The following is a 72089-nucleotide window of genomic DNA, read 5'->3' as shown; positions in this document are numbered from 1 at the left end:
AAAAGTAAAAGTGGAGGGCAGAGAAACCCAAGCCAAAAATCAAAAAGGGTCACATTACAGCAAAAGGCTAAAGGGACAAAGTGTGTTAAAAAGACAAGCCTGAAGACTCTGTGCCTCAATGCGAGGAGTATTCATAATAAGGTGGATGAATTAACTGCACAGGCAGCAATTAACGAATATGATATAATTGGGATTACAGAGACATGTCTCCAGGGTGACCAAGGCTGGCAACTCAACATCCAGGAGTATTCAACATTCAGGAAGGATAGACAGAGATGAAAAGGAGGTGGGATGGCGTTGATGGTTAAAGAGGAAATTAACGCAATAGTAAGAAAGGACATTAGCTTGGATGATGTGGAATCTGTATGGGTAGAGCTGCGGAATACCAAAGGGTAGAAAACGCTAGTGGGAGTTGTGTAAAGACCACCAAACAGTAGTAGTGAGGTTGGGGGCAGCATCAAACAAGAAATTAAGGATGCATGCAATAAAGGTACAGCAGTTATCATGGGCGACTTTAATCTACATATAGATTGGGCTAACCAAACTGGTAGCAATACGGTGGAGGAGGATTTCCTGGAGTGTATTAGGGATGGTTTTCAAGACCAATATGTCGAGGAACCAACTAGAGGGCTGGCCAGCCTAGATTGGGTGAAGTGTAACGAGAAAGGACGAATTAGCAATCTTGTTGTGTGGGGCCCCTTGGGGAAAAGTGACCATAATATGGTAGAATTCTTTATTAAGATGGAGAGTGACATAATTAATTCAGAGACTAAGGTCCTGAACTTGAGGAAAGGTAACTTCGATGGTATGAACGTGAATTGGCTAGAATAGAATTGGCTAGAATAGAATAGAATAGAATTGTGTTGGGGAAATTGATGAGATTGAAGGCCGATAAATCCCCAGGGCCCGATAGTCTGCATCCCAGAGTATTTAAGGAAGTGGTCCTAGAAATAGTGGATGCATTGGTGATCATTTTCCAACAGTCTATCGACTCTGGATCAGTTCCTATGGACTGGAGGGTAGCTAATGTAACACTACTTTTTAAAAAAACAGGGAGAGAGAAAACAGGAAATTATAGACCAGTTAGCCTGACATCAGTAGTGGGGAAAATGTTGGAATAAATGATTAAAGATTAAATAGCAACGCATTTGGAAAGCAGTGACAGGATCGGACCAAATCAGCATGGATTTATGAAAGGGAAATCATGCTTGACAAACCTTCTGGAATTTTTTGAGGGTGTAACTAGTAGAGTGGACAAGGGGCAACCAGTGTATTTGGACTTTCAAAAGGCTTTTGCCAAGGTCCCACACAAGAGATTGGTGTGCAAAATTAAAGCACATGATATTGGGGGTAATGTATTGACGTGGATAGAGAACTGGTCGGCAGACAGGAGACAGAGAGTCGGGATAAACGGGTCCTTTTCAGAATGGCAGGCAGTGACTAGTGGGGTGCTGCAGGGCTCAGTGCTGGGACCCCAGCTATTTACAATATACATCAATGATTTAGATGAAGGAATTGAGAGTAATATCTCCAAGTTTGCAGTTGACACTAAGTTGGTGGCGGTGTGAGCTGTGAGCTAAAAGGCTGCAGGGCAATTTGGACAGGTTAGATGAGTTGGCAAATGCATGGCAGATGCAGTATAATGTGGATAAATGTGAGGTTATCCACTTTTGGTGGCAAAAACATGAAGGCAGAATATTATCTGAATGGCGGCAGATTGGGAAAAGGGGAGGTGCAACGAGACCTGGGTGTCATGGTACATCAGTCATTGAAGGTTGGCATGCAGGTACAGCAGGCGGTGAAGAAGGCAAATGGCATGTTGGCCTTCATAGCTAGGGGATTTGAGTTTAGGAGCAGGGAGATCTTGCTGCAGCTGTACAGGGCCTTGGTGAAGCCTCACCTGGAATATTGTGTTCAGTTTTGGTCTCCTAATCTGAGGAAGGACGTTCTTGCTATTGAGGGAGTGCAGCAAAGGTTCACTAGATTGATTTCCGGGATGGCAGGACTGACATATGAGGAGAGACTGGATCAACTGGGCCTGTATTCACTGGAGTTTAGAAGAATGAGAGGGGATCTCATAGAAACATATAAAATTCTGACGGGACTGGGCAAGTTAGATGCAGGAAGAATGTTCCCGATGTTGGGGGAGTCCAGAACCAGGGGATATAGTCTAAGGGTAAGGGGTAAGACATTTAGGACCGAGATGAGGAGAAACTTCTTCACTCAAGAGAGTTGTTAACCTCTGGAATTCTCTTCCGCAGAGAGTTGTTGATGCCAGTTTGTTAGATATATTCAAGAGGGAGTTGGATATGGCCCTTATGGCTAAAGGGATCAAGGAGTATGGAGAGAAAGCAGGAAAGGGGTACGGAGGTGAATGATCAGCCATGATCTTATTGAATGGTGGTGCAGGCTTAAATGGCTAAATGGCCTACTCCTGCATCTAAGGACGGCCACACTTTACACCAGAAGGTCAAAAAAATTTAACGCTACCGCCCATTTGATATTGCTCGCGGTTATGCCCATTTTCAAAAATGTAAACTAGGTGTTTCGAGAATGGACGAGAAGCCGGCGATCTGAAAACCCCTTTTTAACGCCCACGCCGGAAATAACACCCATTTTTGGGCGCTAAGCTCAAAAATGGAGGTTCTAGCCTCTAGTCATTTCAGTTCAATTAAAAATGCAAAACCTATTTTGATATATCTCACCTCTAAAAATAAACACAGCTGCAAGGGTCTGCAACTTGTCTCACTTTAGTGTCAGAGAACAGACTATTAATAGTTCAGATGTTGACAGTTCAGGCATTGCTATAGCAATCAGGCCCAGCTACATGTAATCAGACCCCACTATATGTAATCAGACACGGCTACATGTAATCAGGCCCCACTACATGTCATCAGACATAGCTACATGTAATCAGGCCCCGTTACATGTAATCAGGCCCCGCTACATGTAATCAGATACGGCAACATGTAATCAGACACAGCAACATGTAATCAGTCACGGCTACGTGTAATCAGACCCCACTACGTCTAATCAGGCCCCGCTACATGTAATCAGACATGGCTACATGTAATAGAAACATAGAAACATAGAAAATAGGTGCAGGAGTAGGCCATTCGGCCCTTCGAGCCTGCACCACCATTCAATAAGATCATGGCTGATCATTCACCTCAGTAACCCTTTCCTGCTTTCTCTCCATACCCCTTGATCCCTTTAGCCATCAGGGCCATATCTAACTCCCACTTGAGTATATCTAACGAACTGACATCAACAACTCTCTGCAGTAGAGAATTCCACAGGTTAACAACTCTCTGAGTGAAGAAGTTACTCCTCATCTCAGTCCTAAATGGCTTTCCACTTATCCTTAGACTGTGACCCCTGGTTCTGAATTTCCCCAACATCGGGAACATTCTTCCTGCATCTAATCAATCACAGCTACATGTAATCAGGCCCCGCTACATATAATCAGGCCCCACTACGTGTAATCAGACCCTGCTACATGTAATCAGGCCCCACAACATGTAATCAGACCCTGCTACATGTAATCAGGCCCCGCTACATGTAATCAGGCCCCACTACATGTAATCAGACCCTGCTACATGTAATCAGGCCCCACTACATGTAATCAGACCCTGCTACATGTAATCAGGCCCTGCTACATGTAATCAGGCCCCACTACATGTAATCAGACCCTGCTACATGTAATCAGGCCCCGCTACATGTAATCAGGCCCCACTACATGTAATCAGACCCTGCTACATGTAATCAGGCCCCACTACATGTAATCAGACCCTGCTACATGTAATCAGGCCCTGCTACATGTAATCAGACCCCACTACATGTAATCAGATACAGCTACATGTAATCAGGCCCTGCTACATGTAATCAGACATGGCTACATGCAATCAGGCCCCGCTATATGTAATCAGACCCCGCTACATGTGATGAGGCCCCGCTATATGTAATCAGACCCCGCTACATTTGATGAGGCCCCACCACATGTGATATTAATAGTAACAACGGTGGGGGAGGAGGAAGAGCTTACGCCTGCATTATTTAGAAATCAGGCATTTTAAACAAAATGCTATGGCTTTTGGGAAAAATAATGACATTGCAGAGTTGCCCAGTTCGAGAATGGGTTTTTGTTTTGAGCCGGTCATGCTATCTTAACCACTGATTATATCCCACCTGAAGCTTCACGCACCAATATTCCATGGTGGGCTGTACATAATCATTCGCAAACAGGCTTTTCTAAATATACGATTTCTCGAGCTGCGGTGCTAAAATGAAGCCCTTCAAAGAGCTACCTGATTACACACACATCAGGACCAGAGTGACAGTGCTGGCACAGAACTAGCCCTGCCGCAACTTAATTGCTTACATTAACTTTGTTTTAAAAAGGCAGAGAGGACAGATGTCATGGACAAGCTGCAAACACCATTTACCCAACTGTCCAATTAACACAAGGGGAAATACTCAAACGATTTTTATTACAGGCTGTGTGAGGAGGAAGACAGGTTAGGTGATCATTATCATTTTGTCACCCAGCACAGAGGGAAGGGTCTTCCCTTTTGGCTTTCGTTATCAGTCCAATTACAAAGCTGCCTTTATGCAAACATTTCAAATAGGATTCAAGCTTAATGTCTCAGCAAGTGGAGCAGTGTGTTGCTGTCCACCAGTGCTGCACTATTCAGTGTGTGAGCAAAACTGCACTCAGTCGCATTGACACAGCACCGTGCTCGCAATAATACCATTTATTACACTCCGAGCTCCGTCACGGCAAGCAAGCCCCAGGGGGGGGCAGAGAAAACGCTTCAAGGACACCCTCAAAGTCTCCTCGAAAAATGTAACATCCCCACCGACACCTGGGAATCCCTGGCCCAAGACCGTTCAAAGTGGAGGAGAAGCATCCGGGAAGGCGCGGAACACCTCGAGTCTCTTCGCTGGGAGCATGCGGAAGCCAAGCGCAAACAGCGGAAGGAGCGCACGACAACCCAAGCACCCCACCCACCCGTCCGTTCACCCACCTTAGAACTTATGTTAGTGTGGAAGCAAGTCCTCCTCGACTCTGGGGGACTGCCTAAGAAGAAGATTTATTACGCTATCCAATATATGCATTTATCGCGCCTTGCCGCGATGTCCCCAAGCCGCAGACTGTCTCACTGTGAAATGTCTTTTTCCCAGTATGCCGACGTGCGGATAAACCCAGCAGCTACTCTGTGCAGCACGAGAATTAGTAAGTAGTTAAACGGTGTTTTTTGGTGGTGTTGTTTGAGGGAAGTGTGTTGGCCAGGACACCGGGAGAACTCACCCGCTGTTCTTCAAACATGGATCTTTTAACGGGCAGACGGCAGCTCATCCCAAATACAGCAAGTCTTAAAAATGTAGCACCCGCCCAGCGCAATATTTATCTGATCGTGGTTCAAGTGGTAATGTTTTTATTCCACTTTTAACTCAGTTTTTGCTGTGTGGTTAAAAAAAAAGAGTTGTTTAACAGGTGTTCATGTTTTTTGGACCCCTGCACAATGTAATAATTATGTTGCACTGTGCTGTGGTGTGGCAGATAGTTACACCCCTTTATGCCAATTGTTTAAGGGACTGTTTTTTTTTGCTGGTTTCCATAACAAGCAATGTAGTAAGGTCAACTCCACCTACAAACCCGTGACCTCTACCACTTAGAAAGACAAAGGCAGCAGGCGCATGGGAACACCACCACCTCCAGGTTCTCCTCCAAGTCACACACCATCCTGACTGGGAAATATATCGGCCGTTTCTTCATCGTCGCTGGGTCACAATCCTGGAACTCCCTCCCTAGCAGCACTGTGGGAGCACCTTCACCACACGGACTGCAGCGATTCAAGAAGGCGGCTCACCACCACCTTCTCAAGGGGCAATTAGGGATGGGCAATAAATGCCAGCCTTGCTGGCGACGCCCACATCCCGTGAATGAATGTTTTTTTTAAATGGCTCCCACTGCTCCATTGACTCCATTTAAATATCTTTTTCCTCACTACTAAATCCCTCCAGAACCTCACAGCACCCTGTCGGAGTGATCTCCAACAACACATCCAGCTCAATACCTCCTGCTCCTCGGACTCTGGATTAGCACATCGTTCCTTGGTTCCACCATCGATCCTTTAGTCATTACACTCCTGCTTTTTGGAATTCTTTCCCAAGATCTCCCTCCCACATCCCTCCCTTCAAAAGCCTGCTAAAACCCACCTCTGAATGTGTGTCAATGTGCCCGCCCCCGATTCCTCTCTCCTGCTCAGCGAACAGCTCTGCCCATTTAAAATGCTTGGGTACTTCTTGTCATGAAGAACACTATGTAAATGTGAGTTGCTATAGTATGATAGTCACAGAACAGAAGTAAAGGGCTGGTAGCAGTTTCTTCTTTTTATTTTGCCTTTCTGGGGGACAATAAAACATCATTTGCCTACCCCAGCAGGCGGGGAGGAGGTGGGATATAGACAGGTAGGAAACCTCCACTCATCAACCTCCTCAATGGTAACCCTGAATAATACTCTGAGATCAGCACACAGTGAAAGAGAAAAAGAAAAGAAATAAATGTCATAATGACCAGATAATCTGTTTTTGTGATGTCAATTGAGGGATAAATATTGGCCAGGACACTGGGGAGAACTCCCCCTGCTCTTCTTTGAAATAGTGCCATGGGATCTTTTACATCCACCTGAGAGAGCAGACAGGGTTTAACATCTCTTCCAGAAGACAGCACCTCCAACAGTGTAGTACTCCCTCAGCACTGCACTGGGAGTGTCAGCCTAGATTTTTGTGCTCAAGTCCCTGGAGTGGGACTTGAACCCACAACCTCCTGACTCAGAGGCAAGTGTGCTGCCCACTGAGTCACAGCAAGGAATGTCTTCACATGGAAATAAATGTGGTCTTTTTGATCCTAGGTTATGCTGATGCATCGATGCAATTAAGGGAAACTTGATAAGTACATGAGGGACAAAGGGATAGAAGGATATTCTGATAGGGTTCGATGGTTTTTTTTATGTCCACCTGAGAGGGCCTCAGTTTAACGTCTCATCCGAAAGATGGTACAGCACTCCCTCAACGCTGCACAAGATTTTGTGCTCAAGTCTCCAGAGCGGGACTTCGACCCACAACCTTTGGCCTGAGAGACGAGAGTGCCACCCGCTGAGTCACACCTGATGCTAAAGGGCTGGTCGCATTTTCTTCACTGGGATGGCTGGGGGGGAGCGGGGGTGGGGGGGAAAATCACGTGCCTACCCCAGCAGAAGGGGGAAGGGGAGGGGGAATACAGATGGGCAGGAAACCTCGCCTCACCATCCTTCACAGCGCTAAATGATGCTCGAAGGCCAACCCACGGTGGGTTTCTGCTGTCGTTGAGGCAGAGATCTCTGGCCTTCACCTGCTCCCTCTCCTGAGGACAGCGGAGATTGTGAAGCGAGCAATGGGGGTCGATGAGTGTTAATTATCACCCACTGCTGGGTCGCACCCAACGTCCTTCACCAGCACGGCAGCTCATCACTGGGTTTGGTAATGGATGGCTGGGGACAGAACACCAGTAATAGCAGTCTTGATAAAACCATTCCATCAGTATTAATTACGCTCCATAAACTGGTGCTCAGCACGCACTCCTCAACAGTGCAGATAATCACAAGTTACCGGCCTGTGCCCAGAGCTCAATAGACCAGTTACACAGCGAGACGCCAACTTTAAATTAAATAAACAAATCGCTATCAGGGCACCTTTCAGGAGCAAAACTCTTCGAATTCTGTTCTACTTGCACACTCCGACTGTTGGGTATTTCTGTTTAAGCGGGAGGTCTTGTTGGTGGCTCTGACAGTGCAGGTTATTGATAGCTCGATTCGTGCAGTACCCTCAGGTTAATGACCATCTCTGCTGCTACTAATGAGAGGGGGTGGAACAGGAGAGGCAATCATTAACCCAAGGTTGATGATGCTGCTAGTAAATGCATTTCCTCGTCATCCTCAATAACTCACTCAACATGGAAGCAATCCCAATTTGAATAAAAATATCCCAAAGGTCAACAGAAGTGAACACGGATAACATTTATATTAATCATTCATTGTGGCTTTTGTTTAATAAAAAAGGGAGTTACTTTAGAATAAAAACTTGCACTTAATTAGTGCCTTTAACACAATAGAACATCGCAAGACACATCATAGAGAAAAAAAAGTTAGGGCGGAGGTGGAGAAGAGTGGGTAATGAGCAGTAAGAGTCCAGGGAGGAGATCAAAGCGATGATGAAATGGGGGCGGGGGGAGGGGTGGCTTTTGAAGGTGGGCTTACTGATAATGAGGCAGAGGTGTTTACAGAGTGTTCCCCAGTATAGGGACAAGATGGCTGAAGGCTATGTCACTAATGGTGAAGGAGGCGGGGGCAGTAAGAGTTGGAGGAACAATAGACCAGGGTCAGAAAAACACGAGCTGGAAGGAGGAGCTAGAAGAGGTAGCGTGCCAGAGGCCCTAAATGAGGACACGAGTCGGTTAATTGTGGAAAAGGCAGCCAGAAGCAGAAAAATTGAATTGTATTTAAGTCATAGTAAAAAGGAAATGGGAGACAAGACTGCACAGAAGGTTGGCGCACAATCCTTTCACCTTGGGAGTAGCACTTGAATCCAGCTCCGGCCCTCTGGCAACTTGTAAAGGACCTGTGGGAAATGAGTTTGGTGCGATTACAAATCGCTTAGGAGTGGGTACGAGTCCACGCGCAGCCATCCATAATTCTCAACAAGTGGTCAGTCTCAGAAAAGGCCCGAGTGATGCGTGGCGTGGCACAGTGGAAGCATCGTCACACGGGCACAATATGGATTACCATGCTGAGGCTGGAGTTGACGCATGTAGAGGCCAGAGAGAAAGGTAGTTTATTGTACGCCTGGTCATGCTAAACCTGGCCTGCTCGGTTCCCCACTATTAACCGCCCTCAGCGCAAATGGGCTTCTTCTTGTATAAATTAGGAGTTAAACTTGTGCATCTCTGTTACACAGCGAGAGTCCCAGGAAGCCAATTACATAAAACTGCCAGGCTATAAGGAACACTATGTTTAGGTTCACTTGGCAGGCTTTGTAAAGTTGCAACAACTGCCACAGATGGTGTGAGAACAGAGTCATTTACCAGGGCAATTCATTACATCACTGCATCTGGGACGGACAAACAGAACTCCGAGGGTGGAACCATACATCATTTGGTACCTGACCGGAAACAATTCCAGCTCTGTCCCTTTGCTCCTCACCAGCTCCGCCTTCATTTCATCTGCAGACAAGCTTTAGGGGAAAGTGGTTAGGGGGGAGGCCAGGCCATTATTTGCAAATTGAGTGCTGTACTAGTAACGCAAAAAGCAAGATTTGCATTTATATAGCGCCTTTCACGACCACCGGACGTCTCAAAGCGCTTTACAGCCAATTAACTACTTTTGGATTGTAGTCACTGTTACAATGTAGGAAACGTGGCAGACAATTTGCGCACAGCAAGCTCCCACAGGCAACGATGTGATAATGATCAGATAATGTGTTTTTTGTTATGTTGATTAAAAGATAAATATTGGCCAGGTCACCAGGAATAACTCCCCTACTCTTCTTCGAAATAGTATCATGGGATCTTTTACGCCCGCTTGAGAGAGCAAACAGGACCTCGGTTTAACGTCTCATCCGAAAAGACGGCATCTCCAACAGTGCAGTGCTCCCTCAGCACTGCACTGGGAGTGTCAGCCAAGATTTATTGTGCTCAAGGCCCTGGAGTGAGAACTTGAAGCCACAACCTTCAGATCCAGAGGCAAGTGTGCTGCCCACTGAGCTACAGCTCAGAATGCTCACAGGTTTGTAGAGCTGTTGCATTGTGAGTGGCTTAGCCAGTCACATGATGTACAGCCCAGCAGGCTGAGTGGCCCCTGACCTGCAAGCACCATCAGAGCAGGCCGGGGAGCGGAAGGAGCAGCATGGTGGCATACAATTCCAGGGAGCAGCACGTGCTAGAGCAAGGGAGCAACGGCAGTGAAGAGGGACGTCACCAAGATCCAGGTCGGTGATTGGAGCGTGGGCAGGTACAGCAGGAGCGGCGAGATCGGGGCAAAGGAGCGGCGAGAGATTGTAGAGGGATGTGATCAGGGCTCGGGAGAGGCGCGAGTTCGGGGCCCAGAAGAGGCGAGGGCCCGGGGCAGCACGGTCCAGCCCACACTGCGATATGTGTGCACACTAGGTCCGTGCAGCAGAGCTGGTCTCCAGTCGTCTTGGTTAATCCTTGCCACTGGACCAAAACCTAGTTCTGTCAAGCCCGTGTGGTGGCTGGTGTGCAACGGTCACCACACGTTAAAAAAATCCACACACAGGCATCTTCCACCCTTTAAGATTTAGTTCAGGACCTGGAATTTTGAAATACCTGTGAACTTTTTGACGTGGAAGCAAGTCATCCTCGATTTGAGGGACTGCCTATGACGATGATACAAGTAAAATCTCAGTCAGTTGGGTCTAGGTCATCATGATGAGTTATGCAGTTGTGAGCCTGGTGGAGGAACTGGTAATGTGTAGTGTGATTGTTAAACTTTTGTTAATAAACCAACTAGTTCTTAATAGCAATGTGTTGCTATGAATTCTTAAGCAAAGAACCCGTGATGCAAATACATTGCAGTACTAAACTTCAAGGCAACTTTTAACTTTTCCTCTCCCTTGTTGTCCGCCTTAGGGCATAACTTGGACAGACAGGAACGGCAGATCAGGTGGGCAGCTTGACTGTTGCACCTATGGTGTCAGCTGTGGCTCAGTGGGTAACACTCTCGCCTCTGAGTTCAGGGGCTGCTGCGTGGCACAGTTACTGGGCCGTAATGTTCCCGCAGAGTCTTTTAATGAGTCTTTTAAACACAATCGATAGACCATCCAAAGCTATAAAAATCTGACATCACCTGTCCATCACATTTGGAAATGCCATGCATACAAATTTAGTGTCATCCTTGCATCTGACTGGCTCAACTATATGCAGGAGGAGAGTGAGTAGAGAGGAGGTGAGGTTTAGGGAGGGAATTCCAGAGATCAGGGCCTTCGCAGCTGAAGGCACGGCCACCAATGGTGGAGTGATGAAAATCAGGAATGCACAAGAGGCCAGAATTGGGGGAGCGCAAATTAAATGCTAGCGATTTGGGACTTCTTTACACAGAGAGATGTGAGGCTATGGAATTTACCTCCAGGGTTAGTGGTTAAGGCAGTAACAATGTCAACATTCAAGATTAGAGGTGGATGATCAAAAGGGGGATGAAGGCATATGGGGAGAGGGTGAGTAGATGTGAGGAGGACTATTTGCTCACATGGAGGGTACACAGCAACACGCACTGGATGGGCCGAATGGCCTGTTTCCATGTTGTGACTTCGATGTGTAACAAGTTTTCTGGAACAAACCCAAGGGCTCTGATTGGGACAGTGAGTACCAAACATATTTTTAACTTTTAAATCTCCAAAGGTAAGGATTTGGACCCAGGCCAGACTGAATGGACAAACGGTTTCCCTGCAAAAGTAGAATGAATTTGGACAGCCTGAAAACCATTAAATTGCCCAATCTTGTCCTGGGCGGATGAGCAGTGTGAGAGAACAGTGTGTGTGAAATAAAACCAAAGACTTCTTCACTTTGGGCTTCTGTTCTCTGACTGGAAGAGAGCCAAAACAAAAACCGGCAAGAGCAAATTTTACAAGGTTTTTGACCCAGATAGATTGTCAGCGTGAGTGGGTGTAAAGAAAGAATGTGCATTTATATAGTGCCTTTCACAGCCTCAGGATATCCTAAAGCACTTTACAGCCATTGAATTACTTTTTGAAGTGTAATGTAGGAAACGCAGCAGCCAATTTACACGCAGCAAGCTCCCATAAACAGCAATGCGATAATGACCCAGATAATCAGTTTTTTTAGTGATGTTTGTTGAGGGATAAAAAATTGGCCAGGACACTGGGGAGAACTCGAAATAGTGCCATGGGATCTTTTATGTCCACCTGAGAGAGCAGACGGAGCCTCGGTTTGATGTTTCATTTTAAAGACGGCACCTCCGACAATGCAGCACTCCCACAGCACTGCTCTGGGATGGTTAGCCTAGATTTTGTGCTCAAGTTCCTGCAGTGGGACTATGAACCCACAACCTTCTGATTCAGAGGCGAGAGTGCTACCCACTGAGCCACAGCTAAGGAGAAATGCTCTATTTGTGTAACATTGCCTCCCTCACTTGGGCAGATGTGCATGTAACTTTTTAATTCTTAAATAGGGGAATTAGCTGATTTACAGTGCAGGGCCCCACCAGGATATCAAAGACTAGGCAATAAGAGGTGATCAACCAAGATGTAGTGATTAATAGGGACACTAAGGTTGTGTCTGAAAAGTCTGTAGAATGTAGAAGGAAGCAAAGACTAAGGGAGGATAGGAGCTTGAGATACTTTGACAGGAGCAGCGAGATCAGATGGTGGGTGAGCCTTGATTTCAATGCCCTCAGGTTGAAAAGAGGAAAGAGAGAGAATGTGTAGGACAGTTTGTTTGGAGCTTAAAAGGAATGAGTGGCAACTTCAGGAGGTTCAATGACCATAGTAATATCAACGAGAGTGAGAAAAGGCAGGAGGAGCGGGGGGGGGGGGGGCGGGGGGTAATAAAATAGCGAGGAATGCATGGAGCAAATTAAATGATGGGCTGGATTCTTGGTTGGAGACTTCTTAGGGCGCTAATGGCGGTGGGAGGGTAAATTCTGCGCCGGGAAATGGTTTGCGACGACAACCAAAAAGTTTCGTTGCTGCGCCCTGAGTGTGGGGCGGAGCACTAAGGGAGCCGTTCCACACCTCTCTTACGGCGCTAGGCCAGGTGAGCAACTGAAAATCCCGAGCTAACGAGCCGGCTTTGGAGCGCAAAAGAGACAAAAAAACATTGCCAATACCTCGCTCACTCCAAATAAAGATAAATCGCAAAAATAAAACTAAAAAAAACAATCACAATTTCCTCATTCCTTCCTTCACCGCCACAGGGACAGCTCTGACCGCCCGCTTTTCCTGGCGAGATGGCTACCGGGTGCTGCAGGGTCAGATCGGGTGACATCAGGGACGTTGCACACCAGCGCGATGCTCCCGGGCGGAACTGCTCAGCACAGCCGCAAAACCGGCACCAAATTTCCCGGCGGGGCACTGGGAGCTGGCCGCCTGGGCAGTAATCATTTCCAGACCCATTACCGCCCCTCCGGGGTGCTAACAGAGGCGCAAGCCCAATGAAAATCCAGCCTGAAATCTTTCCTTTTGTCCACCAAATTAGAGATGAACAAAAATTAAAATGCAAGGTTTGTGGTGAATGAGCAACAGGGACAGTGGAGATCTTTCGATGCCCTGCTGTCCTCTGAAGGAAGAAACAGGGGCAAGAAGCCAAGTTTCCTCTCTGTAATGTAAGAGAGAAACATTAAAGCAGGAAAATGAGTTCTGCGGACAGTACCAATGGGAATTGAAAAATAAACTGCCTGTTCCATACAGCGTGCAATTCTGGCATCTTCACAGCTGAATCAAGGAAGCAGTTTCAAGGATTAGCAAAAAATGCTTCTGGTTTATTAATAAATTAACCGGATTTGAAGTTGGCACGCTTCTTAAAATAATTGAACTCGGGGAGTCTTTGAAGTAGAAGGTATAGTCTCTGCAGTGTAGATTTTTTTTTGAGAACTATTTTTAATACCTCTACCCAGAAATACCAGTGGAAATTAAACAGAAATGAAATATTCCACAGCTAGACAAAGCTTCTTGGTAGCATCCCTTTGTCATCGTGGTGTTGTGACTTTCTCAAGCAAGTTTTTTTCCGCAAAAAACAATAAGTGTATCGCAGGTTGTTCTGCAGGGAATCATAATGGGGCAGAGTCCCAGAAATATCAGTATCCTGTGCTGAACAGATCCCATGTGTATCTGTTCGGTGCACCTTGGCTTAGCGGCTGAGCTCTGAGTCAGAAGGTTGTGGGTTCGAGACCACACCTGGAATACTGCATACAGTTTCGGTCTCCTTATTTAAAGAGGGATATACTTGCATTGGAGGCAGTAGAGAGAAGGTTCACGATGTTGATTCTTGAGATGAAAGGGTTGTCTTATGAAGAAAGGTTGAGCAGGTTGGACCTATACTCATTGGAGTTTATAGGAATGAGAGATGATCTTATTGAAATGTATAAGATACTGAAGGGGCTCGACAAGGTGGATGCAGAGAGGATGTTTCCCCCTTATGGGGGAATCTAGAACTAGGGGGCATCGTTTCAGAATAAGGGGTCGCCCATTTAGAACTGAAATGAGGAGGAATTTCTTAGAAACATAGAAACATAGAAAATTGGTGCAGGAGTAGGCCATTCGGCCCTTCGAGCCTGCACTGCCATTCAATGAGTTCATGGCTGAACATGCAACTTCAGTACCCCATTCCTGCTTTCTCGCCATACTCCTTGATCCCCCGATTAGTAAGGACTACATCTAACTCCCTTTTGTGAATTGGCCTCAACAACTTCTGTGGTAGAGAATTCCACAGGTTCACCACTCTCTGGGTGAAGAAGTTTCTCCTCATCTCGGTCCTAAATGGCTTACCCCTTATCCTTAGACTGTGGCCCCTGGTTCTGGACTTTCCCAACATTGGGAACATTCTTTCTGCATCTAACCTGTCTAAACCCGTCAGAATTTTAAATGTTTCTATCAGATCCCCTCTCATTGTTCTGAACTCCAGTGAATACAAGCCCAGTTGATTCAGTCTTTCTTGATAGGTCAGTCCCGCCATCCCGGGAATCAGTCTGGTGAACCTTCGCTGCACTCCCTCAATAGCAAGAATGACCTTCCTCAAGTTAGGAGACCAAAACTGTACACAATACTCCAGGTGTGGCCTCACCAAGGCCCTATACAACTGTAGTAACACCTCCCTGCCGCTGTACTCAAATCCCCTCGCTATGAAGGCCAACATGCCATTTGCTTTCTTAACCGCCTACTGTACCTGCATGCCAACCTTCAATGACAGATGTGCCATGACACCCAGGTCTCGTTGCACCTCCCCTTTTCCTAATCTGTCACCATTCAGATAATAGTCTGTCTCTCTGTTTTTACCACCAAAGTGGATAACCTCACATTTATCCACATTATATTTCATCTGCCATGCATTTGCCCACTCACCTAACCTATCCAAGTCACTCTGCAGCCTCATAGCATCCTCCTCGCAGCTCACGCTGCCACCCAACTGGAGATACTACATTTAATCCCCTCGTCTAAATCATTAATGTACAATGTAAACAGCTGGGGCCCCAGCACAGAACCTTGCGGTATCCCACTAGTCACTGCCTGCCATTCTGAAAAGTACCCATTTATTCTGTCTGCCAACCAGTTCTCAATCCACGTCAGCACACTACCCCCAATCCCATGTGCTTTAACTTTGCACATTAATCTCTTGTGTGGGACCTTGTCGAAAGCCTTCTGAAAGTCCAAATACACCACATCAACCGGTTCTCCCTTGTCCACTCTACTGGAAACATCCTCAAAAAATTCCACAAGATTTGTCAAGCATGATTTCCCTTTCACAAATCCATGCTGACTTGGACCTATCATGTCACCTCTTTCCAAATGCGCTGCTATGACATCCTTAATAATTGATTCCATCATTTTACCCACTACCGATGTCAGGCTGACCGGTCTATAATTCCCTGTTTTCTCTCTCCCTCCTTTTTTAAAAAGTGGGGTTACATTGGTTACCCTCCACTCCATAGGAACTGATCCAGAGCCTATGGAATGTTGGAAAATGACTGTCAATGCATCCGCTATTTCCAAGGCCACCTCCTTAAGTACTCTGGGATGCAGACCATCAGGCCCTGGGGATTTATGAGCCTTCAATCCCATCAATTTCCCCAACACAATTTCCCAACTAATAAAGATTTCCCTCAGTTCCTCCTTCTTACTAGACCCTCTGACCCCTTTTATATCCGGAAGGTTGTTTGTGTCCTCCTTAGTGAATACTGAACCAAAGTTCTTGTTCAATTGGTTTGCCATTTCTTTGTTCCCCGTTATGACTTCCCCTGATTCTGACTGCAGGGGACCTACGTTTGTCTTTACTAACCTTTTTCTCTTTACATATCTATAGAAGCTTTTGCAGTCCGTTTTAATGTTCTCTGCAAGCTTCCTCTCGTACTCTATTTTCCCTGTCAATCAAACCCTTTGTCCTCCTCTGCTGAGTTCTAAATTTCTCCCAGTCCCCAGGTTCGTTGCTATTTCTGGCCAATTTGTATGCCACTTCATTGGCTTTAATACTATCTCTGATTTCCCTTGATAGCCACAGTTGAGCCACCTTCCCTTTTTTATTTTTATGCCAGACAGGGGTGTACAATTGTTGTCGTTCATCCATGCAGTCTCTAAATGTCTGCCATTGCCCATCCACTGTCAACCCCTTAAGTATCATTCGCCAATCTATCCTAGCCAATTCACGCCTCATACCTTCAAAGTTACCCTTCTTTAAGTTCTGGACCATGGTCTCTGAATTAACTGTTTCATTCTCCATCCTAATGTAGAATTCCACCATATTATGGTCACTTTTCCCCAAGGGGCCTCGCATAATGAGATTGCTAATTAATCCTCTCTCATTACACCACACCCAGTCTAAGATGGCCTCCCTCCTAGTTGGTTCCTCGACATATTGGTCTAGAAAACCATCCCTTATGCACTCCAGGAAATCCTCCTGGAGTGCGAGGGACTTCGGCGATGAAGATCCCACCCAAAGGAACCGTCCGGTACCTCATAGTTACTGCACTTCAAAAGGAATTCTTTACATGTGATAAGGCACCATATAAAAATATAGTTGAGGACTTGTCTTTGTGGAGGATTTAAGATCTCAGTTCTGGTCTCAATGTACACACAACATTTTGTATGATAACTGGGGGAAGATGTATAGTCAGGCCTAAAAAAGCAAGTTTTGGATTCTGGGTTACATCAGATGCTCATGAGGACAATCACCTCTCCCCATCTCTCCTCCCCAACCTCCTCCCAGGGGCAAGTAGGATTGCCTACTTTTCTTGGATGTATTCCTGGAGGTTTCATCTTGTGGCTTCCCATTACCACCAGTCAAGCAAACGTTTTTCCGCATTGCCGATATTTTTATCATTAATAAACAAAATAATTTTTTGGAAAGCATGTTTTAAAATGGCCCTATCGCTTTTCTCCCTGTAATTGCTCACAGCATGGTTCAGGAAATTAATCTTCTCTTCCTGGAGAGCTCAGGACAATCCTGGAGATTGGACGACCGCACCCAGCCTCTGACTCACTGCCTCCCACTGATGAGCAGTCCCACTAGTTCACAGCTCCACAGGCTGACATTTCAACACACCTTCAAGCATTGAACTTTCCAGTAATTAATTCCAGTTACAACACAGTGAATGCTTGAGCAGAGCCCAATGGGGTTTTCTGGTTCCTTGCTTTTCAGTCAAGGAATTGTGACAATTCATGGAAGAGTTATTCAGCACTAAAGTACAGGCTTCCAACTCGGTATTGGAACTACTTTATTCAGGCTTTACACCACAGTGCTCAAATTATATAGCCACAAGTTACAAATATATTGGTCCCAGCAAAGAGGTAGCCCAGTTCGAGGAATACAAGAGTATTGTTCTTGTCAATGTTTCTCTCGCTCCCAAAACAGCCTCCTTCCCCACCTGTCTGCAATTTTACAGAAATGCTCTGCATCTTGTACAGGATGTCACACCATGATAGGAGGAGATGTTACACCATGCCAAGAGGAGATGTTACACAATGACAGGAGGAGATGTCATACCATGACAGGAGGAGATGTTACACCACGACAGGAGGAGATGTCACACAATGACAGGAGGAGATGTCACACCATGACAGGAGGAGATGTTACACCATGACAGGAGGAGATGTCACACCATGACAGGAGGAGATGTCACACCATGACAGGAGGTGATGTCACACCATGACAGGAGGAGATGTCACACCATGACAGGAGGAGATGTCACACCATGACAGGAGGAGATGTCACACCATGACAGGAGGACACATCACACCATGACAGGGTGAGATGTCTAACTATGACAGGAGGCGATGTCATACCATAACAGGATGAAATCTCACACCATCACACGGTAAGATGTCGCACCATGACAGGTGGGGATGTCACACCATGAGAGGATGAAATCTCACACCATCACACGGTGAGATATCGCACCATGACAGGTGGGGATGTCACACCATGAGAGGATGAAATCTCACACCATCACACGGTGAGATATCGCACCATGACAGGTGGGGATGTCACACCATGACACAGTGAGATGCCACACCATGACAGGAGGAGATGTCACACAATGACAGGGTGAGATGTCACACCATGACGGGAGGAGATGGCACACCATGACAGGATGAGATGTCACACAATGACAGGAGGAGATGTCACACCATGACAGGAGGAGATGTCACACCATGGCAGGGTGAGATGTCACACCATGACAGGAGGAGATGTCACATCATGACAGGAGGAGATGTCACACAATGACAGGAGGAGATGTCACACCATGGCAGCATGAGATGTCACATCATGACAGGGCAATATGTCACACCATGACAGGAGGTGATGAAACACCATGAAAGGAGGAGATGTCACACCATGACAGGAATAGATGTCGCACCATGACAGGACAAGATGCCACATCATGACAGGAGAAAATGTCACACCATGAAAGAACAAGACATCACACCATGACAGGGCGATATCTCAGACCATGACAGGGTGAGATGTCACACCATGACAGGTTAAGATGTCACACCATGACAGGATAAGGTGTCACACCATGACAGGCGATGTCACACCATGACAGGCGATGTCACACCCATGACAGGAGGAGCTGTCACACCATGGCAACATGCGATGTCACACCATGACAGGAGGAGATGTCACATCATGACAGGGCAATATGTCACACCATGACAGGAGGTGATGAAACACCATGAAAGGAGGAGTTGTCACACCATGACAGGGAGAGATGTCACACCATGACAGGAGGCGATGTCACACTATCACTGGGTAACCACTCTGACGTTTCACCAACGTAGCACCACAAATCGTTCCTGAACTACAGAAGATCGTTCTCTCCCAAGGGAAGAAGTGCAGTGAGACAGTCACTGCTATGATGATTTCTATCGATTTCCTGGATTGTTGCTTGCTTGCGTCATTTAAAGCAGTCCCAGAATGCTTTGCGTGCTTAACAGAGCATACGTGGCTATGATAGTTTATCTTCTCTTCCCCTTCCCCATGAGAATATTTACAGGTTGCTAGTTTGTCCGATATAACCGAATGTCCTGTATTGGACATATGTGTCTCACATCGAGAACTATCTGTATCTATAAAGGGACAATGCTGGTTACTGCCAAGCTTACAGCCGAATTCCACACACACTGCAGGTTTTCGAGAAAGAAAGAGAAAAGAAGGAAGGAGGGAAGGAAGGAAGGAAATTGTATTTCTGCAACACTTTTCATTACGTCAGGACATCCCAAACCTCTTTACCCCCAGTGAAGTACTTCTGAGGTGTTGTCACTGTTGTAAGTTAGGAAATGTGGCAGCCAATTTGCGCACAGCAAGATCCCACAAACTGTTTTGCGATAAATGTTCAGATAATCTGTTTTAGACGTTGGTTGAGTATAAATATTGGAGCACTCCTCTGCTCTTCTTCAAAGCATTGCCACGGGATCTTTTACATCTAAACTGAGAGAGCAGATGATCCTTGGTTTAACGTCTCATCCCAAAGATGGCACCTCCGACAGTGCAGCACTCTCTCAATACTGCACTGGAGTGTCAGCCTAGATTTTGTGCTCAAGTCTCTGGAGTGGGACTCGAACCCACAACCTTCTGATCCACTGAGCCAGGGCTGACACTTTGGTTAGAATTGCACACCTGGACAAAGTGCCAGAGTGTGATGGAGTCTGTGGGACAAAAGCAGGAACGTGCAAAATCATAAAATTCTCGTTGCCGTTTGTTGGAGGTGAAAACTGATGTTTTATTTTAATTTTGTTTCTGACTGTGAGCTGGCTGTTTTATAATAATGCCTGACTAACATTCAGTGCAGCATTCATCCCCAGTGTAGTCCCTCTCATGGTAACTATGATATTTGTCACACTTAACTGCAAGATGTTTGTGTGAATCTGTGAATTCATTAGAAAGATGTTGACAATGGGAATAGATTGCAGCTGTTGAAGCAGCCCTCACGACAACCACGGGAATGTTAATGTGAACCTGACTACTGCATTTAGAGGGAAGAAATGGCTAAATCCTGTTCAACCCGACCCTCTGACTCATTTTGCAGGGCTGTGGGGAAAGAGCGGTTGAGCGGGACTAATTAGATCGCTCTTTCAAAGAGGCGGCACGGGCACGATGGGCCGAATGGCCTCCTTCTGTGCTCTATGATTCTAAGCCAACATCTGCCCTGTTAATGCACAAAAGGGTTTTTATTTTGTACCTATTATAGTCTCCCAGTGTCAGCTGGCTCAGTTGGTAGCATTCATCTTGCCTTGGAGTCAGAAGGTTGTGGGTTCAAGTCCCACTCCAGGGACTTGAACACAAAAATCAAGGCTGACACTCCAGTGCCCTGCTGAGTGTGTGCTACACTGTTAGAGGTGTTGTCTTTCAGATGAGAAGTTAAACCAAGTCCCTGTCTGCTCTCTCAGGTGGATGTAAGAGATCCCACAACACTATTTTGAAGAAGAGCAGAGATGTTATCCCCGTTTCCACAAACAACAGATTATCTGGTCATTATTACATTGCTATTTTTGGGAGTTTGCTATGCACAAGTTGGCTCCCACATTACAGCAGTAACTACACTACATTGGCTGTAAAGCGCTTTGAGACGTCCGGTGTTCGTGAAAGGCGCTATATAAATCCAAGTCTTTCTTTCTTATATCCCGTCACATCAGGAAAACGTAATGGAACTGTCCAGTGATGTCCTCAATTCTCCGCAGATCACCAACTACTGCTCTAAATAGCAGAACAATTGTTCGGTAGAAATTTAGAAATAAATCTTAGGTGCATGGTTAATACGTAGTTTGTCGTAAAGTAAGGCAGCCCAGCCTTCCAGTTTACCCCTCACCCGCTCCAGTGCTATATGAGCTGGTGACGCGAGTTCAAATCCCATCATCAGCAGCTGAGATATTTAAATTCACTTAAAATAAATGTCAGTAAGCTAGTGTCAGTAATGTTGACCATGGTACCTGCTGGATTGTTGTAAAAAAACATCTGGTTCACGAATGTCCTTGGGAAATCTGCCATCTTTACCTGATCTGGCCTATATGTGACTCAAGATCCACACCAATGTGGTTGACTCTTAACTGCCCTCAGTTGCCACCACCTTCTCAAGGGCAACTGGAGATGGGCACCCACATCCTGTGAATGAATATTAAAAGCACGTGACCCAAATGTCGACGAATGCAATGTCCAGCATCAATCACTGACCAGTGATCTGGAACAGCCCTTTGGCTGATTATGAGCTCAGCTTTTGGGGACACCTAACCCACAGGTGAGTTTTTTTTTCTTGAGGTGGAGCAGGGTCCTTCTGATATTTTAAAATATTCATATATTAATATTCCACCCAGAGTTTCCTGCACACACAGCCCAAGATTAGTTTACTAATCCTTGCCTTAACGATTCTTCTGCCATTAAAGAAGCCATCATTGGAGGCTAGGTAACTATACTTCCCCTTCCCCACGCGAATATTTACATGTTGCGTTCGTCCGATATAACCAAATGTCCTGTATTGGACATATGTGTCTCACATCTAGAACTATCTGTATCTATAAAGGGACAATGCTGGCTACTGTCCAGCTTATAGCCGAATTCCACACACACTGCAGGTTTTAGAGAAAGGAAGAGAAAAGAAGGAAGGAGGGAAGGAAGGAAGGAAATTGTATTTCTGCAGCACTTTTCATTACGTCAGGACATCCCAAACCTCTTTACCCCCAGTGAAGTACTTTTGAAGTGTTGTCACTGTTGTAAGTTAGGAAATGTGGCAGCCAATTTGCACACAGCATGGTCCCACAAACTGTTTTGTGATAAATGATCAGATAATCTGTTTTAGGTGTTGGTTGAGTATACATATTGGAGCACTCCTCTGCTCTTCTTCAAAGCAGTGCCACTGGATCTTTTACATCCAAAATGAGAGGGCAGATGATCCTTGGTTTAAGGTCTCATCCCAAAGATGGCACCTCCGACAGTGCAGCACTCCCTCAGTACTGCACTGGAGTGTCAGCCTAGATTTTGTGCTCAAGTCTCTGGAGTGGGACACGAACCCACAACCTTCTGATCCACTGAGCCAGGGCTGACACCTTGGTTAGAATTGCACACCTGGACAAAGTACCAGAGTGTGATGGAGTCTGTGGGACAAAAGCAGGAACGTGTAAAATCATAAAATTCTCGTTGCCGTTTGTTGGAGGTGAAAACTAATGTTTTATTTTAATTTTGTTTCTGACTGTGAGCTGGCTGTTTTATAATAATGCCTGACTAACATTCAGTGCAGCATTCATCCCCAGTGTAGTCCCTCTCATGGTAACTATGATATTTGTCACACTTAACTGCAAGATGTTTGTGTGAATCTGTGAATTCATTAGAAAGATGTTGACAATGGGAATAGATTGCAGCTGTTGAAGCAGCCCTCACGACAACCACGGGAATGTTAATGTGAACCTGACTACTGCATTTAGAGGGAAGAAATGGCTAAATCCTGTTCAACCCGACCCTCTGACTCATTTTGCAGGGCTGTGGGGAAAGAGCGGGGGAGCGGGACTAATTAGATCGCTCTTTCAAAGAGGCGGCACGGGCACGATGGGCCGAATGGCCTCCTTTTGTGCTCTATGATTCTAAGCCAACATCTGCCCTGTTAATGCACAAAAGGGTTTTTATTTTGTACCCATTATAGTCTCCCAGTGTCAGCTGGCTCAGTGGGGATCACCCTCACATTGGGGTCAGAAGGTTGTGGGTTCAAGTCCCACTTCAGGGACTTGAGCACAAAAATCAAGGCTGACACTCCAGTGCCCTGCTGAGGGTGTGCTACACTGTTAGAGGTGTTGTCTTTCAGATGAGAAGTTAACATCTCTGCTCTCTCATGGTGGATGTAAGAGATCCCACAACACTATTTTGAAGAAGAGCAGAGATGTTATCCCCGTTTCCACAAACAACAGATTATCTGGTCATTATTACATTGCTATTTTTGGGAGTTTGCTGTGCACAAGTTGGCTCCCACATTACAGCAGTAACTACACTACATTGGCTGTAAAGCGCTTTGAGACGTCCGGTGTTCGTGAAAGGCGCTATATAAATCCAAGTCTTTCTTTCTTATATCCCGTCACATCAGGAAAACGTAATGGAACTGTCCAGTGATGTCCTCAATTCTCCGCAGATCACCAACTACTGCTCTAAATAGCAGAACAATTGTTCGGTAGAGATTTAGAAATAAATCTTAGGTGCATGGTTAATACGTAGTTTGTCGTAAAGAAAGGCAGCCCAGCCTTCCAGTTTAACCCCTCACCCGCTCCAGTGCTATATGAGCTGGTGACAGGAGTTCAAATCCCACCATCGGCAGCTGAGATATTTAAATTCACTTAAAATAAATGTCAGTAAGCTAGTGTCAGTAATGTTAACCATGGTACCTGCTGGATTGTTGTAAAAAAACATCTGGTTCACGAATGTCCTTGGGAAATCTGCCATCCTTACCTGATCTGGCCTATATGTGACTCAAGATCCACACCAATGTGGTTGACTCTTAACTGCCCTCAGTTGCCACCACCTTCTCAAGGGCAACTGGAGATGGGCACCCACATCCTGTGAATGAATATTAAAAGCACGTGACCCAAATGTCGACGCATGCAATGTCCAGCATCAATCACTGACCAGTGATCTGGAACAGCCCTTTGGCTGATTATGGGCTCAGTTTTTGGGGACATCTAACCAGCAGGTGAGTTTAATTTTTTTTTCTTGAGGTGGAGCAGGGTCCTTCTGATATTTTCAAATATTCATATATTAATATTCCACCCAGAGTTTCCTGCACACACAATCCTTAATTAACGATTCTTCTGCCATTTAAAGAAACCATCATTGGAGGCTAGGGAACTATACTACTGGAGGCGAGGGTGGGTGTTTCATTCTTTGACACTTGTATTCAGGAATTCAACTACAACAACAACTTGTATTTATCTAGCGTCTGTAATGTAGTGAAACAGCCCAAGGCGCTTCACAGGAGTATTACGAGATTAATAAAATTTGACACCAAGCCGTGTAAGGAAAAATTAGGGCAGGTGACCAAAAGCTTGGTCAAAGAGGTAGGTTTTAAGGAGCATCTTGAAGGAGGAAAGAGAGGGGGAGAGGCGGAGAAGTTTAGCCAGGGAGTTCCAGAGCTTGGGGCCTAAGCAACAGTAGGCACGACCACCAATGGTTGAGCGATTATAATCAGGGATGCTCAAGAGGGCAGCATTATAGGAGTGCAGACATCTCGGTGGGTTGTGGGGCTGGAGGAGATTACAAAGATAGGGAGGGACGAGGCCATGGAGGGATTTGAAAACGAGGATGAGAATTTTGAAATCGAGGCGTTGCTTAACCAGGAGCCAATGTCGGTCAGTGAGCACAGGGGTGATAGGTGGGCGGGACTTAGTGCAAGTTAGGACGGGGCAGCCAAGTTTTGGATCACCTCTAGTTTACGTAGGTTCTGTCTATTCAATATATTATTGTGTGTGTAATTGCTCCATCAATCTCCTCACTGTTAAAATCCATCATCCTCCACCCAGATAGCAAATCCCCAGCTGATCTCATCAACAGGTGGCTGGGGTTGAGTCCCATTCACTGAGCCCAAGGGTCACTTTAAAATGATATGTATTTATAGGTACGTCTGCGCTCTCAGGTGGGCGGAGAAGAATCCACGGCACTATTTCAAAAAGAACAGGGAAGTTATACACGGTGTCCTGGTCAAATATTTATCCCTCAACCAACACCTAAGAACAGATGATCTGATCATTATCACATTGCTGTTTGTGGGAGCTTGCTGTGCGCAAATTGGCTGCTGGTCACTTCAATCTCTGTAAATGTGCTTTGGGATATTCTGAGGTCATGAAGGGCACAAGTTCTTTCTTTCATTGATTCATTGAGCTGTTAATTCACACGATATTTGCTCTTCATTCTGGGACTTTTGTTCTTTTTCTTCATTGGGAAAATGTCACATTGGAGCACTATCCTATTCTCACACAGTGTGAACTGGACACCTGAATCTGGATTATAGAATTAGTTCATATTTCATAGAATCATACATGTTAAAGGAGGCCATTCAGCCGGTTTCGCCTGTGCTACCTATTCAATCATTTGTTTTTGTCCCATACAACTGTGCTACAACTGTACAGGGCACTGGTGAGACCACACCTGGAGTACTGCGTACAGTTTTGGTCTCCTTATTTAAGGAGGGATATACTTGCATTGGAGGCAGTTCAAAGAAGATTCACGAGGTTGATTCCTGAGATGAAGGGGATGTCTTATGAAGAAAGGTTGAGCATGTTGGGCCTATATTCATTGAAGTTTAGAAGAATGAGAGGTGATCTTATTGAAAAGTGTAAGATTCTGAGAGGGCTCGACAGGGTAGATACAGAGAGGATGTTTCCCATCGTGGGGAAATCTAGAACTAGGGGGCATCGTTTTTTGAATAAGGGTTCACCCTTAAAATCGGGATGAGGGGGAATTTCTTCTCTCAGAGGGTTGTGAATCTTTGGAACTCTCTGCCCCAGAGAGCTGTGGAGGTTGGGTCATTGAATATATTATAGACAGACTTTTGAATGATAAGGGAGTCATGGGTTATGGGGAGCGGGCAGGGAAGTAGAGCTGAGCCCATGATCAGATCAGCCATGATCTTATTGAATGGCGGAGCAGGCTCGAGGGGCCAAATTGCCTACTTCTGCTCCTATTTCTTATGTTTTATGTTATGTTATGTTCTTATATCTTTATCCTCGTCAAATTTCAAACCCCTGACCCCACCTGTTTGCATCAACATCTTCATGAGAGGAAGTATGATTCCATGACCACCACTCAATCTCTGCTTGGCCAAGGTGGCCTCCTATGTATCAGGAAGCTATTCAAACTTTGGAGGAAGCATTGCAGCAGTGACCTATCTGAGCAGTTCTCACCTGACACATACGCGCACTTTTAGTGTGCCAGCTCAGAACGCACTCGCAAAATGAAAGCTGCTCCGTGCAGCAACCACCACAAACTAGGCAAACTTTTGCTAACTCGAAAACCACACTAATTAAAAACTAATAGAGCATTTATTCAGCAGGCAAGAGTTGCTTTGTATCTCAAATTCGTGGAGCTCCGACAAGGTGCCACATAAAAGGTTAATGCACAAGATAAAAGTTCACGGGGTTGGGGGTAATATGTTAGCATGGATAGCGGATTGGCTAACTAACAGAGAACAGAGAATCGGGATAAATAGTTCATTCTCTGGTTGGCAACCAGTAACTGGTGGGGTGCCGCAGGGATCAGTGCTGGGACCCCAACTATTTACAATCTATATTAACGACTTGGAAGAAGGGACTGAGTGTAACTTAGCCAAGCTTGCTGACAATACAAAGATGGGAGGAAAAGCAATAAGGAGGACACAGCTAAGCGAGTGGGCAAATATTTGGCAGATGGAGTATGATGTTGGAAAATGTGAGGTCATACACTTTGGCAGACAAAAATCAAAGAGCAAGTTATTATTTAAATGGAAATAGATTGCAAAGTGCCGCAGTGCAGGACCTGGGGGTACTTGTGCATGCAACGCAAAAGGACAGTATGCAGGTACAGCAAGTGATCAGGAAGGCCAATGGTATCTTGGCCTTTATTGCAAAGGGGATGGAGTATACAAGCAGGGAAGTCCTGCTACAGCTATATAAGGTATTGGTGAGGCCACACCTGGAATATTGCATGCAGTTTTGGTTTCCATATTTACAAAAGGATATACTTGCTTTGGAGGCAGTTCAGAGAAGGTTCACTAGGTTGATTCCGGAGATGAGGGGGTTGACTTATGAGGAAAGGTTGAGTAGGTTGAGCCTCTACTCATTGGAATTCAGAAGAATGAGAGGTGATCTTATCGAAACATATAAGATTATGAGGGGGCTTGACAAGGTGGATGCAGAGAGGATGTTTCCACCGATGGGGGAGACTAGAACTAGAGGGCATGATCTTAGAATAAGGGGCCACCCAGATAAAACAGAGATGAGGAGAAATTTCTTCTCTCAGAGGGTTGTAAATCTGTGGAATTCGCTGCCTCAGTGAGCTGTGGAAGCTGGGACATTGAATAAATTTAAGACAGAAATATACAGTTTCTTAAAAGATAAAGGGTTATGGGGAGCGGGCAGGGAAGTGGAGCTGAGTCCATGATCAGATCAGCCATGATCTTATTGAATGGCGGAGCAGGCTCGAGGGGCCGTATGGCCTACTCCTGTTCCTATTTCTTATGTTCTTATGTTCTTTTGTAATCCCCTTACAGCTCGCAAATCCCATATTTATTCCCTCCGAGGGAAATATTTCAGAGGATAAGAGCGGAACATGTGAAGTATACCTTGCAGTTTTCCAACAGCTCAGTGCATGGGAACAAGCTGTACAAGAGCGGGTCAGAGGCTGGGTATTCTGCGGCATGTGTCTCACCTCCTGACTCCCCAAAGCCTTTCCACCATCTACGAGGCACAAGTCAGGGGTGTGATGAAATAGTCTCCACTTGCCTGGATGAGTGCAGCTCCAACAACATTCAAGAAGCTCGGCACCATCCAGGACAAAGCAGCCCGCTTGATTGGCACCCCATCCACCACCTTAAACATTTACTCCCTCCACCACAGGCGCACCGTGGCTGCAGTGTGTACCATCTATAAGATGCACTGCAGCAACTCACCAAGGCTTCTTCGACAGCACCTCCAAAATCTGTGACCTCTACCACCTAGAAGGACAAGGGCAGCAGCGCGTGGGAGCACCATCACCTGCAAGTTCCCTTCCAAGTCACACACCATGCTGACTTGGAAATATATCAACATTCCTTCATCATCGCTGGGTCAAAATCCTGGAACAGCACTGTGGGAGTACCTTGAACACATGGACTGCAGTGGTTCAAGAAGGCAGCTCACCACCTCCTTCTCAAGGGCAATTAGGTTTGGGCAATAAATATTGGCCTTGCCAGCGACATCCCATGAATGAATTAAAAAAATACCGACCATGGAGGTCCCATATTTGCTCCCCAGTCAGTGAGATTAGTTGAGCCCAGGCAGGACAATTGTAGAGGTTCTGCACATGCCTCAGTGTCTATCGAAGGTGAGGGGGTTACGGAAGCCCAGGGTACAATATCCCTGCTCTCCCTCTAAAATTTGCACCATCTGCTTATGTGCACAGAATGTATAGCACAGAAACAGGCCATTCGGCCCAACAGGTCCGTGCCGGTGTTTATACTCCACACGAGCCTCTTCCCACCCCTCTTCATCTCACACCATCACCATATCCTTCCCTTCCTTTCTCCCTCGTGTATTAATCCAGCTTTTCCTTAAATGCATCTATGCTATTCACCTCGACTACTCCTTGTGGTAAAGAGATCCGCATTCTAACTACTCTCTGGGCAAAGAGGTGTCTCCTGAATACCTTATTGGAGTTATTGGTGACGATCTTATATTTATGGCCCCTAGTTTTGGTCTCCCCCACAAGTGGAAACAGCTTCTCTACATCTACCCTATAAAATCCCTTCTTCATTTTAAGGACCTCTATTAGGTCACCTCTTGGCCTTTATTTATATATATATAAATAAATAATATATTTTCCATTTCCTATCAGTTATTCACTGTCAAGTAGTTAAGTTGTTTTGAGCTTTGTGTTGTAAATCCTTCGTTCAATGGCCAAGAGCATTGTTAAGAGTTCTGAATAGCTGAGAAGAAGTGGTTCATTAGTTCAGCATTTAAACTTTATGCAATCTATAAAATGTGAAGACAGTAAAACTCTGCTGCAGACTAAGCCCAGTTGCTGGCTCTGCCACGCGATACATAAGAACATAAGAATTAGGGACAGGAGTAGGCTCTAGGGCCCCTCGAGCCTGCTCCGCCATTCAATAAAATCATGGCAGATCATCGACCTCAACTCCACTTTCCCGCCCGATCTCTATAGTCCCTTGATTCCCCGAGACTCCAAGAATCTCCAAAATTTTGGGCAGGGAAGGAAGGCCAAAGAGCTATTGTTGGATTATTTATTCCCCTGGCCCAACTAGGTGACTAAAAGAAGCTCTACAAAGTCTGCTGCATCTTTGAAGGTTTATGAGTTTTGTGCCAACCCTTCTGTCTGGGACTATGACCAGCACAGCTCAGCAGTGTAGTTACTGGCATCAGCACTGCTCACATAATCCTCTTCTCCTCTATTTCCCCCCATCCCAGTCCCATTCGCAGCGGAGATACTGTTCTCTGCAATTGCTGTAGTCATTGACAGGATGTTGTCTCAATGTTTTAATGGTCCTTATATTCTTTAATAACATACTTGAGAATGCCATACTCCCCAGTATGATGCTTAGTAAGATTCTGCTACAGCGGTGTTTACATATTATTGCAATATTTTTCTCTGAGGGGGACGAGATTGGCAGGATGGGTAGCTTTTGTTGCACCCCCCCCCCCACTTTGTTCCTGCATAATCTCTGTTGCCTCACGATGATACTGAGATTAGCCACAGCTAACGCTGTCTTTCCTCCCCACCCGTGGATAGCTCTGGTCCTGAGATCTCTGCTGTGAACCTGTCATTAGGTGTCAGCCATGGCTCAATGGATAGCACTCCCATCTCAGAGTCAGAAAAGTCATGGGTTCATGTCCTGGACTAGAGAGTACGGTGCAAAATCTAGGCCAACACTCCAGTGCAGTGGTGCCGTCTTTCAGTTGGGACGTTAAACTGAGGCCCTGTCTGCCCTCTTAGGCGGGGATGGAAAACATCCCATGGCACTATTTTGAAGAAGAGCAGGGGAGTTATCCCTAGTGTCCTGCCCAATATTTATACCTCAACCAATATCACTGAAACAGATTATCTGGTTATTATCACGTTGCTGTTTGTGGGAGCTTGCTGTGTGCAAATTGGCCGCTGCGTTTCCTACATTACAACAGTGACCACACTTCAAAAAGTATTTAATTGTCATGAATGGGGACATCACTGAGGTGTGAAAGGCACTGTATAAAAGCAAGTCTTTCTTTAAAAAAAAACACAAGTGTCTTGTGGTACATGGAGGGTTACACAATCTGAATTATTTCCGCCGTATTCCTGCAGCAAATAGACAATGAAACCAGTGATCCAGGTTATTCATCACAACCAATACTTCCTCAGACAGGACAGTGAATGCACAGTAGCAAGCTGTTAACATGGGGTAACAGACAAGGGCAGAATGCTGAGCAAAATTTAAGGCAGCTAGTCCAAATACTTTTGCATTTCCATTAATAAATATACAGAATTCCTTTCAGAGTATTTGAACTCCAACTGAGAGATTTACTGTGTCACAAGGACAAGTGGAGATGAAGAGGCCATTCAGCCCATCTATCTCCTCCAGCAATAGAATCTTAAGGTCCTTCCCCCCCACCCCCCGCTGTCACTTCCATGATTCATGTTTTTGCTTCCACTGCCGGGGGCACATTCTATAGGTAATAATCAGTCTGTAAAGAAGTGCTTCCACCTATCAATCCTAAACTTGGCAGTTTACACACATGTTCCTTGTCCTACCCGTCATGGTTTAACTTGAAGCGGTGCTGTGGCTCAGTGGGTAGCACACTCACCTCTGAGTCAGAAGGCTTGGGGTTCAATTCCCACGCTATGGGACCGAAACACACAAATCTAGGCTGACACTCCAATGCAGTGCTGAGGGAGTGCTACACTGTTGGAGTAGCTGTCTTTCAGATGAGACATTAAACTGAGGCCCTGTCTGCTCTCTCAGGTCGTTATAAAAGATCCCAGGGCACTATTTTGAAGAAGAGCAGGGGAGTTATCCCCGGTGTCCTAAGCCAATATTTATTCCCTCAATCAACATAACAAAAAAAAGGATTATCTGGCCATTATCACATTGTTGTTTGTGGGAGCTTGCTGTGCGCAAGTTGGCTGCTGTGTTTCCCACATTACAACAGTGACTACACTCCAAAAGTACTTCATTCGTTGTAAAGCATTTTGAGATGCCCAGTGGTCGTGAAAGGTGCTATATAAATGCAAATCTTTCTTTTTTCTAATCCACCTAGTATCTCATGTACCTCCATTAAGGTGCTCACTGTGCCAATCACTTTGTAGGCTGTATCAAATGGTCCACAAACCTGGGAGGGAGCAGTTCCCTGGTTTCAGTTACAGTCAGGGAAGAACAATAGTTGCCACCTTCCCTACACCAAACGAAACCAGCAGTGCGATGGAGAATCACCGGCACAGATCTGTGACCACAGTTATTGTCGTACAGAGACACATCCCAGTAGCTCTCTAACCTTTCCACCCATTTATGGCATTGACAAGTCCCAAAGGTTTCCAATGCCGCCAAGAGCCTGGCGAACAGAAAACATTGGATATCAAGACATTTCCGAGTGTGGAGCATTACTCCAGCTCTAAACAATATTTCCATTGAGCATCTCCTTTCACCCCACCTTGGCCTTTCTCAGAGATTTCTATGGAGCGCTGGGGCTGATTGTGTTTTTTTTAATAATCCAACACAAGGGTCAACTATAGTGGAGCTCAGTCAGGAGCAGTGAACGAAAGCACTTGATTTAACGGCAGGCTCCTTTCTGCTGAGCACTGACAGGCGAGCACAGCTGCACTCACTCCCTGCACCTCCTCTTAAACCCTCGGCCTGAGACTTCAAGTTTAACCCTTCGGTGCCCAGGGCTGCTTATTCTGTGCTGGCTGACGACCGCCCGTGAGACCAATGCTCCTTTTTATTTTTAATTCATTCGCGTGTGTCGCTGGCAAGTCCAGCATTTATTGCCCATTCCTAGAACCGAGTGGCTCGCTAGACTACTTCGAGAGGGCAGTTTAAGAGTCAGCCACGTTGGTGTGGGGCTGGAGTCACATATACGTCCAGAGCGGGCAAGGTCAGCAGGCTTCCTCCCATAAAGGGACATTAGCAAAGCAGTTGGGTTTTTAATGACAATCCAACAGCTTCGTGGTCACGTTTACCGATTCCAGATAGTTTTTAGAAACTGAAGTCAAATTCTCAAGCAGACATGGCGAGATTTGAACTCACGTTCTGTGGACTTTCTTGTTGACTGCTTTAACATGGTCAAAAAGAAAAGGTGACCTGCTTGAATGGGTGGGCCAAATGCATCGGTCTTCAGACTTCTGTCGCTCAACTCACTGTGGTGTCAGTTCCAGTTAGAGACCAGTTTCTCTGATTGAAGTCCCACTTACAAAACGGATCATATGATATTCAGGAGATGGGAGGTTTAAAACTCAACAGAAATAATAGAACAAACACATCAAAGAGGTAGCTCTAGGAATGAGGCGGGGAGAGAGAAAGGGAGTCTAATGGAAAACAACTGTAAAATATTTTGTTCTGATTCTAAAGGGTTACCACTACAGTAATAGTACTCCTGAACTCTGAGCAGCTGTGTTGCTGCAATGGGCTGGTTACCCTGCAATTTCTGCATCAATCCAGTGCTTTGTTTTAAGTCACAATCACCGTAGAATATGGAGCAAAACTATGATTTCAAGTCACGGTTTGAGTGCTCACTGTATTATGGCAGGGAGTGCGATACTAGCCAAGAGGAAGGGGTCTGGCACTGCCCAGCCTCCAGAGCCGCTGTACGTGATCACAGCTGGTGTGAAGACACCATTTTAAACATTTGTTAAGAAAACCAAACAAACATTCAAGGTGTTTGTAATGTATTTGCTTCATGGGTTCTTTGCTTAAGAATTCAAGAATTCATAGCAACACATTGCCATTAAGAACTAGTTGGTTTATTAGCAAAAGGTTTAACAATCACATTACACATTACCAGTTCATCCACCAGGCTCATAACCACCTACCTCATCGTGGATCACCCGAACCCAATTGGCTGGTGAACATCACGTGACTGGCGAAGCCACTCGCAACTCAACAGCTCCACCAACCTGTGTGCATCCTCACAGCTCAGCCTAAGGGGATGGGAGTCTCTGCTATCTGCTGACTGGATGGGTCCTACATACAAAATAGCTCTTCAGCCAGTTCCTAGTCCTAGTGGTGACGGGTCAAGAATGCAAAACAGGAATTAACTGGCAACCGCACTCAAGAGAGGCTTTAGGTTGGCTGACGAGGCAGATAGAGAAACCTCACACCGGTGCAGTACATGATGCTCCTGTGAGGTCGGTACACATTAGAGGCAGATTTAATCTGCACATAATCACGTCTGATGTGCCTGGATACAACATTGACTACACTTCAAAATACTTTGTTGGCTGTAAAGCACTTTTGGGATGTCCCGCGGTCGAGAAAGGCACCATAGAAATGCAAGTTTTTCTTTCTTTCTCTTTTATTTCCTGATCCTAAACATTGTGCTATTCTCACTCTCCCATCTCCATCTTGCAAGAAAGAAAATAGGGCTCTTAAAAAAAAAAATCACAGACCCATCATGTACATGTAAGAAAGAGTTTGCATTTATATAGCGCCTTTCACAACCTCAGGACATTCTTGTGCACTTTACAGCCAATGAAGTCGTTTTTGAAGTGTAGTCACTGTTGTAATGTAGGAAACGTAGCAGCCATTTTGTGCACAGCAAGCTCCCACAAACAGCAGTGTGACAATGTGCTAGTGAAGTCGGTTGAGGAATAAACACTGGCAGCAAACTTCAAAATAGTGCCATATGATCTATTACATCCACCTGAGAAAGCAGAAGGGCCTCAGTTTAATGTCGCATTCAAAAGAGGCCACTTCTGACAGTGCAGCATGCCCTCAGTACTGCACCTAATATTATATACAGATACCTCTGGAGTGGAACTTGAACCCATAACCTTCTGACCCAGATGTGAGAGTGCTACCCACTGAGCCACAACCAAGTAGCTATGCTACAGTTGTTCAAGGTACTATACCAGGAGACTTCAATCTTCCTTTGGGCCCACAGCTCGCAAACATATGCAGAAAATGCCAACCATCCCAGGGAAAATAATCACTGTATGTTCGAACCTGTCTCTACCTCGGTAAGTTGCATGAGAATCTGAAGTTCTATTTTTGAAGCCCAGGAGAGTCAGTGAGTTTGGTGTAGTGAGCTACGCAGCCCACCACCCCCCCCCCCCCCCCACCCCCTCACTGTTTAGCACAGGATGCCTCCTGGGAATAGATGGGAATTTTTTTTGTAAATTTTATATGACAAGAGCAGTCAGCAGGAAAATAAAAACAATTACAATCTGCTGCCATCTTTTAAATCTGCTGCTAAACAAACAGGTACGATTGATTCTTTTTTACAAGAAATTAATGAAAAGGAAAAGGATGTAGGATGAAATGAATGGAGGAATGAGAAGGAAGGGGGGCTACAAAATAGCTGGACAGGAACTTGAAGAAGTCTGCTGGGGTTTTTTTTAAGTCTTAATGGAGGTCTGTGCAGTATTAATGGTAAAAACAATACTGTAAATCATCAGGAAACGTTGGACAGTCACGAGTAAGTCAGCCCCTGAAAGAGACAGCATTCCCGGTGGGTCCTATCTGCATGAAGCTGCCTTTATCTGATGCAATGACATTCCAACATGTTCCTTCAGACGGAGGAGTGTGGGAATGAATGTGGGATGCGTACACAGTAGCAGGGCGTACCTGTACAGTGGAGTACAGCGTGTACAGCTCTGCCCATATTTTGCTTCCTTTCCTCCTTTTTATAACCCCCTCATCTGATTTTATGTATTTTTTTCTCTCTGTTTCCCATGACAGCTGGTAATTATTCTGCCATTCACACCCTATAAGGACTAATCTTTTTCTAACTTCTGCCATTATCATCTCAAGCCAGCCCATCGTCCCTTTTGTCTCTCGAATCTCTCCTGTCTTCCACCCTATCACCGACCTTCGCTTTTGTTCTTTCCTCTCTTTCCTCCTTTCAGTTCTCCTTAAGAATCCGTTCATTTCGAACTTTGCCAGTTCTGATGAAGGGTCATCGACCCGAAACGTTAACTCTGTTTCTCTCGCCACAGATGCTGCCTGACCCGCTGAGATTTCCAGCATTTTCTGTGTACAGTTCCTCCCTTCCTTTTTGAGTCAGCCGAGAAAGTAGGAGGTCAATCTATTGCGAAAGCTCTGTTGCTACCACTGAATGGTCCCTTCACAAAATCAAAATTTGAACAGAAGTGTTGAGATGTATCGCACTAGGTTAATAGTTAGTCACTATAGTTAGGTTAATAGTTAGGTTAATAGTTATACAGGTGCCTGCGCAGTTACTGCTCGTTCTCAGGCAACATGCAAAAATGGAAGAGAGGAAATCGGTAAAGACTTATTTGGACACAAGTGGACTCTAGGGGAAATCAAGGGATATGATTGGTCTCTAGGGGAATCAAGGGATATGATTGAACTCTAGGGGGAATCAAGGGATATGATTGGTCTCTAGGGGAATGAAGGGATATGATTGGATTTGAGGGGGAATCAAGGGATATGGGGATAGTGCAGGAAAGTTGAGTTGAGGTAGAAGATCAGCCATGATCTCATTGAATGTCAGAGCAGGCTCGAGGAGCCGAATGGCCTACTCTTGCTCCTAATGTTTATGTTCTAATGAGTGTGTATTTGGGCATTGCTCCTCAGTGTAGGACACAGCCGGGTGACAGCATCTGCTTTGCAACTTAGATTCATCGGTTATCACCCAGTTACCTAGCAACCCATACTCTACACCTCTTGCTATGAAACTCAAAGCCCTGCCTGCTGCGGAATTCTGTGTGAAAGACAGCTCTCAAGTGCAGGCCCTGAAAGTATGTAAACAACAGGTAGAGGGAGGTTGGGAAAATATTTAGAAGCTCACATCGAAGCCAGAATTAGAATGAAGAGTTGTTTCACATCACATGAACACACAACAAACCGGAAGAGGTCCTTCCATTGAAAAACCTGCTCTGTGATGCCGACAGAAACATGGCAATTTAGCTCAAAACAAACAGCGGCTTGAATTCACAATGGAACGGCACCCCACAATCAGCGATCACATCGCCATAAGAAATACAATCATTTACGGATGCGTTTATTTGTACTAACTGAATTGCAGCCGTTTCTCTGATTGGCTCTCCATTACCACATGACCTATTGCTGATTGGTCCCCTTGAAGGATAAGCCACACCTTGAAGTTTCTCTGGAATGTGTAAATGGAAGCGCCCAACCTAACTTTGCACATTATAACATGATCCATTTGGACTTCAGAAGTCAGAAAGGACACATCCCTCCCCAAGCTGAAGTCCCTCCTTAGCCCAGCCCAAGTGCACCCCTCCCCCAGCTGAAGTCCATACCCCAGTGCAAGTGCATGACATCAACCTCCCCCGCCATAGATGGGGCATTGTGTGTGGAATATTTAACAGGTTTATTGGGTATGAAGTGTCAGTGTCGTGACTTCTGGATTTCATCCACTCCAATGATGTCGGGTGTGGGTGTAAAGGAGGTTGGAAGAACGTGATTTGTCTTCCCTGAGTTCCCTTTTTTCCTCACACCCTGCGGGGAGCTTGGGGCTCGGGGATCTAGCGGGGGGCTCGGAGCTCGGCGACCGGCGGCTCAGCAGGCAACGTGGTGTTTGGGGCCGGTTCTGATGCATGTGCAGAAAAGGATTAGTGTAATTTGTGCTGGGGAAGAGACGGGGTGAGGTGGAGTCAGAGACTATTTGTCCTAACTCTCGCTTCTGCGAGACGCACATAGAAAATAGGTGCAGGAGTAGGCCGTTCGGCCCTTCGAGCCTGCACCGCCATTCATAATGATCATGGCTGATCATGCAACTTCAGTACCCCATTCCTGCTTTCTCTCCATACCCCTTGATCCCTTTAGCTGTAAGGGTCACATCTAACTCCCTTTTGAATATATCTAACTAACTGGCCTCAACAACTTTCTGTACTAGAGAATGCCACAGGTTAACAACTCTCTGAGTGAAGAAGTTTCTCCTCATCTCAGTCCTAAATGGCTTACCCCTTATCCTTAGACTGTGACCCCTGGTTCTGGACTTTCCCAACATTGGGAACATTCTTCCTGCCTCTAACCTGTCCAATCCCGTCAGAATTTTATATGTTTCTATGTGATCCCCTCTCATTCTTCTAAATTCCAGCGAATATAAGTCTATTCAATCCAGTCTTTCTTCATATGTCAGTTCTGCCATCCCAGGAATCAGTCTGGTGAACCTTCGCTGCACTCCCTCAATAGCAAGAATGTCCTTCCTCAGATTAGGAGACCAAAACTGTACACAATATTCAAGGTGTGGCCTCACCAAGGCCCTGTACAACTGCAGTTTGACCTCCCTGCTCCAATACTCAAATCCCCTCGCTATGAAGGCCAACATGCCATTTGCCTTCTTCACCGCCTGCTGTATCTGCATGCCAACTTTCAATGACCGACGTACCATGATACCCAGGTCTTGTTGCACCTTCCCTTTTCCTAATCTGTCACCATTCAGATAATATTCTGCCTTCCTCTTAGCATCCTCCTCACAGCTCACACTGCCACCCAGCTTAGTGTCATCTGCAAACTTGGAGATATTATATTCAATTCCTTCATCTAAATCATTGATGTATATTGTAAATAGCTGGGGTCCCAGTACTGAGCCCTGCGGTACCCCACTAGTCTCTGCCTGCCATTCTAAAAAGGACCCGTTTATTCCTACTCTTTGCTTCCTGTCTGCCAACCAGTTCTCTATCCACCCTCAATACCATGTGATTTAATTTTGCACACCAATCTCTTGGACAAATAGTCACTCCCATCATTTACATGCAACCGCCCAGTGTCAGGAGAGAAGAAATAAATAAAGACTTGCATTTATACAGCGCCTTTCACAACCTCAGGATGTCCCAAACGCTTTACAGCCAATGAAGTACTTTTTTTGAAGTGTAGTCACTGTTGGAATGTAGGAAACATGGCAGCCAATTTGCGCACAGCAAGCTCCCACAAACAGCAATATGATAATGACCAGATAATCTGTTTTTGTTATGTTGATTGAGGGATAAATATTGGCCAGGACACTGGGATAACTCCCCTGCTCTTCTTCGAAATAGTGCCATGGGATCTTTTATATCCACCTGGGCAGGACAGGTCATGTATGGCAGAGTAAGGGTATTGATCTCTGATGTTTATGGTCATTTACCATTGGAAACGGTTTGTTTTAATTGACAGGAATGGTTTGTTGCTTATTTACCGGGGACTCAGTAGTTGTACCTGTTCTCGCTCCACTTCTCACATCTTGTAAATTAAAAGGGCATATTTTTATATATAGATTATGTCGCTTTGGTTGCAGATTTTTTTTTGCGAGACGCCTAATGAAATTGACATCCTTTCGCTGTCAGTCCCCCGCCCAGGGCCACCTTGTTGGTTTCAGAAAGTCCTAAAGAAAATTGATTGATGAAGATGCAGGTCAGAGGCAGGGTCGGATCATTAACACGGATGACTGGAGCGCTGAGAGAGAGAGAGCGAGCGAGAGAGATCTGTCATATGGGCTGCCTTTCCAGCTCTACAATTCAACCTCAGCCTGATGGAAAATCCAAGTAGTGGGGCTTGAGGAGTGAAGGTGGGGCAAGGAGACCCCAGCGTTTGGGCTGTGCAAAGAAATTCAGAATTTACACACAGCTGGAAACGACTGAGGGGAGAGAGAAAAAGAAAATAGAAAGATAGTAAAAACTAGAAGAGAAGAGAGAGGGGGAGAGATAAAGAAAGCAAGAGAGAAAAGAGGAAGGAAGAGAGCGAGAGAGCTCCGGAATTGGACCTGCTGGTAACATGTATCTATAACATTCCTCAGAATAAAAATCGATACTCCATCTCTATAATGTATCTTGGTTTTCCTTAAACGGCATCGATGCTTCTCCTTGACTAGTGCCATTCACTGGAACAGGAGCTCTGCAATCAGGCTCCATTCAACCTGCTGCTAATTTCTGAGATGTTAAGCACAATGGGGAATTTAGAAAAGATTGAAAGAAAATTCTGCTTTGCCATCCGCGGTGCCGAATTTGCCTCAAAACATCCTGTAGCTGGTTTTCTTGGGATACACAAGAAAAAATCTCCTCGTTTAAATCTTGTTTGCCATTGATGCCTTGCCTCAGGCGCAGTAGAGGAGACCCCGGCAGCTCAGTACGGCCCAGATCATCGCTGGTCGGGCACTGACAGGACCAACTCGATATTTTAGCCCACCTGAACTCCCAGTACAGGTATGAGCAATCATCTCTCACAAAATGAATCCTTATGTAAGCCTAACAGAATGCACAATATTTATAAAATCCAACACCCACACTAAATATTCAAAGTTGCCAATAATAAACAAAACTTTTAGGTGTACACTTATAATCAGTCCTTGCCCTCAAACCTAACACAGAAAACATATTAGCCCCTCCTCCACCCCGCTTTGAGGACCTGACCTCAAAAGTCACCACAGGTACATGCGGCCTCCTCTTAAAGTACAGCAAGCCTGCTTTGTTCCAAGTTAAAAACATTAGCGACTCCAAAGTCATATAAACGTGCAAAGAAACAGGAGTAGGCCATTCAGCCCCTCAAGCCAGTTCCACCATTTAATTAGATCATGGCTGATCTGTACCTGAATTCCATTTACCTGCCTTGGTTCTGTAACCCTTAATACCCTTGCCTCACTAAAATCTATCAATCACAGTTTTGACATTTTCAATTGACCTCCAGTCATCCAAGACAAAGCACCCACTTGATTGGCACCCCATTCACCACCTTAATAAGAACATAAGAACATAAGAAATAGGAACAGGAGTCGGCCATCCCGTCCCTTGAGCCTGCTTCGTCATTCAATACGATCATGGCTGATCTGATCATGGACTCAGCTTCACTTCCCCGCCTGCTCCCCATAACCCCTTACCCCCATATCGTTTAAACATTCACTCCCTCCACCACCGGCGCACCGTGGCTGTAGTGTGTACCATCTATAAAATGCACTGCAGCAACTCACCAAGGCTTCTTCGGCAGCAGCTCTGAAACCCGCGACCTCTACCACCTAGAAGGCAAGGGCAGCAGGCACATGGTAACACCATCACCTCCAAGTTCCCCTCCAAGTCACATACCATCCTGACTTGGAAATATATCAACATTCCTTCATTGTAGCTGGATGAAAATCCTGGAACTCCCTCCCTAACAGCACTGTGGGAGTCCCTTCACCACACGGACTGCAGCGGTTCAAGAAGATGACTCACCAGCACCTGCTCAAGGGCAATTAGGGATGGGCAATAAATGCTGGCCTTGCCAGCAACCCCCACATCCCAGGAATGAATAAAAAAAGCTGCACCAGCTTTTGGGGAAGGGATTTCCAGATTTCCACCAACCTTTGTGTGAAGAAATGCTTCCTGACATCACCCCAAATGGCCTAGCTCTAATTTTAAGGTTATGCCCCCTTGTTCTCCCCACCAGAGGAAATAGTTTCTCTCGATCACAGTTTTGTAGTCTCTCGCCATGATGAAAATATTCCGATTTGCCTTTGTTGAATTCAAGAGAACTTCCTTGGCTGTAAAGCACTTTGGGATGTCCTGAAGTCTTGAAAGGCGCTATAGCAATGCAAGTCTTTCTTACTTTTCTTTTTACATTCCTCGGTGTCCTTTTTCGATGGAGAATACACTGAAAGAATACAACAGGTGCACATGATGCTTCAAATCCATCCTTATGGTTAGTGTAGATTAAAGCTTTGGAATTGGTGAGGAAAGGGGAGAAAGGTCATAGAAAGCATAGAATCACAGAAATTTACAACCAGAAAGAGGCCATTCGGCCCATCGTGTCCGGCCGACAAAAAGCTACCCAGCCTAATCCCACTTTCCAGCTCTTGGCAGGTAGCCCTGTAGGTTATGGCACTTCAGATGCACACCCAAGTACTTTTAAAATGTAGTGAGGGTTTCTGCCTCTACCACCATTTCAGACAGTGAGTTCCAGACCCCTACTACCCTCTAGGTGAGAAAAATTCTCAAATGCCCTCTATAAATCCAACCAACTACTTTAAATCTCTGTCCCCTGGTTGTTGACTGGTTACTAAGGGGAATAGGACCTTCCTATCCACTCCATCTAGGAGCCTCAGCCTTCTCTGTTCCAAAGGGAAAAAAACAGACTATCCAATCTTTCCTCGTAGCTAAAATTCTCCTGTCCAAGTCATAGGTCGTACACCTTTTAACCCCCAAAATATACCCGGCCCTTTGTTTTACGAGGCATTTACCCAATCGATACAACTAACTATTGCGTTTCACAAATAAGACTCGCCCCGCCGCCCTTCCCCCGGCCAAACACTGCAAACTTGGGAGAACAATCGTGTGCGAGATTTCAATATGAAAGGGGCTGTGTGATCTGCGCCAGTCAGAGGACTGGTGGCGGTGTTAGTCAGCCTGGTATGAGCAGACTTGCTGCTGGGAGCCTCGGCGTTAATGTCCCTGCACCCCCACCGATCTTAAATTTCATTCTGAGAACATTACATGACAAAGAATGGGTCCCACTGATTTCTTCCACCCCAGTCTCTTCGCAATAATCCAGGGGGTCTGGCAGCTGCTAAAAGGGGAAGGGCAAAGGAAGAAAGAGATGGAAAGATTTTAAGGACATCGCTTCTACTCGAAAGCCATTGAAAAGGAATCCTATCCTGGAGCTTGGCGCTATAACATGAGTAACCTTGTGCTTGCAAACCAGATGATTGGCACAATCGCGTTGGTCGATTGTTTGGGCTGCATGGCTGTCATTGATGATATACAGGACAATAAATCAAACAGATGTCTAGATCAAAGTGTGAATTTTAATATCATAAGTAAAAAGGAGATAGCAATAAGCCCGCTGTGCGGCTGACACGAGCGGTTTCCCACACATCATAAGGGTATAACTGGATTGAGTGTGGAGAGGTGTGAAACACTGCCATATCCCGGGGTATTGTCTCAGTAACACAGAAACTGGGGCAATGCTGTCTTGGGCAAACAGCCAAAGTAGTGGTAAGAGAGACAGGAACACTCGATTAGTAACATGGGTACACCAACCATTGTGACGATGCAGCAAGAATGGGAACTCCATCAATACCATGGTCAGAGACACCAGCCATTGGGACTGTGGTGGAAGAATGGGAACTCCATCAATACCACGGACCCAGACATCAACCATTGGGACTGTGGTGACGAAGTGCCGACTCCATGCAGTGATAGTTATGGATGCGCTGGCACAACTGAGGGACAGCGCAGTCACACCTACATAGAGGAGGGCCCATTAATCGTGTTATATGTCAGACATTCGCAAAAAACATAACTTAACACAAGAATGACTTGCGTTTCTGCAGCGCCTTTCACGTCCCAAAGCGCATTACAGCCGATAATGTACTTTTGAAGTGTAGTCACTGTGGTAATGCAGGAAACATGACAGCCAATTTGTCTACAAATTCGCACCACCAGCAATAAGATAAATGGTGTTGGTTGAGGGATATATATCAGTCAGGACACCAGGAGAACCCTCTTGCTCTAGATGGCAACTCCAATGGTGCACGAAATTCCTCAATACTGCAGAGGCGCTCTCCTAGATTATGTGTCTGACTAACTTGATTGAATTCAATTTTTTGAGGAGGTAATAAGGAAGGTCGATGAGGGCAGTGCATTTGATGTAGTCTAAATGGATTTTAGCAAGGCTTTTGACAAGATCCCACGTGGCAGACTGACCAACAAAGTAAAAGCCCACAGAGATCCAAGGGAGAGTGGCAAATTGGATCCAAAATTGGCTCAGTGGCTGGAAGCAACGGGTAATGGTTGACGGGTGTTTTTGCGACTGGAGGGCTGTTTCCAGTGGGGTTCCACAGGGCTCGGTCCCTTGCTTTTTGTAGTATATATTAATGATTTCGACTTAAAGGTAGAGAGCATGATAAAGAAGTTTGCAGATGATACAAACATTGTCCATGTGGTTGATAGTGAGGAGGAAAGCTCCAGACTGCAGGAAGATATTGACGGACTGGACAGTTGGGCAGAAAAGTGGAAAATGGAATTCAATCTGGAGAAGTGTGAAGTAATGCATTTGGGAAAGTGCAACAAGGCAAGGGAATACACAATACATGGGAGGATACTGAGGTATGGAGGAACAGAGGGACCTTGGAGTGTATATCCACAGATCCTTCAAGGTGGCAGAACAGATCGATAAGGTATATGGAATGCTTTCCATATTAGCCAAGGCATAGAATATGAGCAGGGAAGTTAAGCTAGAACTACATACAACATTAGTTAGGCCACAGCTTGAGTACTGCGTACAGTTCTGGTCATCACATTACGGGATTGCAGAGGAGATTTACGAGGATGTTGCCAGGAATGGAAAATTTTAGCTATGAGGAAAGATTGGATAGGCTGGGGCTGTTTTCTTTAGAACAGAGGAGGCTGAGAGGTGATTTAATTGAAATGTATAAAATTATGAGGGGCCTAGATAAAGTGGATAGAAAGGACCTATTTCCCTGAGCAGAGGGGTCAATAACCAGGGGGCATAGATTTTAAAGTAGTTGGTAGAAAGACTAGAGAGGAGATGAGGAAAACATTTCACCTAGAGAGTAGTGGGGGTCTGGAACTCGGTGCCTGAAAGGGTGGTAGAGGCAGAAACCCTCACCACATTTAAAAAGTACTTGGATGTGCACTTGAAGTACCGTAACCTGAAGGGCTATGGACCTAGGGCTGGAAGGTGGGATTAGGCTGGATAGCTCTTTTTCGACCGACACGGACATGATGGGCCGAATGGCCTCCTATGATTCTATGTGCTCGAGTCTCTTAGCGACCACTTAGCCTAGGCTGACGACATATAAATATGTACAGCCGAAAAGTCAGTGCATATTGATGGAATGCAGCCAATCCACAATTCATCTAACACATTCCCGATTGCATATAGTAGTATTAGGCAGTCCCTCGTATGGAGGATGACTTGCTTCCACACCAAAAAGAATGAGTTCGCAGGTGTTTCAATGAAGGACCTGATATTCCAGGTCCCGAACTACATCCTGAAGGGTGGAAGATGCCTGTGGATTTTTTTAACGTATGGTGGCAGTTGCACACCAGCCACACGGGCTTGACAGAGCTAGGTCTTGGTCCGGTGGCAAGGGTTAACCAAGACGACTGGAGACCAAGCTCTGCTGCATGGACCTAGTGCACACATATGCTCCTACTATCCATAGATCGCAGTGTGGGCTGGCCCGTGCTGCCCCTAGGCCCTCGCCTCTCCTGGGCCCCGAACTCTCACCGCTCCTCCGCCCCGATCAAAAATGGAGCATTCAGAAACAGGACATTGCATACACTCATCCCGACAGCCTCCGCTTTACGAGGACAAACAACTTGATTCCAAGTGCAAGAGTAGAAACGCCTCAGCTCTGGACCTGCAGCCAATCGCTGGTCTGTCACCGCGGTGGCAACTCAGCTTTAGCTAGAAATAAGTCACTCCTGCCCCAGTGTCAGGGAAACTCGACACTGTCGAGCACACATGTGCAGTATAGTTGAAACTACAGACCGCGTTCCTGAAACAACTTCGATTTATATCGATCTCTCAGGAACGCTCCAAAGTGTTTGGAATTCGATGAATGACGTCGAGGTCCAAGTTACTGCTTTGGAGGCAAAATTGGCAGCCACTTTGTGCACAGCAAGGTCCCACAAACAACAATGAGACGCGCAAGCTGCCCATTGCTTTGTTTCGGCAATGTTGGTTGAGAGTGGGGATGCTTGCCAGGACAGCAGAAGTCCTTCCAATAGCGGCCCGGCTTCTTTAACTCGAGCCTGACAGCGGTCCCTTCTCCACAGAGTGAGTCTGAGATAGCGGGCAGCCTTTGCCCTCCAAGCCCGTTCCCCAGGCAACAGGTCTCTCTAACCTGTCACAAAAGTCCTTTCTCTGCATCACTGACCGCGGTTTAAGAAATGCACTGTTATAGCCGAATACAACATCCGATGCCCGGGTCAGGTTCTTTGGGAGGACCCATCGAAATCCCATGTTAAATACTGCCAACTCATGCCATCCAGTCTGGAGAAGTCAGTCACAATCACCGCTCTCTATCTGATCTGTTATCAATGCCTATTACAAATATGTCATTTTATAAATGCAATTTCATTGCTAAGAAATCACAAACTTTGAAACTATCCATTTTCCCCTTCGGCATGCTCTTATCTGCTATTTTTCCCCTGATTTTTATCGAGTCTGCATCTCTGCATTCTGTACTGGGCTTGTTTAAAACTCGCTGAACCTACATCACCCGAACAGGCTGAAAGGCTGTGCTCGCTGCTGCAGCACCGAGTGCACTTGAACCGCCCTGGGCTATGTTGGTGCGAAGATATGTTTTCCCAATTCACGAGGAAATGGCGAGGGGGGCGTGGGCCACCTTTGGGGAGATTGCTGGCTGACAAACTGATTCATGTTAAAACACCGCGAAGCTGGGAGTGAGGCCAGCTTTCGTCGCCCCGCAAGCAGTCCGGATTGCCACAAATCGAGTGTGTTTAATGATTCACTTGTTTGATAGACGAGGGGGCCATCTCAAATGTTAAATCAGGCTGACGATAAACTCGGGCCCGCAAAATAACCCTCCACAGAAGATGAATTGCGTGATCATTACTCCAACATAAAGGAAGCAAATCAGCACATAAACTGCTGGAAACACTCAGCAGGTCAGGCAGGCTCTGTGGAGAGAGATAGAGTTCATGCTTCGGCTCAATCACCCTTCGTCAGAACCGGTATCACAAATACATGGGTTCGGATGAAGGGTCATCGACCTGAAACGTTAACTCTGTTTCTCTCTCCACAGATGCTGCCTGGCCCGCTGAGCATGTCCAACATTGTGTGTTTCTATTACAGATTTCCATCATCCGTAGTAGTTGGCTTTTGTAAAAGAAAGCAAAATTGCACGGGCGGAGTGAGGGAGGGCGAGTCACTGGCAGTTTCCAGCTTTGAAATGAACAACTCCATCTCGGGCTCTTTATGTAGTTTGATTCCCAGCGAGAACTGTTCACCTTCCTGAAACGGGTCCGACTTTACAGCCACGCCGTGTGTGCAATCCTTGCCCACCCTGGGGCCAGGTCTAATGCGGCACCTCGCTGCTCCCTCCCTGTGAATGAAGTTATTTTTGGCACCAAGCTTGAGCTCTGCAAATCGGCGAGTGCTTTAAACTGTACCTCAAAGGCATCCACTGGATTTCAGAGCGTCCAGGCATGGAACAGATTGGAAGCGACTGTGTTTAAGGATGTAGCTAATCCCCTAAACAGGTCGCAGGCGTGAGTCAGGGACAAGTGATTTTTTTTCCCCTTAAATTTGCTTGTGTGAAATTTTCTCTGGGAGGTAGAATGCTCGGGACTTTTTAAAAACTTAAAATGTACACATTTCGGCTAATTGTTTAATAGTCACTCCTTCCCGGAACCATAATGGAGCAGTGAATCACAGAATACAATCATGCGGCACAGAGGGGGGGGCATTCAGCTCATTGCGCCTCTGCCAGCTCTGAAAGCGCGATCCAATGACTCTCACTCCCCCTGTTCTTTCCCCACAGCCCTGCAATGTTTCCTTTATAAGTTACTATTGAATCTGCTTCCACCGCCCTTTCAGACAGTGCCTCCCAGATCAGAACAACTCGCTTGTAAAACATGTTACCTTCCCTCCTGGTTGTGTTGCCAATTACCTACAATCCGGGTCCTCTGGTTGCGGACCCTGCTGCCAGTGAAACAGTTCCTACTTATTTATTCTGTACAAAATCTTTAACCTACAACAACTTTAAACGATTCATGCAACCTGCTTAGATCGTTGACGGCTCGGAGTTGGGATGGTAAAGGTGGATAGATTTGCTCTTTCCTTGAACTGAGCAACAGTTGAGTTAAACATTTATTGAAACTTTCCCTGAAGTTAGTGATTGGGCTCACCAGCCTTCTCCACTGCGGGCCCGGAGACTTCGCCCCGGCCCCTCCAACCCAATCCAACACCGGCTTTATTTGAGCGGTGGCTGGACATCAGAGAGTGGGCGGAGGGCCTTTTGAAACATCTTTGGAAGATATGTTTCTACCAAACAGAAAGCTGCTGAGTATTTAACCAAAGCTCAAACGACCGCCTCGACACTTGAGCAGTGAGTTGAGTTGGCATTTAACCGTGAAATCCGCCGGGTACTGAAGTGTACTGAGAGAGAGCTCATGGCACCGTGGCCATGTATGTCAGAGAGTCTGTCTGATCGATGACTTGTGCTTCAGGTGTACCTATATGCGCGTACGCTACATGCACCATTTGGCCATTTTCTTGAACTCGGTAGACTCTATCGCAGTTCCGATGGAGGTAGAATGCACGGGTTGAGTTCCCTCTTTACACGCCTGGCAAGGGCATGAATGACATGCAGATGTACACCGTCTCAACCTGTTGCACGCCAGAGGATTCTCGACCAGAAGCTTTGAGAGAATCTGGGTGGCCTCTCTCCACATGCTTCAGTAAATTTGGACATGATGTCCCCTCCACTTCGTCCAGAAGGTTCACCATTAGGGTCTCAGAACCCTCTCCGTGTGTGCCTTGATCACGATGAGAGCTCATTTCACGCCGGGGCGTGGCACACGGTGGCCTGAGCCGGGCTTGCTCCAGTGTGACGGTCCCAGCTCCGGCACCCTGCCCAGAGAGCAGGTGGGATAGGGAGTGGAGATACTGTCTCTGCATTGTACACCTATCCAGACATGGAGGGCTGCTTTGTTTTTGACGAACCGACTCCACAACAGGAGGGCGGGTTACTGGGTTGGATTTATTTCGCTGTACACAATATTTTGGGCCACAATTCAAAACACGCCTTCGCCAATATTCCCCAGCCTACGCCTCACAGAGCTCGCCTAACTTGTTCGAGCGCCGGAATGCAACAAATGCGCTTAAATATAACGCCGAGGCCCTCCTGCCCCCACAAACACAGCACCGGGTACCTGATGGACAGGATTGTGCACTGTTCCAAGGCAGCTCTCAATTTGTCAGAATAAGTGTGGGCGGCGATCCAACTGATGCTGTGCTGATTCACACACACACAAGGCGCGTACCTGGGCATTCTCCCCTTGTTTGTAATATAGAAACATTCCGCAATCCATCACCGTCCGCCCTGCAGTTTTGGCAACAGTCAGAGCGGTGGCTCGATGCTGATTCCCATCTCCGAAGAGAGAGATATGATGAAGCTGCTCGCGTCTGTGCGCTTGTTCGCTCTACGGCGAGACTAACAGGGAGATTGGGGAGAGGTTAGCGCTTGCTGGAAAGTCAGGCATCGATCCGATTTGAATCAACACACACTGTTGTGTCTTTTTACCAGTGAAGTACAAAGATGAAAGAAGTTAACTTGACGCTTGCTATCTGAACATTAAGTATAATTATAACATTCACAATTCCAATTCCAATTGCAAACACAAGAGACGTAAGTATCCCGACATTAAAAAGTTTCACTTTGGATTCAATGACATGTTGCAAACACGGGAAAGAGCTTCTTTCAATGGAAGGCGGGCAAGGCATCTAGTAACAGAAACACCATCATAACCCACTGCCAAAACATAGCCTCTGACAGAATCATCGAATCAGACAGCACAGGAGGCCATTCGTCCCACCGAGCCTGTGCCGGCTCTGAGCTCTCCAATCAGTCCCACTCCCCTGCCCTTTCCCCACAGCCCGGCAAATCTTTCCCCTTCAAGTATTTACCCAGTTCCCTTTAGAAAGTTACTATTGAATCTGCTCCCACCGCCCTTTCAGGCAGTGCGTTCCAGATCACAATAACTCTCTGCGTAAAGAGAATCTTCTCATCTCCCTTGTAGTTCTTTTACCCATTAGCTTAAATCTGTGCCCTCTGGTTACAGACTCTCCTGCCAGCGGAAACAGTTTCTAATTATTTATTCTATCAAAACCATTCACAATAAGCACCAATATTCTCGAATACAACATTAAACAGCAGGCGTATAGACAGGGAGGGCGGAATACACACACACATCTATGCACAACTTCCTTGAAGTTGGATGTGTACAGGGAGCTGTTAACATACACACACGTCCGGGGATTGTCAGAGAGCTGCCCACAGGTTAGAGTCTGACTGCTCAGTTCCACAAGTGGTTTCCAGGGAGGTAGGGCGATAGCGCGGGCTGTATAGGACGGGTACAACTCACTACACATCTTTCCACCCTTGCCCTCACCACCCAACACCTTACCTGGCAGCCTGTACCCAACCCGCCTGCAGCCCACATCCCCTCGGCTTTTACCGCTGCACTGCCCTCGCTTTTAGCACTGTGCCTGCTAAGCGGGGATGCATTCATCACAAGCCGTCTTCCAGTCCCTCCCGGAGAGCTCCGGTCTATTTACATCTGAATCCCGAGACAGGGGAACGAGGGTCAGAGAATTAAGATTGGCACACTACCTGGACAGGGAGTTTCTCAGATGCCAGCGCCGGTCCCAGTCTCTCTCTCGCTCTCTCTCTCTCGGGTCCTCCGCACCAAGTTTCGCTGAAGAATTATTGAAATTCGTTTAGTGTACTCAATCGATTTTCGCGCATTATCCGAATGCTTGCGAAGCGAAGAATTGCACCTATTTTCACATTTTAGATCGGTTTTCTCATTCAGGCTGCTCGCAGCCACAGCGGCTCAGCGATGCAGAAGCTGGGTCCGTGAACCTACACATGCCTAGCCCTGCCCCCTCCGTCCGCTCGCCGACCTCTCCTCCCGAGACAGCAGCGCTCAGGGTTACAATATCAAGCTGGTCAATTTCGTGTTGGGCTTGTCAATCCTCCCTCTCTCTCTCCTCCTTCCCAACCCTCTGCCTTTGGGAGGGTTTTCTCCACGTTGCAATGATGAAGTCCCTTTGGTGTTGCTGTCCTTTCTCGCCCGCCCCCACCCCCACCCACCCCCCACCCCCCCTTACCCACCGCCGTCCCCTCCTTGTTCGGTGGCAGTGCTTCACCGATCCCCTGAGCTCCGAGTCTCCTTTAATCTCCAGAGCAATGGGCCTCGCAGAGGAGACCGCATGGCGAAGTGGTGACAGTGGGGAAAGGGTTTGACAATCTGCCAGGGGTCTCACAAGTGGCTGTGCACCCGTCTGCAGTCAGCCTTTCCAGCAGCCCGCCTCAGCATCTTTCCGTCGCGGGGATGGTGAGCTGGCGTGCCTTGTCTTTCTGTACAATCTCTGCCAGCGGCAGCTTCCCCCCTCCTCTCTCTTCAATCCTGGATGTTGAAGCTCGCCTCTTCTGTATCCACTGCACGCGCGCTCTCTCTCTCTCTCTCTCAGCTTTTGCTCAGATATCTCGCATACAAAACAGCTGACTCAATCCACCTTATATCAGGATAAATATGAGAGCACAGGCTAGCGTTAGACACTTAACAGGCCAGCGGGTGGGGTCTGGTCCAACAGCCTTGCCATTTCTGTGTGCCAAAGCAGGCCAAATTCTAAATATCACTGGCAGAGCAGTTTTAATTTGTAATCAACTCAATATTGTTCAAACCACCAACTCACAGTGCCGCTGCCGGGCCACACCCGAGCCCTTTGGATTCCTGAAATAAGCAAGGAAGGGGTAGCTCCCTTCACAGGAGTGATACAAATCACAGATAATCTCCTCTGAATGGGACTTGCAGGGCTTTATAATGAGAATCAGTCTCTTAAACTTCACCTAAATTACACAGGATTACACAGGAAATATGGCACAGGAACAGGCCATTCGGCCCAACCAGTCTATGCCGGCGTGTATGTTCCACTCGAGCCTCCTCCCGTCTTTCCTCATCTAACTCTATCCGCATAACTCTCTATTCCCTGCTCCAACATATGCCTGTCTAGCCTCCCTTTAAATGCATGGATGCTATTCGCTTCAAACACACCCTGTGGTAGCGAGTTCCACATTCTCACCACACTCTAAATCTTCTCAGCCAGCATTTAGTGCATGTTAGACTATGCTACAAAATCATCTTTGAACGCTCCCTGACCTCTCCACCGGCACCAAGTCACTGTGTAATTAGCGCCCATTCAAACTCTCTGACTCAATGGCTATTCTTCTGTGGCAGTGAGCCTGAAACATTTTAATTGACATCATGGTTCATGTACACCGCAAACTCCTAAATATTTGATCGGCCGTAAAGAGCTGAAAGTGAAGTAGGGACAGTCAATGTGAGCAGCAACCACGTGTCCGCGGTATGGCCTTCGCAATGGGCTGACGTTCAATCCCTGGCCATTCGGCACATTCTGTGTGTGTCTCACTCTCTCTGCAATTGTAACCTGCCCGTTTCCAGCAATGTGTAACAATGCACTGCAGCAAATGACTCGAATTCCGGGCCGGCTGGCTTACTGATGATATAAGCTAACCAGGAGTGTGCGTGTTCCGCTCTTACTCCCATTCGTTTCTCGTCAGCTCGCCCATCATGTATCCGAACTCTCCAGGCACGAGCGTTCTGTCTCCCTCCCTCCCTCCCTCGCGATCTTTTCCAGAAAAGTGTAACAGGGGGCAGAAGCAACATGCAGGCAGTTGGAACAAGTACTTAAATCTCACCTCCTCCCCCGCCCTCCCCCCTCAATAAAGTCATGGCAGTCAGTGGCCAGCACTGGAAACGCGGGCTCCTTTTAAAGAACTGTTAGCTCGAAGGACGGAAGACAAGAGGGGGCTAACATGTGCAAAGAGAATGAGAGAAAGAGGGAAGGGAAGGAGAGGGGGAGGGGAGAGGGTGAGGGGGGAGAGGGATTGGGGAGGGGAGAACGGGGAAGGGAGCGGAGGAGAGGGTGAGGGTAGAGGGAGAGAGGGGAGGGGGTAAGAGGGAGATGGAAAGGGGGAGCGAGGGATTGGGGGAGGGAAGTAGAGAGGGGAGAGAGGGAGAGGGGAGGGAAGAGGGAGAGAGAGGGAGAGAGAGGTGAGAGGGGGAGGGAGATGTAAAGGGGGAGAGAGGGACGGGGAGTGCGAGGGAGAGGGAGATGGAGAGGGCAGAGGCGAGGGAGGGAGAGATGGGGAGGGGAGAGAGGGGGAGAGGGAGAGAAGGAGAAGGGGAGGGGAGAGGGAGGGAGAGAGGGGGAGAGAGACATGGAGAAGGAGAGAGGGCGTCAGTCTCCTGGAGCTCCTTCACAGCCAGCTAGCTCTTCACTGAAACCGCAGGCAGTTGCTTTCAATGCAATCTGCTTTGATCCGATTGAGAGTTGTGTGCTGATTATTTTTCTCGCCAGCTCCGGTGAGAGCACGTGAGCGGCGGGGGCGTTGTGTTGCTGTGTGTGTGGCGGGCCCGGGTGCCGGGGTGGAGGGTTGGTAGCTGGGGATATGAGTGGCAACAGCCGCTGCACGCTTGCCACACACAGACACAGAAACACAGAGAGACACAGAGGCTCCTGCGAGGACAATGGGGCATGAGCTGCACACTGTGCTCGCATGATCGTCACACGATAAGAACGGGTTGCATTTTTTTTATTGCTGGGCATAATTACTGACTCGCTCAAAAAAATCAGTGCCGAGGAGACGCCCCTGTTCCTGCCTGGTGTTCCAGTGACGGCCGCACTTGGCAACCCGTTTGCTTTACAGCCCACGATACACGTCGCCCTCGTGGGACAGGGGACACGCGGGTCCTAAAGCCCGCGGACGCTGAATTCGAGATTCAATTGACCAGTCCCTGGGGAAAGGAGCCGGCGACACCCTGGCCCTCCTCCCTCCCACACAACCCTGGTGGAGGGAGGTTGAGAATGAGCCGCGCACGCTCCTGGTTAGCTTATGTAATATGGTGCCCTGGCCCGGTGGTTGCCCCCTGTCGCTGTCCAGGATGGGCGGAGTGCTTGCAGTGTGTGGAAGCCGCTCGGTCCTGTCCAGCCCGGTGCTGAAAGGGACAGCAACATGTGGCGAGCGGCGCGGCCTGACGCAGGGAGAGAGAGAGAGAGAGAGGGGCTCCTTCTGATTATCCTCATCACTAAAACCCAGCTACACACAGCACAAGGCCAATTCTGTCGGCCAGGGCAGCTGGACTATTGCGGGGGGGTTAGGACCAGAGACAGAGGGAGAGAAAAAAACAGGCACCAAAATTAAAAAGTTGCGTGGAACAGGCAGGGTGAGCTGTCTGTTGGGATGGGATCAAGTCTCCGAATGTGTGTTCAGTTTTACTTTCCCGCCAACTCACTCTTGGCACGGCTGCAGAAAGTTGCGAGAGGCGGTGCGCTTTTCCGAGGGGTGCATGGGGATACCTGGAGTGAGATGGTGGCAGAGCGCGAGTCTGTCTCAATATCTTGCCACAAAGTGCTTGGTTCCCGTCTCTAGGAGGTTCACTCAGGTGGAAAGACGCGAAAGGGGCTAGAGCAGAGAAAGTGCATCTTGTCCGCCCTGTGTGTGGGGGGAGAGCCGCGCCAGGCAGGGAGCTGTCCTGGCCAGGCGGTGCTGAAATGGCCATCGTTTAACTTTCACCCACCCCACACACACACACAACACAATGTCAGTCTCAAGCCCTTTTACACAGGGATATGTTGTCAGTGCACAGTGGGGATAGCATTGCGAGATTTATGCATCCTCTCCCCTCCCTCCCTCCCATTCCCACCCCCTCCTGCTCCAGCAGCACATTTCCAAGCCCTGATATCCCAGTTTCTCACTTACCCGGAGGATGGGAGACCCCTGCGTTTCACTTCGGAGCTTTTTTTTTTCCGCGTCTCACACCATTTCTCTCTCTCTCTCTCTCTCTCTCGGGGAAAGGTCTAGTTCAATTTTTTAAAAACTGCTCGAAAAAAATCCAGGGGCCGGATTCGGCCTGAGAGGCTGCGGTTTCTTCGCTGCGCCCGGGCGCTGCGTCAAGCAGAGATCCCGGCGATTATTCGGATAGGCAGTGATTGATTTCACCCCCACGACTGAGTGAAGATTTGGAGCGGTTCTGCCTCGGAATGTGTCGAGCTCGGGCCAGAGCAGGAGAAGAGACTGCGAGCGCCCTGCCTCAGCGGCGCGCTGTTGCCAACCCCGGCAGCGGCGAGAGGAAAAACACATTTAACATGGTGATCAAGTTCTTAATATTATTTCCCGGGAAGCAAGTGGGGAACGGAGCGGAGAGAGCGAGGCAGGAAAGGATGTTGTCCAGTCGGCTGGTGGTGGTGGTGAAAAAAAAACAAGGTGAGGCTACATCAGGTAATCAGCTTGTTAATAATGTCAGTCCATACATGGGTGTCAGGAAACAAACAACACGTAATGTAATCCCAAGCACACCACAGAGCTGCCTGTGATATTACATTACTTCCCAATTCCACTGACCCATCTGCCAGCAATGAAGTGTGCTGCGGCGAGGCACAGTCAGCTCAGAGCGGCGTTCTGTTCAAACAAGTCGTGGATAGGCGAAGCTCTGTATTAATAATTCAAAATATTTGGAAAAAAATTAAGATCGGGAGTCTACGGCAGCAATATTAACTCGGAAGACAAGGGCGAGTAGGTCGATAGGTGGAGCATTAGAGGTTGATTTATTCAAATGCTCGGTTTATTCGCTAAGCCTATTACGCTCTTAGATTAAAAGGAGTGCCGCCTGAATCCTGTTAGTTACTATTCAGCAGAGATTGACAGCAGGCTGTATTTATAATGGGCCAGACCGCCGCCCGCTGCTTTGCATTCCAAGCAATGCCTACACACACTTCACATCGCAGCGCACTGCCTGACATTTAAGGCACCCACAGCATTTACTAGCGTGAGTGTATTGCATCTGTGTCCGTGCACATACACACACTCACACACTCACATTCACACACACACATACACACACACTCACTCACATTCACACACACACACACACACACTCACTCACACATACATTCACACACACACACACACATTCACACACACACACTCACACACTCACATACATTCACACACACTCACACACACTCTCAGACACACACACATAAACATACACACACACACACACAAACACACACATTCACACACACACACACTCACACACTCACATACATTCACACACACACTCTCAGACACACACACATAAACACACTCATATTCACACAGACACACTCACACACACACACATAAACATACACACTCACACACACACATAAACACACACACAGTCACACACTCTCACACACTCACATACATAAACACACACACGCTCACACACTTACACACACACACATTCTCACACACACACTCACACACACCTCAGACTCATGCATACACCTTCACTCACACACAAATACACTCACACACACTCACATACTCATACACTCACATTCACACACACACTCACACAAATATTCACACAAACACACTCACATACTCATACACTCACTGACACACAGACTCACATTCACACACACACTCACACAAACTAACACACATTCATACAAACACATACACACTCACAAACACACACACACACACACTCACACACACACTCACTCACACAAACTCACACGCACATACTCACACACAGTCCCACTCACATTCACAAACACTCACACAAATAGGGGTATGGTAACATAGTGGTTAAGTCACTAACCTAGTAATCCAGATGCCTGGACTAATGATCCACAGACAAGGGTTCAAATCCTACCATGGCAACTGGGGAATTTAAATGTAAATAAATCCAGAATAAAAAACTAGTGTCAGTAATGGTGACCATGAAACTACTGGATTGTCATAAAAACCCATCTGGTTCACTAATGTCCTTTGGGAAGGAAATCTGCTGCCCTTACCTGGTCTGGCCTATATGTGACTCCAGACCCACAGCAATGTGGTTGACTCTTAACTGCCCTCTGAACTAGACTAGCAAGCCACTCCGTTATATAGGTGATTTACTACCATCTTCTCGAGGGCAATTAAGGCTGGCCTTGTCAGTGATGCCCACATCCCATGAGCCAATTTTTAAAAATCACTCATACAAACACTCTCATACATTCACTCAAACAAACACACATTTAAGCTTCCCTGTCAATTTCACATAGATTCCATTGGTAGGCACGTCAATTTATTTTCTCCCAAATTTAAAATTCCACATCAGGTTAGCTGACAAGTGCTTCGAATATATTGTCAACAAAATCCATTTCAATTCAGTTAGTGCATTAGATGGTATTGCCCCATGATGTCACTTTTGGCCCCAATGTAGTTGATCCCACCTCTTCCTCCCTTTTATCAGCGTTAATCGTTCGAATTTGCAATGGGAATATAGTTCGAAAGGGGGCGGATTATAAATTATTAAATGATGGTGATGGCCTGTTTTTGCATAATTGCCAATGTTGGTAATTGTGATTAAGACTAAGGGCTGGAGAAATTGATATTGATCTGTAATAACACAAATTCAATGTAAGCCTACAAACGTGTCTCGCTTTGGAAAATTCTATAGTGTGGAAAGCTCCTAGATGGTGAGCGAACTACATTAAGAAAGAAAAGAAAGACTTGTTACAGCACCATTCACGACCTGAAGATATCCTAAAGTGGTTTTCAGCCAATGAAGTACTTTTGAAGTGTAGTCACCATTGTAATGTAGGAAACACAGCAGCCAATTTGTGCACAGCAAGCTCCCACAAACAGCAATGTGATAAATTACCAGAGCATCTGTTTTAGTAATGTTGGTAAAGGGATAAATTATGCACAGAAATTGCCTGCTCATCTTCAAAATAGTGCCATGAGATCTTTTGTGTCTACCTGAGAGAGCAGACAGGGTCTCGGTTTAATGTCTCATCCGAAAGACGGCAGCTCCGACAATGAAGTGCTCCCTCAGTACTACACTGGGAGTGTCAGCGTAGATTTTGTGCTCAAGACTCTAGAGTGGGACTTGAACCCACAAGCTTCAGGTACTTGAAACAATAATATGTGCAAAGAGATCATCTCGATTTTCCTTTTTTTTCCTGTGGTGCCTGCCACCCCCACAAGGGGTTAGGATGGCATTGTGAATAATGGGCACATTATAATCGATAAAAAGGTTTGATGGAATGCCATCTGCTTATGTTGTGCTGTGGTGCAGATGATGGGATGTGTATTATGTTCTTTTATTACACAAGAACATCCTGAATCGAACAATGAGAACAACTTGTATTTATATAGCGTCTTTAATGTAGTGAAACATCCCAAGGCACTTTACAGGCATATTATGAAAGAAGAAATTTAACACCGAGCCACCTGAGAAGAAATTACGGCAGGTGACCAAAAGCATCTTGATGGAGGAAAGAGAGGTAGAGAGGCAGAGAGGTTTAGGCAGGGAATTCCAGATCTTGGGGCCTAGGCAACAGAAGGCACGGTCACTGATGGTTGAGCGATTATAATCAGGGATGCTCAAGAGAGCAGAATTAGAGGAGTGCAGACATTCTTCGGGGGTTGTGTGGCTGAAGGAGAGTACAGAGATAGGGAGGGGCGAGGCCATGGAGGGATTTGAAAATAAGAATTTCGAAATTGAGGCGTTGCTTAACCAAGAGCCAATGTAGGTCAGCGAGCACAGGGGTGATGAGTGAGCAGGACTTGATGCGAGTTAGGACACGGGCAGCCGAACTTTGGATCACCTCTAGTTTACGTAGGGTAGAATGTGGGAGGCCAGCCAGGAGTGCATTGGAATAGTCAAGTCTAGAGGTAACAAAGGCATGGATGAGGGCTTCAGCAGTGGATGAGCTGAGGCAAGGGCGGAGACGGACGATTTTACAGAGGTAGAAATAAGCGGTCTTAGTTATACTGCGGATATGTGGTCGAAAGCTCATTTCAGAGTCAAATATGATACCAAGGTTTCTAACAGTGTGGTTCAGCCTCAGACAGAAGTTGGGGAGAGGGATGGAGTCAGTGGCTAGGGAATGGAGTTTGTGGCAGGGACCGAAAACAATGGCTTCGGTCTTCCCAATATTCAATTGGAGAAAATTTCTGCTCATCAAAAACTAGATGTCGGACAAGCAGTCTGACAATTTAGAGACCGGAGAGGTGTCCTCAGTAGTGGTGAGGTAGAGCTAGGTGTCATCAGCGTACATGTGGAAACTGACGCTGCGTTTTCGGATGATGTCGCCAAGGGGCAACATGTAGATGAGAAATAGGGGGGGACCAAGGATAGATCCTTGGGGGACACCAGAGGTAATGGTGCAGGGATGGGAAGAGAAGCCATTGCAGGTGATTCTCTGCCTTTGATGAGATAGATAAGAATGGAACCAGGCGAGTGCAGTCCCACCCAGCTGGACGATGGTGGAGAGGCGTTGGAGAAGGATAGAGTAGTCAACCATGTCAATGGCTGCAGACAAATCAAGAAGGACAAAGAGGGATAGCTTGCCTTTGTCACAGTCACAAAGGATGTCATTTGTGACTTTGATGAAACCTGTTTCTGTACTCATCATCATAGGCAGTCCCTCAGAATCAAGGAAGACTTGCTTCCACTCCTAAAGTGAGTCCTTTGGTGGCTGAACAGTGCCATAGACCCTGTCACAGGTGGGACAGACATTCGTCGGGGTAAGTGGGGGGTGGGACTGATTTGCCGCACGCTCCTTCCGCTGCCTGGTTGAAGAGCTCAACGCCCTCCCGGATGCACTTTCTCCACCTAGGGCGGTCTTCGGCCAGGTACTCCCAGATGTCAGTGGTGATGTCGCACTTTACCAGGTTTTGTAATGTTTCCGCTGCCCACTATTGGCTCGTTTGCCATGAAGGAGCTCCGCATAGAGAAATTGCTTTGGGAGTCTCGTGTCTGGCATGTGAACTATGTGGCTTGCCCAGCGAAGCTGATCGAGTGTGGTCAGTGCTTCAATGCTGGGGATTTTAGCCTGGGCGAGGACACTGATGTTGGTGCGCCTGTCCTCCCAGGGGATTTGCAGGATTTTGCGGAGACATCTTTGGTGATATATCTCCAGCAACTTGAGATGTCTTCTGTATATCGCCCATGCCTCAGATCCATACAGGAGGGCGGGTACTACTACAGCCCTGTAGACCATGAGCTTGGTGGTAGATTTGAGGGCCTGGTCTTTGAACACTCTTTTCCTTAGGTGGCCAAAGGCTGCACTGGCGCATTGGAGGTGATGTTGAATTGCCGCATCAATGTCTGCTTTTGTTAATAAGAGGCTCCCGAGGTATGGGAAAGTGGTCCACGTTGTCGAGGGCCGCGCCATGAATCTTGATGACTGGAGGGCAGTGCTGTGCAGCGAGGACAGGCTGGTGGAGGAACTTTGTCTTATGGATGTTAAGCATAAGGCCCATGCTTTCATATGCCTTGGCGAATACATCGACTATATCTTGGAATTCAGCCTCAGAATGTGCGCAGACGCAGGCGTCGTCCGCGTACTGCAGTTCAACGACAGAGGTTGGGGTGATCTTGGACCTGGCCTGAAGGCAGCGTAGGTTGAACAGGTTCCCACTGGTTCTGTAGTTTAGTTCCACTCCAGCGGGGAGCTTGTTGACTTTGAGGTGGGGCATGGCAACGAGGAAAATTGAGAAGAGGGTTGGAGCGATGAAGCAGTCCTGTTTAACCCCAGTCCGGACGTGGATTGGGTCTGTAATGGAACCGCTGGTAATGATCATGGTCTGCACATCGTCATGGAGCAGGTGAAGTATGTTGACAAACTTTTGGGGGCATCCAAAACGGAGGAGGACGCTCCATAAGCCCTCACGGTTGACAGTGTCAAAGGCCTTTGTAAGATCGAAAAAGGCCATGCATAAGAGCTGGTGCTGCTCCCTGCATTTTTCCTGCAGCTGTCGAGCTGCAAAGATCATGTCCATTGTGCCCAGTAGGGGACGAAATCCACACTGAGATTCCGGGAGGAGCTCCTAGGCCACAGGGAGCAGATGGTTGAGGAGAACTCTTGCGACAACCTTCCCAGTGCCTGATAGCAGAGAGATTCCCCTGTAGTTGCCGCAGTCGGACTTGTCCCCCTTTTTAAAGGTGGTCACGATAACTGCATCTCTGAGATCTCCCGACATGCTCTCCTCCCTCCAAATGAGAGTGATGAGATCATGTATCCATGCCAACAGTGCCTCTCCACCATACTTTAGCGCCTCAGCAGGAATTCCATTTGCACCCGTAGCCTTGTTATTACTTAGCTGTTTTATGCCTTTGCCTACCTCGTGCAACGTTGGGATTTCACCGAGGTGGTGACGGGTTGCATGCTGCGGGATGGAGTTGAGAACACTCAAGTCAAAGGAAGAGTCTCGCATGAAGAGATCTTCAAAGTGCTCCTTCCAGTGGGCCCTGACAGCCTCGGTGTCCTTGATGAGTGTTTCCCCGTTCTTGGCCAGGAGTGGGGGTGGGGTCTTGGGAGTTTGGACCGTAGGTGGCCTTGACTGCAATGAAGAATCTTCGCATATCATGGCTGTTGGCCAGTTGTCGTATCACCTGTGCTTTCTCCATCCACCACCTGTTCTTTAGGTCCCGGGTTTTTTGCTGGACCTCAGCCTTGAGCCGTCTGTAACGTTGCTTTGCAGCTCCCGAGTTGGGTTGTTGCTTGAGGCTCAGAAATGCTCTGCGCTTACGATCTATTAGTTCTTGGATCTCCTGATCGTTTTCATCAAAGCAGTCTTGGTGTTTTCTGGTTAAGTAACCAAGTGTTTCTTCACAGGTAGTGGTTATAGAGACCTGGAGGGCAGACCAAGCGCTGTGAGCATTCAGCATCTCAGGGTCATCAAGGCACGCCAGATTCGCTGTGAGGCACTGGCTGTATAGGAATCTCTTAGCTGGGTCTTTAAGTGCCCCGGCATTAACTTTTTGTGGCACTGCTTCTGCTGTCCCCTCTGTTTTGGGGCTATATATCGATGATGGATCGGATTAGGCGGTGGTCCGTCCAGCAGTCGTCAGCTCCTGTCATGGTGCGGGTGATGCACACATCCTTGCGATCCCTGGCTCGGATGATGAGCAGGTGCCAGTGTTTGGAGCGAGGATGTTGCCACGATGCCTTGTATTTGTCCCTCTGGCGGAACAGGGTGTTGGTGATGAGGAGTTCGTGTTCTAGACATTTTGTCAGGAGTAGGGTACCACTGGTGTTGGCTTTCCCTACCCCCTCTCTGCCAATCCCGCCTCCCCAGAGGGCTCTGTCTTGCCAACCCTGGCATTAAAGTCACCTAGATGAATCAATTTGTCGCCCATGGGGACGCGGGACAGGGATGTCTCGAGGTTGGAATAAAAACCCTCTTTAGCCTCATCCGTTGCATCGAGTGCTGGGGCGTATGCACTGATGACTGTGGCACCTTGGTTCCGGGATAGGGTAAGACGAAGAGTCAAGAGGCGTTCGTTAACCCCACAGGGGGAGTCTTTGAGGCGGTCAACCAGCTCATTTTTGACGGCGAAGCCGACTCCATGAAGGTGGCATTCTTCCTCTGGTTCTTCTTTCCAGAAAAAGGTGTAACCACCACAATGTTCCTTGAGCTGGCCTTCCCCTGCCTGCTGGGTCTCGCTTAGGGCGGCGATGTCAATGTCAAAACATCTAAGTTCCCTGGCAACTATGGCGGTGCAGCATTCCGGCCTGTTGCTGTTGGAATTGTCCATGAGGGTCCTGACATTCCCGGTCCCAAACTTCATACTAATGGAGTGGAAGATGCCTGTGCGTGAGTTCTTTTAACGTGGGGTGGCCGCTGCACACCGGCAACCACACGGGCTTAGCTCAGCGAGGTCTCGGTCCAGTGACAAGGGGGTCCAAGACGACTGGAGACCAGGCACTGCTGCATAAGCCTAATTGCCTACGGTGAGATGTTGGCCGTAAGCTTGGCGCCGAGTAGCGCCATTGATGATAAATGGCCTGAGGCTTAGTTGGGGGGCAGGCATTAGGAAGGTCAGCTGTCCGCTGGAGTTCCGAGGAATGTTTTGGAAAGTTTCTTTCAAGATTAAAAATTTGCTCAAAGGTTTCCAAGTTGTTTTTAAAAGTTTAAGTGTTTAAAAGTATTTCCAAATTATTTTTTTAAAGTTACACAGGTTGATTGAAGGTTTAATAAATAGATTAAGAGTTGATTAAAAGTTGATTTAAAAAAAGTCTAAAATGTAAATCAAGTTTTTAAAAAGTTAGTGTTCACCACTAGTGACCGAGGGCAGGTACAGCCCGTCGTTAAGCCGGGCCGGCTGGTTGAGGTGACCCGGTGTGCGAGGCTGGGCCGGGCCCTCTGGCCAAAGGGACCTGGAGTGCGAGACTGAGTCAGGCCGGCTGGCTGAAGGGACCCAGAGTGCATCGTTGGGCTGAGCCAGCTGGCCGAAGGGACTCAGAATGCGTCGTTGGGCTGGGCTGGCTGGCTGAAGGGACCCAGAGTGCGTCGTTGGGCTGGGCCGGCTGGCTGAAGGGACTCAGAATGTGTCGTTGGGCTGGGCCGGCTGGCTGAAGGGACCCAGAATGCGTCATTGGGCTGGGCCGGCTGGCTGAAGGGACTCAGAAAGCATCGTTGGGCTGGGCCGGCTGGCTGAAGGGACTCAGAATGCGTCGTTGGGCTGGGCTGGCTGGCTGAAGGGACCCAGAGTGCGTCGTTGGGCTGGGCCGGCTGGCTGAAGGGACTCAGAATGTGTCGTTGGGCTGGGCCGGCTGGCTGAAGGGACCCAGAATGCGTCGTTGGGCTGGGCCGGCTGGCTGAAGGGACTCAGAAAGCATCGTTGGGCTGGGCCGGCTGGCCAAGGGGACCCGGAGTGTGTTGTTGGGCCGGGCTAAGGATGTAGTCTCCTGTATTGCTCTGGGGAGTCGGCAAGGCCCTGAGGTTGGGAGGTCGGAAAATCGGCAAGGCTCTGAGGTCGGCGAGTCACTGAGGTCAGTGCAGGGTCCTTTCGGCCCAGGGTAGGTGCGAGCCGGTGCAGGCGCGGAAAGTGGATTGGAGGGATTCAAACATGGAGTTGCGGGAAAGATGGGCACTGATTTTGGAGGCGACAACACGTTCAAGGACTTTGGAGCGGTTTTTGAGGAGAGGGGTGATGGTGGCAGATTTGAGGGAGAGTGGGGCAGTACCTCAGATGAGAGGAAAGAGATTGATTAATGGAGTGAAATTCCTTGCTTTTACGTAATGAAATGTAGAAACACATTATAATTACTGGACAGCGGATTGATTTCACCTGGTCAATACAAATGGACCTTATGTGAACTGGAGAATGTAAGACCAGGCAAAACATAAATTATTAAAGAAGAACACAGTCTTCCTGATAGCTTGAGGCATTTCGGAGATGCGTAGACTACTGTGATATTAACAGGGCTTTGTTATAAAGAAAGAGTCTCGCCATTAAGGCATTCTGCTTTAACCAGGGATGCCATTTTATTGTTCACTGATCACCTGTCCTGCCTTCATCTATATGTAAAATGGTGCCACTCAAGTCAATGGGTAGATCGACCTGCTGGTCTTACCTCAATTCCAGTGATGGGGGACAGAGGACAGTCTACAACATTTGATGTTGTCTTTTGTGTGATATATATAGTGTAACATATAGCCTGGGGGTGCATATCAAGGTGAACATGTCATCAGACATCGTGCGAGGAACATCAGACATCCAGCTATTTATCAACATCCTCTCATCTCTGAGCAGCGTCAGTCATTTGAAATACACTGCAGCTCGTGTCCTTGACATGAGCAGGTGGAGTTTGTGTGCGATGGGTTTACTCCATATAAGAACATAAGAATTAGGAGCAGGAGTAGGTCATTCGGCCCCTTGAGACCGCTCCGCCAGTCAATAAGATCATGGCTGATCTTCTACCTCAACACTTTCCTGCACTATCCCCATATCCCTCGATTCCATTAATATCCAAAAATCTATCGATCTCTGTCTTGAATATACTCAACGACTGAGCTTCCACAGCCCTCTGGGGCAGAGAATTCCAGAGATTCACAACTCTTTGGGCCCAAGTTTCCACAGGATAAAAAACGGGCGCCCCTCCGAGCTGGGCGCCCGTTTTTCGCGCCAAAAACGGCGCCAGAAAGAAAACGCGCTATTCTCGAGCGCTTTGCAGCTCCTTGTCTGTTTGGCGCGGCGCCCAGGGGGGCGGAGCCTACACTCGTGCCGATTTTGTAAGTGGGAGGGGGCGGGTACTATTTAAATTAGTTTTTTTCCTGCCGGCAATGCTGCGCGTGCGCGTTGGAGCGTTCGCGCACGCGCAGTGTGAAGGAAACATTGGCACTCGGCCATTTTTGTAATTCTTTGTAACTGTTTAATTTTTGAACATTTTTTAATAAAAGCACATTGCCATCAGCACATCAGCACTGAGGCTACCCTTCTCACTGTCTCCTTCCCCTCCCCACCCTCCACGGCAACAAACGGTGGTTTCCTCCCCCTCCCTCCCCTCCGCGGCAACAAACCGCTGTCTCCTTCCCCCCCCCCCGCCTCCCCTCCACGGCGGCAACAAACCGCTGTCTCCTTCCCCTCCCTCCCCTCCGCGGCAACAAACCGCTGTCTCCTTCCCCTCCCTCCCCTCCGCAGCGGCAACAAACCGTTGTCTCCTTCCCCTCTATCCCCTCCGCAGCGGCAACAAACGGCGGTTTCCTCCCCCTCTATCCCCTCCGCAGCGGCAACAAACGGCGGTTTCCTCCCCCTCCCTCCCCTCCGCGGCGGCAACAAACCTCTGTCTCCTTCCCCTCCCTCCCCTCCGCGGCAACAAACGCGGTTTCCTCCCGCGGGAACGAACGATGGCTGAAGCACTTTCACACAGTTGGAAGATGGTTTATTTAATCTTTTCTTTGCTTATAAATGTTTATTCAGGTTGGATTTATTTGTATAATATTTGTAGAAGTATAAATAAGGATTGATTGTAGAATTTAATGACTTCCCTTCCCCCCTCCCCCCCCCACCTCGTTCTGGACGCCTAATTTGTAACCTGCGCCTGATTTTTTAATGTGTAGAACAGGTTTTTTCAGTTCGACAAAAATCTTCACTTGCTCCATTCTACTTTAGTTTGGAGTACGTTTTCACTGTGGAAACTTTGAAATCAGGCGTCAGTGGCCGGACACGCCCCCTTTTGAAGAAAAAATTCTGTTACAAAGTAGAACTGTTCTACCTCACTAGAACTGCAGAAAAAAAAATGTGGAGAATTGCGATTTCTAAGATAGTCCGTTCTCCACCAGTTGCTCCTAAAAATCAGGCGCAAATCATGTGGAAACTTGGGCCCTTTGAGTGAAGACATTTCTTCTCATCACAGTCCTAAATGGCCGACCCCTTATTCTGAGACTGTGACCCCTGGTTCTAGACTCCCCAGCCAGAGGAAATATCCTCTCTGCATCTACCCTGTCAAGCCCTGCAAGAATTTTGTATGTTTCAATACGATCACCTCTCATTCTTCTAAACTCGAGGGAATATAGGACTAGTCTACTCAATTTTCCTCAAAGGACAATCCCCCCATCCCAGGAATATCCATCGAATAGTTTGTTCTGCCTTTGGGCATCATGGCAGCTGTGCTGGGCAATGATTGATCAGCATGAATTGAACGGAAGTGAGATTGGGTTATAGTTTACTGTATCCTACAGTGGAATAGCACCCCACGTGTAAATTACATCCGTGTTATCACACACAAGTGTAACATAACAAAAACTCGTGCAGTCCCCCCAGAAGCTCAGTTGGTAAATGCACATTGTTCAAGCACATTGGAGGACTGATTTTTTTTTTTTTTAATTCGTAGCCAATCGTTCCAATTCTTTGTCAAATCACAAACGCCAGAGGTCACCTTGGGCCCATTCAAGGATCACTCTGCGCCAATGCTCTTAGCCAAAAGGCCTAGAGCCCAAGCACCGTTCCTGGAAGTACTGCAATACCAGGTTCGTGCCATGGAGGTGGATGGGTCAGGTCCCCCACACACCTCTGTGGAGGTGGATGGGACTGATGCACGGTCACAAGGGATGGTGTAACACAGCTTCCGTTCTGTCACTGTGACGAGTTCACAATCACAGCCATACTTCCAACCCTAGCTCCAGAGTGAGGGAAGGAAATATTCAGAGGGACAGCCATACCCTCGCCACTGACTGGGGCCACCTTATACTTGGCCTGCAGCAGGATTGGTGGGGGGAGGCTTGGAAACACATTACATAGCAATCGTATCAACCACTTGTGCTGTATGACCTCAAGAGACTGAATTGGGAGGAGAGGGTATGGAGAAATTAGAATAGAAGACCTGTTAAGGTCAAGAAAAAGGCCATTAGACCTGCCAAGCAGCCCCTTTTGGATTGATGTCAACCATGAGCCCTAGTCCCTTCACTATCCAGAAACACATCAGTTCCCTCTTGAACCAATGTAAAATGTCTATGTTCAGAAGGTCAAGATGCTGAAGAAGGCTGAGTGTGAATTGGAAAAATTGATGCATAGAAACATAGAAACATAGAAAATAGGTGCAGGAGCAGGCCATTCAGCCCTTCTAGCCTGCACCGCCATTCAATGAGTTCATGGCTGAACATGAAACTTCAGTACCCACTTCCTGCTTTCACGCCATACCCCTTGATCCCCCGAGTAGTAAGGACTTCATCTAACTCCCTTTTGAATATATTTAGTGAATTGGCCTCAACTACTTCCTGTGGTAGAGAATTCCACAGGTTCACCACTCTCTGGGTGAAGAAGTTTCTCCTTATCTCGGTCCTAAATGGCTTACCCCTTATCCTTAGACTGTGACCCCTGGTTCTGGACTTCCCCAACATTGGGAACATTCTTCCTGCATCCAACCTGTCCAAACCCGTCAGAATTTTAAACGTTTCTATGAGGTCCCCTCTCACTCTTCTGAACTCCAGTGAATACAAGCCCAGTTGATCCAGTTTTTCTTGATAGGTCAGTCCCACCATCCCGGGAATCAGTCTGGTGAATCTTCGCTGCACTCCCTCAATAGCAAGAATGTCCTTCCTCAAGTTAGGAGACCAAAACTGTACACAATACTCCAGGTGTGGCCTCACCAAGGCCCTGTACAACTGTAGCAACACCTCCCTGCCCCTGTACTCAAATCCCCTCGCTATGAAGGCCAACATGCCATTTGCTTTCTTAACCGCCTGCTGTACCTGCATGCCAACCTTCAATGACTGATGTACCATGACACCCAGGTCTCGTTGCACCTTCCCTTTTCCTAATCTGTCACCATTCAGATAATAGTCTGTCTCTCTGTTTTTACCACCAAAGTGGATAACCTCACATTTATCCACATTATACTTCATCTGCCACGCATTTGCCCACTCACCTAACCTATCCAAGTCACTCTGTAGCCTCATAGCATCCTCCTCGCAGCTCACACTGCCACCCAACTTAGTGTCATCCGCAAATTTGGAGATACTACATTTAATCCCCTCGTCTAAATCATTAATGTACAATGTAAACAGCTGGGGCCCCAGCACAGAACCGTGCGGTACCCCACTAGTCACTGCCTGCCATTCCGAAAAGTACCCATTTACTCCTACTCTTTGCTTCCTGTCTGACAACCAGTTCTCAATCCACGTCAGCACACTACCCCCAATCCCATGTGCTTTAACTTTGCACATTAATCTCCTGTGTGGGACCTTGTCGAAAGCCTTCTGAAAGTCCAAATATACCACATCAACTGGTACTCCTTTGTCCACTTTATTAGAAACATCCTCAAAAAATTCCAGAAGATTTGTCAAGCATGATCTCCCTTTCACAAATCCATGCTAACTTGGACCTATCATGTCACCATTTTCCAAATGCGCTGCTATGACATCCTTAATAATTGATTCCATCATTTTACCCACTACTGAGGTCAGGCTGACCGGTCTATAATTCCCTGCTTTCTCTCTCCCTCCTTTTTTAAAAAGTGGGGTTACATTGGCTACCCTCCATTCGATAGGAACTGATCCAGAGTCAATGGAATGTTGGAAAATGACTGTCAATGCCACCTCCTTAAGTACTCTGGGATGCAGTCCATCAGGCCCTGGGGATTTATCGGCCTTCAATCCCATCAATTTCCCCAACACAATTTCCCGACTAATAAAGATTTCCCTCAGTTCCTCCTCCTTAATAGACCCTCTGACCACTTTTATATCCGGAAGGTTGTTTGTGTCCTCCTTAGTGAATACTGAACCAAAGTACTTGTTCAATTGGTCTGCCATTTCTTTGTTCCCCGTTATGACTTCCCCTGATTCTGACTGCAGGGGACCTACGTTTGTCTTTACTAACCTTTTTCTCTTTACATACCTTTATAAACTTTTGCAATCCGCCTTAATGTTCCCTGCAAGCTTCTTCTCGTACTCCATTTTCCCTGCCCTAATCAAACCCTTTGTCCTCCTCTGCTGAGTTCTAAATTTCTCCCAGTCCCCAGGTTCGCTGCTATTTCTGGCCAATTTGTATGCCATTTCCTTGGCTTTAATACTATCCCTGATTTCCCTAGATAGCCACGGTTGAGCCACCTTCCCTTTTTTATTTTTACGCCAGACAGGAATGTACAATTGTTGTAATTGATCCATGCGGTCTCTAAATGTCTGCCATTGCCCATCCACAGTCAACCCCTTAAGTATCATTAGCCAATCTATCTTAGCCAATTCATGCCTCATACCTTCAAAGTTACCCTTCTTTAAGTTCTGGACCATGGTCTCTGAATTAACTGTTTCATTCTCCATCCTAATGCAGAATTCCACCATATTATGGTCACTCTTCCCCAAGGGGCCTCGCACAATGAGATTGCTAATTAATCCTCTCTCATTACACAACACCCAGTCTAAGATGGCCTCCCCCCTAGTTGGTTCCTCGACATATTGGTCTAGAAAACCATCCCTTATGCATTCCAGGAAATCCTCCTCCACCGTATTGCTTCCAGTTTGGCTAGCCCAATCTATGTGCATATTAAAGTCACCCATTATAACTGCTGCACCTTTATTGCATGCACTCCTAATTTCCTGTTTGATGCCCTCCCCAACATCACTACTACTGTTTGGAGGTCTGTACACAACTCCCACTAACGATTTTTGCCCTTTAGTGTTCTGCAGCTCTACCCATATAGATTCCACATCATCCAAGCTAATGTCTTTCCTAACTATTGCATTAATCTCCTCTTTAACCAGCAATGCTACCCCACCTCCTTTTCCTTTTATTCTATCCTTCCTGAATGTTGAATACCCCTGGATGTTGAGTTCCCAGCCCTGATCATCCTGGAGCCACGTCTCCGTAATCCCAATCACATCATATTTGTTAACATCTATTTGCACAGTTAATTCATCCACCTTATTGCGGATACTCCTTGCATTAAGACACAAAGCCTTCAGGCTTGCTTTTTTAACACCCTTTGTCCTTCTAGAATTTTGCTGTACAGTGGCCCTTTTTGTTCTTTGCCTTGGGTTTCTCTGCCCTCCACTTTTCCTCATCTCCTTTCTGTCTTTTGCTTTTGCCTCATTTTTGTCTCCCTCTGTCTCCCTGTATAGGTTCCCATCCCCCTGCAATATTAGTTTAACTCCTCCCCAACAGCACTAGCAAACACTCCCCCTAGGACATTGGTTCCGGACCTGCCCAGGTGCAGACCGTCCGGTTTGTACTGGTCCCACCTCCCCCAGAACCGGTTCCAATGCCCCAAGAATTTGAATCCCTCCCTGCTGCACCACTGCTCAAGCCATGTATTCATCTGCGCTATCCTGCGATTCCTACTCTGACTAGCACGTGGCACTGGTAGCAATCCCGAGATTACTACTTTTGAGGTCCTACTTTTTAATTTAGTTCCTAGCTCCTTAAATTCTTTTCGTAGGACCTCATCCCTTTTTTTTACCTATGTCGTTGGTACCAATGTGCACCACGACAACTGGCTGTTCTCCCTCCCATTTCAGAATGTCCTGCACCCGCTCCGAGACATCCTTGACCCTTGCACCAGGGAGGCAACATACCATCCTGGAGTCTCGGTTGCGTCCGCAGAAACGCCTATCTATTCCCCTCACCATCGAATCCCCTATCACTATCGCGCTCCCACTCTTTTTCCTGCCCTCCTTTGCAGCAGAGCCACCTACGGTGCCATGAACTTGGCTGCTGCTGCCCTCCCCTGATGAGTCATCCTCCCCAGTTGCATAGTGAAGGAGGAAGTGGCTGAAGCAAACCATCTGGTGAAGAGACTTGTGCTCAAGTCGATAGATCTGATGGATAACATAAGAATATAAGAATTAGGAGCAGGAGTCGGCCATTCGGCCCCTCGAGCCTGCTCCGCCATTCAATGAGATCATGGCTGATCTTCTACCTCAACATCACTTTCCTGGACACTCCCCATATCCCTTGATTCCCTTAATATCCAATGATATGAATCCCTGACCAGGAAACATGTATAATAAAGCATCTCTTCTATGAAGAAAATGTCCACTTCAATGACCTTCCCTGTTAAAAAATACCTCTCCGACTTCTAAATTCCTCATCTTAACTTGAGTCCCCTGATATTTAAATGCTTCTACAGCAAAGAATGTAAAGAAAAAATGTAAATCAATGATCTTCAGAACAGAATGTATTACATCTCCTCCTGTCCCTTTCTAAGTCAAATCTCCAATAGTTGGGAACAATCTGTAATCCCAGTGAAAGAATAAAATAATGGTACAAAGGTGGAATAAGAAGCATTAGTGCAGGGGCTTTTGAAAAATAATGTGTAAATAAGAATTATTTGAGAGAAAATAAATTAATTGTATAATCTTTTTGAATTTTTATGAATAAAATCCTAATTTCCTTCTTCAACTGTTTAATGATGTATAAACATTTTACTCTTTAAGTTCTAAAACCGTGACAGAGGCATTAAGTGATAAAAGGGCTGGGTTATTGAATATATTTAAGGTGGAGATAGACAGATTTTTGAACAATAAGGGAGTGAAGGGTTATGGGGAGCGGGCAGGGAAGTGGAACTGAGCCCATGATCAGATCAGCCATAATCTTATTAAATGGCGGAGCAGGCTCGAGAGGCCATTTGGTCTACTTCTGCTCCTATTTCTTATGTTCTTATGTAGTAGCAAACTCCCTCCCTCTCTCTTTATTAATCCACATCATTGGCAAGTGAATTGTAGGGCAAGAAATTATCTTTCGTAATATGTATTGTATGGCTATTGATATCATTTTAAAATCATTTTAGTGTTTTTTTTTAAGACCAATGCTTTTTAGTTTCATAAGAAATGACTGAGAGTTTGAGTCAGTCAGAGCCCTAAAATTGTCACCACATACTTGCCTGCTGTATAAATAGAAGCAAGAAGCTTGCCCGCTGAAACAGGTTCTACCCAGCGGCATTGTTAACAAGACATTGAAAGCTCCATACTTCCTGATATATCGTGTGTACATCAAACCTCTCCTTGACATGTACTCATATCACACTATTTTGATATTTAGTATATTTGTATCAAAACAATGTTATTAACATCTTGACTTGTCGTGTCATTAATTCTTGTTTACTCCCCATAATAATCATCATCATAGGCAGTCCCTCGAAATCGAGGAAGACTTGCTTCCACTCTAAAATTGAGTTCTCAGGTGGCTGTGCAGTCCAATGTGGGAATTACAGTCTCTGTCACAGGTGAGGCAGACAGTGGTTGAAGGAAAGGGTGGATGGGGAGCCTGGTTTGCCACACACTCCTTCCGCTGTTTGCGCTTGGTATCTGCATGCTCTCGGCAACGAGACTTGAGGTGCTCAGCACCCTCCTGAATGCTCTTCCTCCACTTTTGGGCAGTCTTTAGCCAGGGATTCCCAGGTGCTGGTGGGTATATTACACTTTTTCAAGGAGGCTTTGAGGGTGTCCTTGAAGCGTTTCCTCTGCCCACCTGGGGCTCGTGTAGGAGTTCCGAGTAGAGCACTTGCTTTGGGAGTCTCGTGTTGGGCATGCAGACAATGTGGCCTGCCCAACGGAGCTAGTCGAGTGTGGTCAGTGCTTCGATGCTGGGGATGTTGGCCTGAGTGAGAACACTGATGTTGGTGCGTCTATCCTCCCAGTGGATTTGCAGGATCTTGCGGAGGCAGCGTTGGTGCTACTTCTCCAGCACTTTGAGATGTCTGATGTATAGGAGGGCAGGTTTCACTACAGCTCTGTAGACCATAAGCTTGGTGTCAGATTTGAGGTCCTGGTCTTCAAACACTCTCTACCTCAGGCGACCAAAGGCTGCGCTGGCGCACTGAAGGCTATGTTGTACCTCATCATCGATGTCTGCCCTTGCTGATAGTAGGATCCTGGCAACCATGGACAACCCCAACAGCGACATGTCGTTGCCCGGGAACTCAGATGTTTCGACATCGATATCGCCGCCCTAA

The sequence above is a fragment of the Pristiophorus japonicus genome, chromosome 15 (genome assembly GCF_044704955.1).
Source record: "Pristiophorus japonicus isolate sPriJap1 chromosome 15, sPriJap1.hap1, whole genome shotgun sequence".
In the NCBI taxonomy this organism is placed as follows: domain Eukaryota; kingdom Metazoa; phylum Chordata; class Chondrichthyes; family Pristiophoridae; genus Pristiophorus; species Pristiophorus japonicus.
The sequence above is the reverse complement of the archived record's forward strand: the minus strand, read 5'-3'. Positions refer to the sequence as shown.